Source organism: Phoenix dactylifera, chromosome 17 (assembly GCF_051530095.1).
Source record: "Phoenix dactylifera cultivar Ajwa chromosome 17, Ajwa_hap1_PhDact_Kaust_v1.1, whole genome shotgun sequence".
Lineage (NCBI taxonomy): Eukaryota > Viridiplantae > Streptophyta > Magnoliopsida > Arecales > Arecaceae > Phoenix > Phoenix dactylifera.
Window position 1 is genome coordinate 6,231,271 of NC_143206.1, and position 72,089 is coordinate 6,303,359.

General features: G+C 39.9%; 3 protein-coding genes and 1 pseudogene across 8 annotated transcripts; 3 read left to right on the top strand and 1 right to left on the bottom strand.

The window, feature by feature from the left end:
- Positions 1 to 9,559: 9,559 nt before the first annotated feature.
- On the top strand, positions 9,560 to 27,642 carry LOC103720048 (nuclear envelope-associated protein 2-like). 3 transcript variants are annotated; one of them, XM_039132710.3, is made up of 7 exons: positions 9,560 to 10,012; positions 10,230 to 10,384; positions 10,476 to 10,713; positions 10,807 to 10,914; positions 24,327 to 24,788; positions 24,882 to 24,983; positions 27,195 to 27,642. In XM_039132710.3, the coding sequence occupies exons 3-7, from the start codon at positions 10,495 to 10,497 to the stop codon at positions 27,360 to 27,362; spliced, it is 1,059 nt and encodes a 352-aa protein (XP_038988638.2). In that variant the 5' UTR covers positions 9,560 to 10,012; positions 10,230 to 10,384; positions 10,476 to 10,494; the 3' UTR covers positions 27,363 to 27,642. The 3 variants fall into 3 exon arrangements, with proteins under 3 accessions (XP_038988638.2, XP_089784136.1, XP_038988637.2); XM_089928010.1 differs by having other exon boundaries at positions 10,230 to 10,713; XM_039132709.3 differs by having other exon boundaries at positions 10,233 to 10,713.
- A 2,268-nt stretch (positions 27,643 to 29,910) lies between these two features.
- On the top strand, positions 29,911 to 33,081 carry LOC103720050 (pentatricopeptide repeat-containing protein At1g08070, chloroplastic pseudogene; annotated as a pseudogene). The gene has a single exon (XR_015974533.2). The product of XR_015974533.2 is annotated as a pentatricopeptide repeat-containing protein At1g08070, chloroplastic pseudogene (transcript).
- Positions 33,082 to 33,885: 804 nt separating this feature from the next.
- On the bottom strand, positions 33,886 to 38,705 carry LOC103720051 (CBL-interacting protein kinase 1-like). 3 transcript variants are annotated; one of them, XR_015974534.2, is made up of 12 exons: positions 38,205 to 38,662; positions 38,011 to 38,073; positions 36,726 to 36,797; positions 36,505 to 36,612; positions 36,236 to 36,370; positions 36,013 to 36,138; positions 35,709 to 35,921; positions 35,506 to 35,607; positions 34,781 to 34,897; positions 34,615 to 34,688; positions 34,385 to 34,459; positions 33,886 to 34,204 (listed from the first exon to the last, which is right to left on the bottom strand). XR_015974534.2 is itself a non-coding variant. In XM_039132707.3 (12 exons), exons 1-12 carry the CDS (start codon positions 38,376 to 38,378, stop codon positions 34,085 to 34,087), a joined length of 1,368 nt encoding a protein of 455 aa, XP_038988635.2. In that variant the 5' UTR covers positions 38,379 to 38,705; the 3' UTR covers positions 33,886 to 34,084. The 3 variants fall into 3 exon arrangements, 2 of the variants coding, with proteins under 2 accessions (XP_038988635.2, XP_088570083.2); XM_039132707.3 differs by having other exon boundaries at positions 34,615 to 34,677; positions 38,205 to 38,705; XM_088713957.2 differs by lacking the exons at positions 38,011 to 38,073; positions 38,205 to 38,662 and adding an exon at positions 37,220 to 37,372 and having other exon boundaries at positions 34,615 to 34,677.
- Positions 38,706 to 51,815: 13,110 nt separating this feature from the next.
- On the top strand, positions 51,816 to 52,259 carry LOC120112929 (uncharacterized). The gene has a single exon (XM_039133141.3). The coding sequence runs from the start codon at positions 51,816 to 51,818 to the stop codon at positions 52,257 to 52,259; it is 444 nt and encodes a 147-aa protein (XP_038989069.3).
- Positions 52,260 to 72,089: the final 19,830 nt, after the last annotated feature.

The window sequence follows — 72,089 nt, forward strand, 5'->3', positions numbered from 1 at the left end:
ATAAAAACTTTTTTGATATTTTTGTTTCGAAATAGTAATACCTAGCATTTTAGGCCTCTTAAACTTTATAAATATGATATGCTCAACAAATTGCGATTTCCCTTTCCATAGCTCTCGACAAAATAAACTATCGTTCACAAAATAGAGTATTTAAGTACAAAAAGAAAGCATATTTTGAAGTTATGAGTTAAATATCTGTGTACATGCTGTTCCATGATAGCTAGCAACAACCCTTATATGCCTCCTTGTCATACCATCTGCTTCCTTGTCTTACTATTTTCCAATGCAATTATGATCTGAGTAAATTAAAAAAAAATGGTTAGCAATGAAAGGCTTATTTTTTACTTTGTTTGTAAAGAGTTTTTATGTATAAGTAAAATCGTACCTACTTTTACTTTTAGCTACTCAGATTGGTTATTAGGCTTGTAACTTGTGTTCTCTCCTATTATTTTTCTCCTAGGGTTGCATATTAAAATTGAATAATTGGTTATTAACAAAAGATAATTTTAGGAGCTTAAAGTATTATAAATTTGAAAATTATATTTAATGCGAGAATGTTATATACAGTACCATACCATTCTTCATAACGTTTATTTATTTATTTATTTATTTATTTTTGAATAAGTATTTTATAAATTTAAAATTTATTTGCTTCTTCCATCTGTTTTGCTCACTCAGTCCTTGAAGTGGTCTTGAGTTCACTGAATTATCACTGACAACATAGTGAGTACACACAGAAGAAGATGTCTTCTGTTTAATCATTTCTCGTATCTGTTTGGTCGTAAGATGTCTGCATAACATCAACATGATGATTCATTCTAGTTTTTGCGATGATTATTGTTTCGGAGATTGGTGTGATACACCGTGGGGGATGATGGTGTCAGTGATCAGGTCTCACCTGGTGTTCAACAAATCACCTATTCTGTATCAAACCAGTGAATGAAGTGGTGATCGATCTGGCAGGCAATCTTTAGTATTTTCCTAAAAGAAAATATCGTATGAATCTTCACAAGTATATTCAGGCCGCAAATAGTCATGCAGAAAGTTACTCCTAAACCCTAAATTCTAAATCCTAAACTCTAAATTCTATTTGTATATATTTCTACGACAACTTATTATGATTGTTGTGATACCTCTGTTAGTTGTAGTTTTTTTTTTATTACTTTATTTTATAGAGAGAGTCTGAAGTTGTGCTTGGTGATGTTGTTGTCAAAACCTTCACATCAGGCACTAGGATATACTACTGGTGAGTTGTATCAAACCATGTTTTCTATAAGTTTATAAGGATGCCTATGAATCTTTCTTGCTCTTAATTGATTGATTTCAAATTAGAAACATGAATGTGCTTTTCTTCTTACACATGACGATTGGCTAAAAGTGTTGTTTCATCTATAAATGCTTTGCTGCATCATTTGTTGCTAGAGGATCACCTGAATCTTTATTTTATTTATCTTGCTAGACATTTCTTCTTTCTACGCAAACCTCATTTTTTTTTTGTGTACAATGTCTCAATTCAGCGACTCGGCTTCTACATGGGTTGGGGGGAAAAAGAGAATAAGAGAGAGATGGACTAGCATGTACATACATCTATACACATTCTATACCTCATGCGTGCAAACTCATGTATACATGCCGGTATATGTGAAGCACATATAGGTTCCTCCTACATTTGATTAATTGTGAATAGGTTGGACTTGGTCATTTGATCATGTACACTAGCTTAGTTTTTGTGCATATGGAAGATCTTATTATGATTGTGATTTTATTTTATTATGATTTATATTAAAATAATCAATTAATAAAATGTAAAGTATTAATAAATGTGAGTCGCAAATTATAAACAAAAAAGGCAGACACCAATAAATAGGGTATTAGAGAGAGATGATCTCAATTGACTCATTAATTGAATGAGAAAAAGAAAAAATCGTTTTTTACGTGTCAATATTAAAGTGAAGATTTCAGCACTTAATAGCAGTTTTTTATGAAACAATAATCTTAGACAAATATATCAGAATTTTGTACAACGTCTAATGTTCAATACAACTGTATATGCCTGCTAATGTTTCTATTATTTGATTAAATTCTATTGTTATAGTGTCGGTTACATGCTATTATGTGGAATATTCTTACGTCCCATGCTTTTTCGTTTTCATCATAGGGCATTCTGAACACAATTGCAGTAAGAAGTTCAGATCCAGGCTATGCTATTTATCTTGTATTCAATAATCATAGACATCCTGACAGTTGGAAGAATGCGACCATTTAATTAAAAGCATCAATCGCATGAAAGATCTACAGCGACTCAATTAAATGTCCTTCCTATCCACAGCTCTAGGAAAGCAACAACCCATGCCTTGCTTTAATTGCTTTGAATTTTCTCCATCCTTCTTTAATATCTTCTTAAGATTTTTGGTTTGGCACTAGATGAACCTCACTTTTCCAATCATAATATTGCGTCCTTAATGTTTTGGCTTAGATAAGGGATGGAGCTTTTTACACATGGATTGATAGATAATCCTCTGTCAATCAATTCCACCATGAAGATGGACAACTGTTAAACATCCACAAATGAACTGTTGTGTCCTGTTTGACAGCCATCCATCCAATAATAGAAGGATATGGTGGCAAATTACTAGAGATGAAAGTGAATAGGATAATATCCATCCAAATTTATTTTTGTATTCGAATCTATCTAGATACGGATAAAGATTTAAGCATCCAGCTAATATCTGTATCCATATACATCACAATAAATAAATAAATATGGATATGAATAGATAACTATTTTATAATTTTATTTAATTTTATCTAGAACTCATAAATTTTTAAGAAAAATAAACTATCCCATTAACATGCTATTGAAACTTTGATTTTGTGCTCATAAAATTCAAATATCCAACTTATATTTATAGTTATATTTTTACTATCCGATTTGTATCCATTAGGGCCGGCCTGAGCCCTAGGTGACCAAGACGGTCGTCTAAGGCCTCGGGCCAATGGAAGGCCTCGGGAGGCTGACCAAAAGGAAGCAAAGGTCCCATATAAAACGGGAACAGGAGCTGCTACGAGTCTTCCCCCTTGATGGAAGGGAGGTGGAGAGTTTCCTGGCCTGCAGAGGGTCAATTTGGGAAGTTGGGGACAGTAGTTTTGTTTTGGGTGGAGAGAAAGAGAGAGGAGGGATTTGGTTGGCTTGATACACGTCTGAAGCCACTCTTATCTTTCATCCCTTCTCTTTTTTGGTTTTGGTCTTGGCTTTTCTTCCCTCACATTACTTCTGATCCAGCTGGGCCATCAGCAAGAAAGATAGGGGGATTGGAGATGGACTTCTTGGAGGGTAGAGAAAGAAAAGGGGAGGGGGGGGGGGCTCCTGATCCAGCTGGGCCATCAGCAAGAAAGATAGGGGGATTGGAGATGGACTTCTTGGAGGGTAGAGAAAGAAAAGGGGGGGGGGGGGGGGGGGTGGGGTTGGGGGTTGCAGTGGCTGCTTGGGCACTTACCTGAAGGGGAGATGGTGGGATGGGACTTTTATTAATTAGATAAAGTGAATTTCCCATAATGCCCCTACTTTTTCTTGTAGAGAGGTTTTTTTTTGGGATAAATTCTTTCCTCCTTTACCTTGACTAGGAAGTGCCATGGGATAATCTTTTCCTACTCTGCTCTTGCTTGACATAGTAAATAGTACTGCCAAGCATTATTTCAGTTATTTAATATCCTTAAGTATAATTACTTTTTCGTGCTTTTATTCAAAAATTATATTAAATTAAAAAAACTTTTTATCTATCTTTATTGCATATATATACATTTTTGTTGAAATAATGTACTTGGTGGCTATCTATTTCATATCTTTTTTCTAAGTATTTTATACTTATTAAAATTTTTTATTATTTAAAAAAAGGCCTCATTCACTAAATCCGCTTAGGCCTCCAAATGTATTGGGTCGCCCTTGGTATCCATAATCTGTATTTATCTAATAAAATAAAAATAAATATAGATAAATCGAAATGCGATTCAGTTTTAATCCTACAAAGCATACACTCCAGATCCAAACTTCCAAGAAATGCCTCCAAGGCAATTTATAAAATTTTATAACTTGTGAGCCGATGACGTCTCATTGTACTCAAAATGCCCTCCCATGGATTTTAACATCTGATCTGATCTCATATCTCTGATAACGAGGTCTTAATGGCTCCAATAACTTCAAAAAAACCTTCCCTTTCTTGACGTCGTCATTTTTGTCTTCAAATATTATTATTAATACAATAATAATAAATATAGCCGTCATCAACTATTTTATAGTGAAAGATGGCAACAAGATAACATCATTACTTGCTGATGCTTGCTCATCAAATAAAAATGATTTCTTTCGACTAGCGTGAAGGTTTCAATTAAATGAATTTATTTTAGTTAATATATCATAGAATGGGCAGTGAGAACATCAAAAGATAATGATAATTATTCACATTTTATACAGTTATGATAAAAAAAAATTAATAACTAAACAATGATTGCTCTTTGCAAGTCCACTATTGCAAACCTAAATTACATTGCCAATAAAGTTGGTTAGCCTTTTTAATCAGTTAAGAGCTAAGGGTGTTTAAGTAAAACGAAATGGCCTTTCATCTAACCAATAAAACTTAGGCTTGGTAGTTCGCAGCATGCTAATCACCTTGTCTCTTTTCTATAGGCTCTATTTACTACCATGAGAAGGAAACAAACTCATTGGTATAGTGCATGGTCATGTTTGAGCATAACAAAGAGTCCATTACGGGACGCGTACTAAGCTCGATAAATTGTGGAAATGTGGACAATAGTTCTCAGGTTTTTGGCTAAGATCAAATGTAATAGTTAGCAAAGGTGGCATGAGGCAATTTGCTGACTATGGTGTTGTGAGATGGATATTTAGGCCCATTTAGGAGAGTTGTTGACAGTAGCGCTTTTGGAAGTAGAGCTTTTATAAAAAGCTGTTTGCTGTTTGGTAACTACATTTTTAAAGTGCTATGAAACTTGAACATGTGTTTGGTAAACAAACCGAGAAAGTACTGTTGGTATGACAAATTGACCATAAAGGACATTACATAATATTATACAACAGAGCATAATAAAATATAATATGTATTAACACATAAATATATGATATAGTATAATATTAATGTAATATAACATAATATTATTATAGTATAGTAATATACTAATTTAATATAATATAGTAATATTATTATATACTATAGCATAATAATTTAATATAATATTAAATTATTTAACATAATATATTAATGTATTATGATATAATATAATATAATATAATATAATATTTATAGTATAATACAATAATAAAGGTAAAAAATATTATAATTATTAGCGTAAATTAATTTTCTACCCTTTCGATGACCATTTATCTCTATGTGTAATTATTATATTTTATTATTGGTATTTTGGTCTTAAAAGAAAAAAATATAATACCTCAAAAAAGCTTTCCGACAATTTCTAAAAGTGCTTTTTTGGAGAAGCTCCAAAATGAAGCTTCTCTCAAAAAGCTGTTTTAGCTTTCTAGAAAAGCTAAAATAGCTTTCCAAAAATTGTACCAAACATCTATATTTTATCTAAAATTACTTTTGGAGGGATAGAAAGTGCTTTTTGACACTCCAAAAGTTCTTCCAAACGAGGCCTTAATCAGTATACGTTGCATGATCTGCAAGTTCACTTACCAAGCGCTAGAAATAGTGACCACCGATGCAAGTTTACGGACTCTTGGGGGCTCAAAAAAAACCTCTAAATGAATGGGACAAAATATATATTTTATTTTCGATTGGCATGAGATCAACTTGAGAAAAACTCAGCCTAAGATAAATTTCAAGTCGAACCAAAAATTGAACCAGCTCGATCAAGCTTGGCTTGATAAAACTCAAAATAGATTTAAATCATATAATGGATCATCAGATTGAAATTTTAATGGGAATACTCATTTATTATTTGGATCAATTTAAATTCAATTTAGATCTAAAAAGAAATTTTGGATCAAAACTTGAAATTTTAAATCAATATATTTTTTTTAAGCTTAAACCATATAGATTTACTTATGAGTTGATTTCAACTCAGTTTAGGGTTATCAAGGTGATCAAATAGACTTATGTTCAACTTTATTCGAAATCAATATTGGATCTAGCTTAACATAATGATTGAACAAATCAAACTCAATCATGCAATTCAAGCTCAAAATTAATCAAATTCAAGCTCGATCAACTTCTGCTAAATTACACACTCGAAGAGTAGTAGGCTATTTCTCATTGATCTCATCTCACTCATCCTATCTCATATCTCATCCCAAGAAAACTAAGAAGATATGTGGATAGGGAAAATAAATATCCAAGCTCCCCATTTCCAACTGACTACCATTCACAAGAACAATCCACAATTATTATAATAATAATGTCCATTTTAAACATCCATATTATAGTAATCCTTGCATTTTTTTTTTATGTTGTTTTCTATATAAATTTGACCTCCTAGGAGGGCAAAAGGAAGATGACAGAAGAACTAGTGTTGATTAAAAAAGGCAAGCAATTTGTGAATGAGGAGACCAAGCAAATTGTTAACGAGGTTAATGCTAAGTGTATCAGGTGGTGCAAGTGCAACCTTCGAATAATATACATTTTTATGGATGATCAAATTGGTCTTTGTCCAGTCTAATTGCTAAATATTAATTCTCTACAAGATCTTTCCTTTTCTATTATGGGTTTCATACACCAATGCGGAGCACATTCAAGAAGGCCGTAGTAGATAAGCTATGGTGATAATCATGGAAACAAGTCAAAGTTTGCACCAATCCATTAATATTCATGAAAGGAGTAGTAAGCGTTATGAAGATTCTTATTTTCTTTCCCGTTGTCATAATTATTTTAAATTTTATATATGAGTTGGATTTTCTTCTTATGTATTTTTAATTTACCATGAGCAACCTGTTGTCTTTTGGCTTGGAGTTCTTTACATGGTTGACTTCATTTGTAATATCACCTATATGATTTTTGAAATTCCTAGATAAATAAGCGCTTTCTACTCCATTCAACTTAACTCTAAATAACATCATGCAAGAAATAGTGGCTTCGTAAACAATATCAATGCAAAAAAAAAAAAAAAGGAAAGAAGATCTTATATCTTTGAAGAATCCTAGAAAGAGAGCAATTAAGGCTGAAAGTGGATTAGGAAACTAGTCTATCCATATTCATATTCCTATTTCTCAACAAATATGGATATAGATATCAAAGGGATACTAAAATTAACTAAGAAATAATCCCTGATTGTGAAATTATAGATCCATACTCACTCTGAACGAATGTAGATATGAATCGAGTATTAAGTATATTTATATTTGTTTTAAACGGATACGGATACAAGTTGGATATTAGTTACATTCATATTTTCTCAATCCGAATACAAATATGAATCAAATATTGTTCAGATATAAATTGAATTTTGAGTGAAGTCAATAACAAAAACTAATGTAAATAATATAATCATAAACATAAGAACGAAATATACTGCCATGCAGTCAATAAATTTGATAATGAACTAAGGTGTAATTAATGAACTTATATAGAGACCGATTTGAACAAGGATCTTGATCATTGTTCCAACCATATTTGGTATTAAAATTATGTTAAAAATTATAAGTTATTTAAATAGAATAAATAATATAAAATATCAAAATTTATATGTTGAATATCATTTTTACACTGCAGTATAATAAAAAAAATCATAAATTATCTATAATTTAAAGAACTTGTATGAAAAAATTATAACAAATATAAGAATAGGTTGAATGTATTGACATTTTAATATTTAAACAAAAAAGTTTTGAAAATATGATAAAGAATAAAAAGAAATTATTCTTTTTTTATTTTTATTAAGAAAAAAGACTATATTTTTATGAAAAGAATTATCAATTGTTGTCATCGTGGCATTCAAATTCGATTCAAACCGGATACAGAATAGATACAATTGGATAATATCCAACTCATTCTCAATCCTAGATGGTGAGGTTTAAATTTAAATTTAAATTTCACCATGATGGATCCATATTGGTGCTAAGCTGCAACTTGTACTCATTTTGGGTGGGAAACCTCCAATTATTGACATGATTTGCTATATGACTGGACAGTTATTATTATTTTTCTCCCAATTTTAGTGGATACATGTTAACAATTAAAGCTAGCACATACCAGTTGGTGACAAATTATAATGCATACCGATATTTAGGGCTATTGCCAAGATTCCATGTAACTTATGCATGGAAGGAAAAAAGAATATATATATATATATATATATATATATATATATATATATTAAGTCAAAGATCAAATTTGAAGTGACTACTAGGAACAACAAATTTTTCAAATATTTTAAAACCAAAATGACCAAGTCCTCTATAGATCATATACACATTTTAAACTAATAATCTAGCAGGATGTAAATTAAATAGAGGTGCTGATTTGCTATCGGATGATATCACTATTAATTATAAACTTTGGATTTTTCCAATTTTTAAGAGTCATTTGATAAGCAATGCATGCATTGACGTGCACCGTTCCAAATAAATTATCAATATAATCTTAATCTAATAGGATAATCACAGATTTGACACACAGACAATATAATAATACGGTTAATACCCACAGACAAACTCCTACCTTTATAATCAAAAGTATCCCACCACCAAGATCCAATTTACCAAACCAGGGCATTCCTTTCCTTTTATTCCCTTTTCTCTTAAAAAATAAAAAATCACAGCCGTTTGGCAAATCCACGGCCGACACGACGCCACGTGCACGGCGAAGCCGAAATTTTGTTTTGCCGCGCTGGGGGTTAGAACATTCCGACCCTCAGCCCCGGACTCCTCCGAACCAACGTTGCCATAAATGGAACCCATTGCGTTACCCCTCTCTCCGTCCCGGACGCTCCGTTCCCATTGAGAGCAATTAATACCACCTAGAGTCAGCGCAAAATCTGTCGAAAACACTTGCCCTTTCGATCCAAAGTTCCAATCTTTGGGGGGTTTCCGGTTGGATTTCGGGCTCGTTTGGTTCGCGGGAAGTATTTTCCCTCCTAGAAATATGATTCCTGGAAATCAGATTCCTAGAAAGAGGATACCTAGGAAAGTACTTTTGGCATGTTTGGTTAACCATGGGAAAGTGACAAATTTCCAAAGTGCTTATGTTTGGTTGACCATCCACTTTCCTAGGAAAGTTAAGTATAATTCCTATTATGCCCTTAATAAAAATTAGGTCTTTAATGCCTCTTTAATGCTTCTTTAATGCTGAAGGGTCTTTTTGGGAAAAAATAAAAAAGGAGTGATTCCCACCTCATGGGAAAGTAACTTTCCCATGTTTCTCATGGGAAAGACTTTTCCATGAAATGTGGGAATCATATTCCCATGGGAATACAACTTTCCCATCTCTCTCCTTTGAAAACTCCAACCAAACAAGAGGCATTTCATTACTTTTCCGTTGACCACACTTTCCCCCATCCTTTTCCTGCGAACCAAACGAGCCCTTCGTCTTTTCTCAAGCTTCCGGAGCCGAAGGATACGCGTCACCCGGGGCGGTGACGCGTGGAGTTCTTTCCATGGGGTCCGTTGAAAGGGACTCGAAGGAACATGGGAAGAAGGGAGACGTGAGGTCAAAGATGGATGTTTTTTTTTTTGGAAGGATTTTATTGATTTGCCGCTGTCTTTTGGGAGAAATCCATTTATGGTAGCGATATGGAGGTAAGAGGAGGGCAGATCGAGTTTGCTGCAGTCGCACTGGTGTGAAATCGAGCGAAAAAAAAAAAACTGGATTTTGGTTGATTGTTTCATCTGGAGCGAGTGGGAAGGTTGGATTTTTAACTGAGGAATTTTGAGTTTTGTAAGGCGTAGATGGCTGCTGGTGAGAGCTGGGCCTTGCGGTTTCCAGTTCTTTGTGGATTTGGATCGATCTGAGAGTTGGGCAAGAAACGGTCTTCTCGTGATATGAGAGAGGTGTCAACTTCTCACTCCTCTTCGCTTGGATTTACTTTTTTTTTCCTCCTCCTCTATCTCTCTTTTTTTCAAAAAAAATAAAAATGACTGTTTTCTTGAATTTTTATTAGGTTTTTGTGGTCGCTCGTCTAGCGTTCTTCGGAAAAAAAATGAAGCAATTTTTTTTTTCTTTTCAATTTGTCTGATTTTAAATTAAACTCTCGTTCTTCTTTTTTAGCAGGGAGACAACTACGGTTTTGGGCGTGACCGCCGAATTTAATGCTTGCCGGATTGCGTGTGAGAGAGAAAGTTTCAACGCACGGGAAGGCCGATTGTTAGGGCTAGGATTTGTAACCAAATGAAGATTGGGTAAAAGCAGAGGAGCAACCAGTGGTATATTGCTTAGTTTTCTTGGGCAGCTCTCGTGTATTCTAGAGAAGGCTGAGAAATTATGGTAAAGGTGGTTTCTTGCATGCAAGCTTAGGGTTGTTTGCTGATTGGTGATGTCGGCCGGAGGGAGGACGTCAACATCATCAATATCATCAGCATCATCAACATCGTCTTCGTCGTCACTGGAGCTGGATCCGCTGTTGAAGGATCTTACAGAGAAGAAGCTGAGCTTTCGGAGGAGCGTGGTGTCGCTGGCGGCGGAGCTCAAGGATGTTCGAAGTAGGTTGGCTTTGCAGGAGGAGTCCTTTGCCCGAGAAAGCCGAACAAGGCAGGTTGGTTTCAAGCGTTTTCAGCATCTCTGAAGAGTTTAATTATATGATTCTGGTGTATGGGATTGAGCATGAAGTGTATTGGGCTTTCCACAGGTAGCAGAGTCAAAGGCGAGGAGCATGGAGGAGGAGATAGGTAGGCTGCAGAATTGTTTGGAAGAGAGGAATGAGCAATTGAGAGCATCTACATCTACTTCTAAACAGGTGAGAATCTCTGGGATTCTATTTGGTCTTTTGATTGTGAACTTGGAATGTTCTCTTTCGGAATGGATTTAATAGGGCTATGAAATTTCTTCTTGCTTTATCCATGGATGTTGATTGTCAATATTCCAAGTAGGTTAAGTAAAAGAATTTGGAATTGGTTGGTGTGAGAACAAATGATGGGGCAAAATATTTTTTTCTATTTGCCAGAATCTTTTCTTATATTACAAGTTAAAACAGTTTCAATGGACCCAAGATGGGTCTCTATTGAGTCTGGAAATTAATCTCAATCTTTATGTCATATAATATGTTTTAGGAAAATATATTTTCTGTAGAAGTGCTAATAGCCTCTCCAATTTCTACTTTTTATAAAAACCTCAGGTCATATCTGGTAGATCCCTTTCAGCATGAGTGGACCAATGTTTCAAATTTTGACATATTATTTGGATATAGGACATGAGAAGAAGAGAATATGTCTGTTGACACTCTATATTTTTGTAAACATATTATGGATTTCCTAAGTATTTTTAAGTGTCTATGCGGAAAACAGACATCACTTATCTAATATTAGAGCTTTGTCCATCTCCTCTATTTCATTTAACCACATACCAATATTTTTCATAAATAGTTCATTTTATAATAATATTTTACTTATTTATTTGATACTTGCAACTATCGCCTTGACTTAGGGATCTAAAATTCTTTTATCTTCTATATTTTTTAAGCATTTACACTTCACTACTGGGGGAATGTGAAGAAACCTAGTTCTATGCAGTTTTGAAACATTTCTCCTGTGAGACCATTAGGTAATAATTTCTTAAACACTTCATCCCTACAATTTATCTATTGCTCATGCCTTTTCCCTTCTACAATACTATTTCCTTATTTTTGATTGTTTATTTTTTATTTCCTTGTGTGGAGTGATTGATTAAAACCCCATTTGATTTTGATGAGCTCAAAGCATTTGAGTATATCTTTTGATTACTAATGAATTCAATTGAGTGTTTCAGTGAAAATCCTGTCTAAGTGTCCCAAGACTTGGTTCATAATTTTTGGATAAGTTAAGGAGTCTGTTTGAACCAATGTCTGAGATTCGAGTCGACTCCCGAGTATCACGAGTCGACTCCAAGCGTATCAAGTTCACTGGCACGAGCTCAAGTCGACTCCAGATAAGTACGAGTCGACTCCGACTGAGAACAGACAGAAGGACAGAAAGCTTCAACTCAGAACCTGTCAGCGAGTCGACTCCCGAAGTGCGCGAGTCGACTCCGATGTTCACCGAGTCGACTCCAAGGAAGTAAGAGTCGACTCCAAGCAGTCACAGGCAGAAAAGTCAGAGAACAGTTTTCGGGTCTGAGATTCGAGTCGACTCCAGTGGAACGCGAGTCGACTCCGATAGGTGGCAAGTCGACTCCAAAGAAAGCATGAGTCGACTCTCAGCGGAACACAAAGAAAAAGTCAGAGAGCATTTTTGGGACTCTGAGATTCGAGTCGACTCCCGCAGTACGCGAGTCGACTCCGAGACTCCGCGATCATCAACAGACAGAAGATCAAGTTACTGCCTCTGAGATTCGAGTCGACTCCCAGACATCTCGAGTCGACTCCAAGACAGCTTCACATCAAAAGGCAGAAGACCAAGTTTCGGAAACTGAGAGCCGAGTCGACTCCGAGGAAATTCGAGTCGACTCCAAGACTGGACGAGCCAAAAGACAGAGGATCGGGAGTTCGGGCTCTGAGATTCGAGTCGACTCCCAGGACAGTCGAGTCGACTCGAGTGGACAAAATTCAAAATTGGATCCACGGACTTCAGTGGATGAGCCGACTCCAAAATTGCCAAGTCAGCTCCAGAAGTTGGCGAGTCGACTCCAGGTCAAGACGAGTCGACTCCCAGTCGTGAAGGCAACTTTAATTCAAATTTGGAACAGTTGCCGAGTCGACTCCGGAAAAGCTTGAGTCGACTCCCGCTACAGCCGAGTCGACTCCTGATCGCGCGAGTCGACTCCAACCCACCAACGGTCATATTGTCAGGCTGCGCAGAGTGTTCAGAACGGGCAGAAAAAGCACTCTAACGGCTAGTTTCCGTGGGGGTTGGCTTAAATAGCCACAGAGGACTGTAGCAAGGCAGAGAACAACCATTCCACTCCAACTAATCAAGCATTCAAGCTCTGCAACGTGCTCTTCAACGAAAAAGAGGAAGATCTGCATTTACTGCTTCCAACTACATCTTCCCAGCAATTAAAGCCTCCTTCTCCTGCATTCAAGTCGATTACTCTTTCTAGAGGAGACCAGAAGTTTAAGAAGCCATTCTTCATCTCCAATCTAAAAGCGTTTGAGGCTTCTTAACTTCATTTATTGTTCATATTGTTTTCATCTGCTTTTTGAGAAGCTCATTTTCTGTTTCTTTCTACAACTTGTATTTACTTGGTTCAATCGGGAATTGAATCAAGGGGATTGAGGTTGGTTGGTGAGCCGAGTTAAAACCAACGTGTGTAAGGGTTTGATTGTGATTCCGGAAAAACAATCGGGGCGGTTCTAGTCGGTGAGCCTGGGAAAACCGACCGAGTTCGTTGTGAGCTCGTAAAACAACAAGTTTGGTTGTGAGCTTGGAAAACAACCGGCTGTAATCCAAGGGGGTTATAGTGAATTCCCAAGTGAGAATTGGGGAGTGGACGTAGGAGCAAGGGTTAGCTCCGAACCACTATAAAACCTTGTGTTTGTGTTGGATTGTCTCTCTTCTTCTTCCCCTCACATCACTCACAGCACTGAGCATTAATTAAATAACTTGCAATAGTTTTTAATTAATCAACCACATCGTTTTAATTATTCAAATTATTTTAAAACCCAATTCACCCCCCCCTCTTGGGTTGTCTATCTGGGCAACAAGTGGTATCAGAGCCTAAAACTCTTCCACCCAAGAGTTAAAAGATCAAAATGACAACCCCATTTGGATCCTCCCACATTGAGGGTCAGTCCACCCAAAGACCCCCTTTCTTTAATGGATCCGACTACTCATACTGGAAGGCTAGGATGAGAATATTCATCCAAGCCCAAGACTATGAGATGTGGACCATTGTAGTAAATGGCCCATACATCCCATCCATATATGTAGAGGGTGTCAAGGTACCCAAACTAGAAAAGGATTGGGATGAACATGACATGAGGAAGGCACAACTTAATTCTAAAGCTATGAATGTACTTTATTGTGCCTTAGATAGAAATGAATTTAATAGGGTCTCTACTTGCAACTCTGCAAAAGAGATCTGGGATAGACTTGAAGTGACCCATGAGGGCACAAATCAAGTTAAAGAATCCAAAATTAATATATTGGTTCATAAATATGAACTATTTAAAATGGATTCTAATGAAACAATTACATGCATGTTCACTAGGTTTACTGATATTGTCAATGGCCTAAAAAGCCTTGGCAAGAACTATACTAACAGTGAGCTTGTCAGGAAAATCCTTCGGTGTCTACCAAGGTCTTGGGAAGCTAAAGTGACGGCAATCCAAGAAGCCAAGGACTTGAACAAATTACCACTCGAGGAGCTCCTTGGATCCTTGATGACGCACGAGCTAACCATGAAGCAACACAACGAGGAAGAGTCCTCTCATAAGAAAAAGGTATTAGCACTAAAATCTACTTCATCTAACAAGGACTTATCTTGCAGCAGCAGCAGTGAAAAAGAAGAAGATGAGGAAGATGATGGTGAGGCACTTCTTGTGCGCAAGTTCAAGAAATTTATCAACCACAAGAAGGCGTATCATCAAAGGAGAGGCCCCTCAAATTCCTACCGCAAGAACAAAGGTAAGGGAGGGGATTGGGTGTTACGAGTGCAAGAAGCCGGGTCACATAAGAGCAGAGTGCCCCTTACTGAAGAAGGGGAGTAAGTACAAGAAGAAGAAGGCTCTTGTCACTACACTATCCGACTCCGACTCATCATCCTCCTCATCAGATGATGAACGAGAAGAGAAGGCCAATTTCTGCTTCATGGCCAACGAAAACGAGGTAACTTCCGATACGCATCTTGATTTTTCTTTTGATGAACTTTATGATGCATTTAATGAATTAATGGTAGAATATAAGGCCATAAATCTTAAGAATAAAGAACTAAAAATAGCTAATCAATCATACCTACATAAATACGATAAATTAGTTAAGGATAAGGATTTAATCATCAAAGAAAATATAGAACTTAAGACAAGCAACCAACTTTTAACTCAAAAGAATAGTACCTTAACTAAAGATAATGAAAAACTAACTAAGGAACTTTCAGAACTTAAAAATCATAAACAAATCTTAAATAAGGATCTCACAAAAGAACTTAATGACCTAAAAGCAGAAAATCAAACTCTAACTAAAGAACTTAACAAATACAAACCCTTAGTTGAAAAATTTACATATAGTTCTGAAAAATTAAACATGATACTTAATAGTCAACGAGCCGTATTTAATAAAGCGGGTTTAGGGTATAAACCAAGAAATAAACAAAAACTTCTTAGAAACTTCTTTGTTAAAGCTGGGAAAACTAAAACTAAGAAAATAACTTGCTTTTGCTGTGGTACTATAGGTCATAAAGCAAATGTGTGTAATTTTAGGAAAAATAAAACAAAAAGAAAAATTAAAAGGGTATGGGTTCCAAAAGGAACCAACTTGACTAACCATGAAGGACCCAAGAAAACTTGGGTACCTAAGATGACATGATTTGCTTGTGTAGGAGTGTCTTGCAGCCAAGGTCAACAAAAACTGCTGGTACTTGGATAGTGGCTGCTCAAGGCACATGACGGGTGAGAAAGATCAATTTTTCACCCTTGAAGCTAAGAAGGGAGGTGCTGTGACTTTTGGAGACAACAACCAAGGTCACATCATTGGTATTGGTAAAGTTCAAATCACCCCTTCTACTTTTATTGATAATGTTAGATATGTTGATGGTCTTAAGCATAACTTATTAAGCATTAGTCAATTATGTGATAAAGGGTATGATGTTATGTTTAAGCCATCACTATGCATTATAACAAACCCTAATGATAATAGTTTAGTTTTTAAAGGGATTAGACGTGGAAATGTATATGTTGTAGACCTAGAAGATCTTGCAAAACATAACCAATGTTTAGTTGTAAATGAAACTAAAGATAATGATGCTAGTTGGTTATGGCACCGTAAGTTAGGTCATGCAAGCATGGACACAATAACTAAACTAGTTAAAAGAGACTCCGTGATAGGTTTGCCAAAATTAAAATTTGAAAAGAACAAAATATGTGAAGCATGTCAATTTGGCAAACAATCTAGGAATTCTTTTAAATCCATAAAATGTGTCTCTACCTCTAGGCCTCTAGAATTATTACACATGGACCTATTTGGTCCAACTAGAACAACAAGCCTAGGTGGAAATAAATATGGTCTAGTTATAGTAGATGATTACTCTAGGTACACATGGGTCATGTTCCTAGTGCATAAGGATCAAGCATTTTCTATGTTTAAGAAGTTCCATAAGGAAGTAACAAATGCTAGAGAGTCTTCAGTCATAGCCATTAGAAGTGACCATGGTACCGAATTCGAAAATCAGTCATTTAATGAATTTTGTAGTAAGAAAGGGATAACCCATAATTTCTCAGCACCTAGGACACCACAACAAAATGGAGTGGTGGAAAGGAAGAATAGAACACTAGAGGAAATGACTAGAACTATGTTATGTGAAAGTAACCTCCCTAAGTACTTTTGGGGAGAAGCCATTAATACCTCTTGTCACATACTAAATAGAGTTCTATTGAGACCCATTATAAAGAAAACACCTTATGAACTGTGGAAAAACAGAAAACCAAAGGTTAATTATTTTCATGTTTTTGGATGTAGGTGTTTTGTGCATAATAATGGGAAAGATAATCTAGGGAAATTTGACCCTAAATCTGATGAAGGAATATTCTTAGGTTATTCTACAACTAGTAAAGCCTATAGAGTCTTTAATAAAAGAACCTTAGTTATAGAAGAATCTATACATGTTGTTTTTGATGACTCTAGTGACATCTCGTCTAGTAAGAAGGTTAATTTTGATGATGATGTTGAAATACTTGAAGAAAAGATAGATAAGATGGGATTACAAGATGATAATCAAAAGTTGATTGAAGGAGAATCATCAAGCCAAGAGGCTATTATGGATCATGGGCTAACTAAAGCTTGGAGGTATGCTCATGGGCATCCTAAGGAACTAATTCTAGATGATCTATCTCAACCCGTTAGGACTAGAGCATCCCTTAGGAATTTGAATAACCATCTAGCTTTTGTTTCACACTTTGAGCCCAAACATATAGAAGAAGCCGAAAATGATGTAAATTGGATAAATGCAATGCAAGAAGAACTAAACCAATTTACTAAAAACAAAGTGTGGAATCTAGTAGAGAGACCTTCTGAATATCCAATTATTGGTACTAAATGGATTTATAAAAATAAACTTGATGAAAATGGAATTGTTATAAGGAATAAGGCTAGACTAGTAGCAAAGGGGTATAATCAAGAAGAAGGTATAGATTTTGATGAAACCTTTGCTCCCGTAGCTAGACTTGAGGCGATTAGACTACTATTAGCATATGCATGCTCTAAGGACTTCAAACTATTTCAAATGGATGTAAAAAGTGCATTTTTAAATGGGTATATTAATGAGGAGGTATATGTAGAACAACCTCCTGGTTTTGAAAATCATCAATACCCTAATCATGTATATAAACTGAACAAAGCACTTTATGGCTTAAAACAAGCATCTAGAGCATGGTATAAGAGGCTTAGCAAATTTCTATTAGAACATGAATTCTCTAGGGGAAATGTAGACACAACATTATTTCTGAAAAAGCAAAATAAAGATATGTTATTAGTACAGATTTATGTTGATGATATCATTTTCGGTGCTACTAACAATCGCCTCTGCGAGGAATTTGCTGATTTGATGCAGAGTGAGTTTGAGATGAGCATGATGGGAGAGCTGAACTACTTTCTCGGGCTTCAAATCAAACAGTCTGAAGGAGGCATCTTCATCAATCAAGCCAAATATATCAAGGAGATGCTCAAGAAGTTTGACATGGAGGGAAACAAGTCAATCAGCACCCCCATGAGCTCATCATGCAAGTTAGACCAAGATGAATTAGGTAAATCTGTAGATCAAAAACTTTATAGAGGTATGATAGGATCTTTACTGTATCTTACTGCAAGTAGACCTGATATTATGTTTAGTGTGTGCATGTGTGCTAGATATCAGGCTAATCCTAAAGAATCACATCTAGTTGCAGTTAAGAGAATTTTTAAATACTTAATAGGAACTAAGAACATAGGGCTATGGTACTCTAAAGAATCTAGCCTAAACTTAATAGGGTACACAGATTCAGACTTCGCTGGATGTAAGCTTGATAGAAAAAGTACCAGCGGGTCGTGTCAATTTCTAGGAGAAAACCTTATCTCATGGTTTAGCAAGAAACAAAACTCGGTTGCATTATCCACTGCAGAAGCTGAATATGTTGCAGCCGGGAGTTGTTGTGCTCAAATCTTATGGATTAAACAACAATTAGAAGATTATGGCATTAAACAAGATAAAATTTCCATTAATTGTGATAATACAAGTGCCATAAACCTAACTAAAAATCCAATTCAACATTCAAGAACTAAACACATTGAGATAAGACATCACTTCATAAGAGATCATGTATTGAATGGTAATGTGACACTCCAATTTGTTTGTACTGATAATCAATTAGCAGATATTTTTACAAAACCCCTAAGTGAAGAGAGGTTTAGTGTGCTTAGGAGGGAATTAGGAGTGATTGATCCATCCTAGTGGTTCCACTAGATACATTGATTTTGATGATTACAATGTGGTTAAAAATAGAGTTTCTTTCCAATGATCATCAAATCAGATCTTAATTAAGTGATTTTCCGTCATTCGGCACGATTATAGCATGAGTTTTAGGTGCGTGCCAAAGTTAGAGACGACTCGAGTAAGTTTCAGAGCCGGCTCCTAAGGGGGAGTCGACTCGCGCATTGGCGGGAGTCGACTCGCAAAGATGGCAGCAGAGGGAGAGTCGACTCGCATACTGTCGGGAGTCGACTCGAGGTCCACAGGCGCATAAGGAGAGTCGACTCGCGCATATTCTGGAGTCGACTCGAGGTCGAGTCGACTCGCGACTCAGTGGAGTCGACTCGCAGTCGGGATCCGACTTTTTAACCCTAGATTTGTCGTTTCGAAAACACTTTTCTTTCAAGCCGCCACTGTTCAAAAAGCCCTAGAGCCGACTCCTAGGTCGTCCCCGATCGTCTCCAAGCCATTTTCCCGTCGATTCTTCGCCGGACATTGAGTTCTCCTCCCTTCCTAGGTCATTCCCGGTCGGTTCCGAGTCTTTTCCGTCCGTCCTTCACCGTCCTCTAGGTTTTTCCTCTTAGTTTAGGTCAAAATGCCGCGTAAGACCGTAGTTAGGAAGAGGTCCCGACCCAAGGCCGGTCCCGAGCGGCGCTCCAAGGCGCGGCACGATCCCGCGAGGCAACCACCTCCGGCTCGTTCCCCGCCTAGGGCGGTTCCCGCGAGGCCATTGGCCGGGAAGGTCGTCTCCACCGGGAGGTATGTCGATTTCGACTTCCTCTCCCGGGAAGGGTTCACCATAGGTATAGACTTAGGGCCCAGGGCCTAGAGTACTTCCTTACACTGGACCTCCCCACATACCCGGGCCTTATTAGAGAGTTCTATGGTACCGTCCATCGGGGAGATGGAGGTATCGAGGGCACAGTAGCCGGTGTCCCTTTGCGTGTCACGGAGGATCTTATTGCCCACATCCTCCACCTTCCATTAGCAGGGGTGGCTCCCGCACACCCTGAGGATAGGGTTGAGGCCCTTACGGCCGTTCTAGGACATCCACCCCAGTCACCTCTAGACGAGGTATCCGCGAGCTCACTACCGATTGAGGTGCGGATCCTCTTGAGTATTTTGTCTAGGTCCATCTTCCCTAAGACAGGGAGATTTGATTTTGTAAATGAGAGAGACCTAGCTCTTATGTTCTATATCCTTCAGGACACCCCAATCAACTTCCCTAAGCTCATCTATAGGTATATGTGTGAGCCCCTAGATAGACCTAGGCTCACCCTCCCATACGGCATGATTTTCACCCTTCTTTTTAGGGAGTACGAGGTTCCCATTCCTGAGGGGGAGCCCTTTCGCGCTTTGCGATGGACTGATCGCACGCGTGCGGGGACCCTACACAGGATGGGGTTTCGGAAAAGAGAGGGGGTATGGGTTAGGAAGTCTACCCTCACCGCTCAGACCACCAGACCTTCACCCAGTCCTGAGCCCGATTCAGACTACCCAGACCTTCCAGACCATCCAGACCTTCCATCCACTCCTCCTCGGCTCCACCATCCATGGAGGTCCGGATTGATCCTGAGCAGCTCCGGGAGCTGCGACAGGAGATAGTCAGAGATGTGAGGGATGAGCTGCTTCGGGAGCTTCGAGGTGCGGTGCCTGCTCCCACTCCTGCACCCGTATCTTCTCAGTTGGTCCCTTCCTTGACAGCCGTGACTGACATGACGGCTCATGTACGGGAAGAGATCTACAATGTTCGGAGTTTGGTCCAGGCCCAGTTCCACAGTATGAGTGAGGTCACGAGCACCACTCGACAGATGCGAGAGGACATAGGTCGTGACATGCACACCACCACCGAGGGGGCCGAGCGCTTGTCGAATGTACTCATCGACAAGCTGGACGCACTTCAGACGTCGGTGACTGGGCTTCAGACGTCGGTGACTGAGCTCTCCACTACACATAGCAGAGCCACTACGTCTATTATCACGCAGCTTGGTCATGTTACAGATGCAGTCACCCTCCTCATGGAGCAGAGCCGATTGAGAGGAGGAGCCACATCCACGAGAGGAGGACCCACATCCTCGAGAGAAGGTGCCTCATCCTCGAGGAGGCCATAGATGTTTTTGTGTTTTGTCTTGTTTTACTTTACTTATTGTATTCTCACATGTATTCACATTCATATCAATACAATGAGTAGACATTTTATCTTCAATTATGTGCCATTTGATGATTGGTTGTGCCATTGATTGTGTGTGATTACCTCCTTTTTGATATGATGACAAAAAGGGGGAGAAATAAAATATGTAAAAAAAAAGGGGGAGAAATATGTATAAAGTATGTAAAAGGGGCGAAATATGTAAAAGAAATCAATGGAAATCAATAAAAACATAAAACTCTTAAAAACACACAAATTTGTTCTAAGTGGATTCGGTACCTCGAGGCTCATTATCTCTCTTTTGGGGCTCCTAATGGAGTAATCTCCAGAATCTATTCAAGGGATATTCGGAGATTAGCTGAATCCTACACAAGAACAAATTGACAGATTTTTCCTCTAAATACAAAGAATTCAGTTCAAAAACTTCAAAGCATTAAAAGGAAATTCAGAGAATCAAAACATAGTTGAATGCATATGTTGAGGGGGAGAATCTGAATTTTAATCAAACTAAATCATTAATGACATATAAGCCAAACAATTGATTGCATAATATGAAGGCTTATATAATTCCAAATGAAAGGGGGAGCTTTAACTCCGAAATTTATTGTTTCACTCCTTTCAAGCTTGGATAAATTGAATTACCAGACATTTGAATTCATTTATGGATTTTATTTCATTATTTATTGAGCAATTCATTTTACATATACTCAAAGTTTTGTCATCATCAAAAAGGGGGAGATTGTGGAGTGATTGATTAAAACCCCATTTGATTTTGATGAGCTCAAAGCATTTGAGTATATCTTTTGATTACTAATGAATTCAATTGAGTGTTTCAGTGAAAATCCTGTCTAAGTGTCCCAAGACTTGGTTCATAATTTTTGGATAAGTTAAGGAGTCTGTTTGAACCAATGTCTGAGACTCGAGTCGACTCCCGAGTATCACGAGTCGACTCCAAGCGTATCAAGTTCACTGGCACGAGCTCGAGTCGACTCCAGATAAGTACGAGTCGACTCCGACTGAGAACAGACAGAAGGACAGAAAGCTTCAACTTAGAACCTGTCAGCGAGTCGACTCCCGAAGTGCGCGAGTCGACTCCGATGTTCACCGAGTCGACTCCAAGGAAGTAAGAGTCGACTCCAAGCAGTCATAGGCAGAAAAGTCAGAGAACAGTTTTCGGGTCTGAGATTCGAGTCGACTCCAGTGGAACGCGAGTCGACTCCGATAGGTGGCAAGTCGACTCCAAAGAAAGCATGAGTCGACTCTCAGCGGAACACAAAGAAAAAGTCAGAGAGCATTTTTGGGACTCTGAGATTCGAGTCGACTCCCGCAGTACGCGAGTCGACTTCGAGACTCCGCGATCATCAACAGACAGAAGATCAAGTTACTGCCTCAGAGATTCGAGTCGACTCCCAGACATCTCGAGTCGACTCCAAGACAGCTTCACATCAAAAGGCAGAAGACCAAGTTTCGGAAACTGAGAGCCGAGTCGACTCCGAGGAAATTCGAGTCGACTCCAAGACTAGACGAGCCAAAAGACAGAGGATCGGGAGTTCGGGCTCTGAGATTCGAGTCGACTCCCAGGACAGTCGAGTCGACTCGAGTGGACAAAATTCAAAATTGGATCCACGGACTTCAGTGGATGAGCCGACTCCAAAATTGCCAAGTCAGCTCCAGAAGTTGGCGAGTCGACTCCAGGTCAAGACGAGTCGACTCCCAGTCGTGAAGGCAACTTTAATTCAAATTTGGAACAGTTGCCGAGTCGACTCCGGAAAAGCTTGAGTTGACTCCCGCTACAGCCGAGTCGACTCCTGATCGCGCGAGTCGACTCCAACCCACCAACGGTCATATTGTCAGGCTGCGCAGAGTGTTCAGAACGGGCAGAAAAAGCACTCTAACGGCTAGTTTCCGTGGGGGTTGGCTTAAATAGCCACAGAGGACTGTAGCAAGGCAGAGAACAACCATTCCACTCCAACTAATCAAGCATTCAAGCTCTGCAACGTGCTCTTCAACGAAAAAGAGGAAGATCTGCATTTACTGCTTCCAACTACATCTTCCCAGCAATTAAAGCCTCCTTCTCCTGCATTCAAGTCGACTACTCTTTCTAGAGAAGACCAGAAGTTTAAGAAGCCATTCCTCATCTCCAATCTAAAAGCGTTTGAGGCTTCTTAACTTCATTTATTGTTCATATTGTTTTCATCTGCTTTTTGAGAAGCTCATTTTCTGTTTCTTTCTACAACTTGTATTTACTTGGTTCAATCGGGGATTGAATCAAGGGGATTGAGGTTGGTTGGTGAGCCGAGTTAAAACCAACGTGTGTAAGGGTTTGATTGTGATCCCGGGAAAACACTCGGGGCGGTTCTAGTCGGTGAGCCTGGGAAAACCGACCGAGTTCGTTGTGAGCTCGTAAAACAACAAGTTTGGTTGTGAGCTTGGAAAACAACCGGCTGTAATCCAAGGGGGTTATAGTGAATTCCCAAGTGAGACTTGGGGAGTGGACGTAGGAGCAAGGGTTAGCTCCGAACCACTATAAAACCTTGTGTTTGTGTTGGATTGTCTCTCTTCTTCTTCCCCTCACATCACTCACAGCACTTAGCATTAATTAAATAACTTGCAATAGTTTTTAATTAATCAAGCACATCGTTTTAATTATTCAAATTATTTTAAAACCCAATTCACCCCCCCCTCTTGGGTTGTCTATCTGGGCAACACCTTGTATACATCTTTGTCTATGCAATCCTTAATTTTAATTCAAAGAAATGTATGCCTGGAGGGTTTTCACAAGAGGCAAAATATTTGTCAATTCAAAATTTGAGCAACCCTTAGTATAAACAGTTCACCTGTTGATTTGTTGTCTTTTTGTTTACCAACTGCCATATCTTATCATTTCTTTTTAAGCATAGTTTGGATTTAAAAGTTCCATCAGCATTTCATAGCATCTTTTTTGCTGTGAAAATTCTTATAGTTCATGCCAAGCGAGTTGCTGTTTATGGGAACTGATCTTTGGTCTTTTATGTTTTGTAGATGTAATTCTGAGATGAATGAGTTGAGAATCAACCAACATTATAAGTTATCCTGCAGTGTTGCTGCAAATCTAGATAGCTTGTGCCTGTTTATGCCTTTTTTTTGGGCATCAGTTTGGTTCTTAATGATTTGTTTCTTGAAATCACTCTGAGTTGACTCCTATGGTGCAGTTCTGCACATTTTTTATCCATCTTGATCATTTGAAAACTTTCAATTAAATTTCTTCTTTTGGTTCTTAATGATTTGTTTCTTGGGATCACTCATGGCTTCTGCATTGCGGCTTTGCGTAGCTTTTTCTTGTTGCTTATATGAACACTTTCAATTAAATTAATCCTCCATTAGCTTGTGTTGTTTAATTTGCTATTTTCTTTTCTCAGAAGACCTTCCTAATCAGTACTTTATGTGTGCAGTGTGCTAAGGAGTTCGATGATTTAAGATCCCAGCTTTCAGTTACTCAAGCCACTGCAGAGGCTAGTGCTCTCTCAGCTCAATCAGCACAAGCTCAGTGCTTGACCTTATTGAGAGAACTAGATCAGAAAAATAGTTCACTAAAAGATCATGAGATCCATGTCAATAAGCTAGGGGAGCAGTTAGATAATCTGCAAAAGGATCTCCAAGCAAGGGAGCTTTCACAAATGCAACTGAAAGATGAAGTTTTAAGAATAGAGAAAGAGATCATGAATGCAGTTGTGATAGCTGGAGCTAAAAATGATTGCGAGCTTCAGAAGGTTTTGGCTGAAGTCTCCCCCAAGAATTTTGAGAATCTCAGTAAACACTTGGATGCTAAAGATGCAGAGATTGCTAGATTAAGAGATGAGATCAGGATCTTGTCAGCACACTGGAAACATAAGACCAAAGAATTAGAATCACAGGTAATTCCTATTTCTTGGACGGGTACAATATGCTGCTCTATTTTCAGCAAGGCAGGATGTCTTATGTCTTTTGCTGGTTTCTCCATAAAACAGTTAGAGAAACATCGAAGGACTGATCAGGAATTGAAGAAGAGAGTACTAAAGCTTGAGTTCTGTCTTCAAGAAGCGCGGAATCAAACAAGGAAACTTCAAAGGGTAATTCCTAATCGATCTCTTAAATAATTAAATTTCAAAGGGTAGTTCCTCTTAATGTGTTCTATATCCTATGGTGAAATCTAAGTAAAAAAGGAAAAAAAAGAGAGGAGCGTAAGCTTTCTCGCTTTATCAAATTGGATTGATGCCCAACTAGCAAACTTGACTTCTGTATATCGTTTGCTAAATTTGTATTTTTCGTATGATATGCAATATTCAAGCATGGAGATTATGTGCCTATAGCTCTAGTACTTTATGAATTCTGGATGTTGATACAAATGTTAAATCTACAAATTTGTATGAAGCATTAGATTCTCCAGGATTTAAAAAATAAAAAATGACAGTTGTATAATTGCTTACTTGCATCTGTTTTTTGTATATTAATGTTTCATGTAATATTAGTTATTGATTTTTTTTTTTACTTTAAAAATAGCATTTAGGCCTTTTTCTTAAAAATTGAAATGCTATGTAGCTAAAGAGGAGTCTCATGTACTATATGGAACAGGTGTATGTTTAGGAGGAAAAAGATACTTAGTTATGCCATTAACTTCTGTTGGAAATATGCTGTCAAATATCCATGTGGGCCATAAGTAATATCACTATCTGTCTCAGAACTATTTCCTTGTGTTTCTTTAGTATAGTTTTAATTGGTAGAAAATGAATAAAAAACATGCAAAAGTTATGAAATTTGATTTCTTGGTTCAAGGGATTCCTTCTTATAATGTTGCTATGATAATATTATTAGTATCAGTCCTGGTACTGCTATGGTAGCCAGCTATAGTAATCCAAGCTCGGGCATGCTTTCAAAATTTTGTGTGTAACTCACCTTAGGTCAGCAACACCAGTTCCCAAGGACAAATAGAAAGTTTAATTCAGATGTGCATGGACAGATTGAGTAGATATATAATTTCAGTTTTTTCTTCGCAGAAAGCCCTTAGGCAATTTCATTCAAGAAATTTTTTCTTACGAGCCAATCAGTTCCTCCCCATCTCATGAATGACGTTAAGAAAGGTGGAGGATGAGAAGGCCAGGTTGCAACTTGTATTGGCAGCATGTTTTACCAGTGACTTTAGTAAATACGGTTTGGAAGATGAGATTCGCTTGAAAGTTTGTTACTCTTAGACCCTATTTGGGAGAGCTTTTGGAGGGCCAAAAAGTACTTTCTGGCCCTCCAAAAAGTTGTTTTAGCTTTTTCAGAAAGCTAAAAATAGTTTTTTGGAAGAAGCTCCATTTTAGAGCTTTCCAGAAAAGTACTTTTAGGCACGGTCGGAAAGTTAATTTTTTACTAAAATACCCATGATAAAATATAACAATTACACAAAAATGTCCCTTTATAGTTCTAAAAATCTGTTAAAAAATTTGTTATAGAAATAAATGGCCATCAGGAGGGTGAAAAATTAATTTACACTAATAATTATAATATTTTATACTTTTATTATTGTATTATATTATAAATATAATATTATATTACATTATATCATAATACATTAATATATTATGTTAAATAATTTAATATTATGTTATATTATGAAAAATTAATTTATACTAATAATTATAATATTTTATACCTTTAATATTGTATTATACTGTAAATATAATATTATATTATATTATATCATAATACATTGATATGTTATGTTAAATAATCTAATATTATATTAAATTATTATGCTATAGTATACAGTATTATATTACTATATTATAATAATATTATATTATATTATAGTAATATTATACTCTATCATATATTTATGTATTAATATATATATTATATTTTATGTATAATACTATGCAATATCCTTTATAATCATTTTGTCATACCAAAAATACTTTCTCAGTTTGTTTACCAAATACATGTTAAAGTGCCACAACATTTTGCAAATGTAGTTACAAACAGCTTTTTATAAAAGCTTTACTTCAGAAAACTCTAGTTCCAAAAGCTCTACTTACAAAAGCTCTATTAGCAACAGCTCCCCCAAACGGGGCCTTAGTAAATGATCGCAGCTTATGAGAATTCACTTGAAAGTTCTTTTCTAAGGTTATAGCAATTTATTGAGAGATTTTGGGCACCATTTTCTTAAACTATCAACTCTTTGAGTTTGTATATAAACTACTAAAAATTGACCCATATGTAAAACTCTCCTTTTGCTAAAGTCATATATATCAAACATTTGAACTATCTCATTCCTCTTGGTGTTTTCTATTATGTGACAGATGGGAGAAAAAAGTGATGACGACATAAAAGAGCTAAGAGATCAGTTGGCAATGAAGCAGCAGGATGGGTCTGGCTGCAACGACAAGCAGAAATTTTGGGAGAGCTCCAGTTTCAAGATTGTTGTTTCTATGTCTATGTTGGTCTTAGCTGTTTTTGCGAAGCAGTGAAGGCATCCTTTTTCATTTTATCTATGCGCAAAGGATGCTGTGTTTCAGTATTCTGAAACAGCTTTATTTATTTAGAAATAGAGATTAGTTATATAGAACATTCACATGAACTTGTTAGTAACCCCTATTATCTAGGTCAGAGTTTTCATTTCACGGTACGAAGCAGCCAAATTGAAATATCTGTCATCGTTTTGATCATTTTGTATACCATTAGTTGCTGAAAAATGTACTGGTTGCTATTTAGAGTGCAAATGTTCTTTTTGCGTTTGACGTTGGGAAAGATGGCCATGTTATGTCTTCATGCTCTTTGTTTCCACTGGTAGTGACTAGCTTGCGACTGGAGGAATCAATCACAAAGACCAGGACTAAATGCTTGGTGACCAGTCTCCAGCAGGTGACTGAACTGATTTTAAGGTCTTGATGGCCATGGTTGTGAGCTGGCTCCCTTGAATTTGTTGATATATTTCTTTTTCTTTTTTTGATCTCCAGCTCATTTTTTTCAGGTAATGCTGACATGAAGCACACATTTTGGAGGGGGCAAGAGCAGTCCAACCCATGGTCCTCTGCGTGTTGATGGTGGGAAGGGAGTGCTTAAGAAAGGGTTGGACAATAGGTGTGGCAATTTTAGCCGGCTCATCAGGTGCCTGACCCGATCCTGACCCGATTTGACTTAAATGGAGCGGGTTTTATTTGATCCGTTTAAACTCGGGAGCATGTATGGGTTTTAGATATAATCATATAATACTCGAAGCTGGTTCGGGTTAGGTATAGGCAATGATATGCCTCGTCCTGAACCTGATCTGATATCATATAATCTTAATCCACACACTGTCGTTTCACTCGATTGGTGATTGCGGTTATAGTCCTGTGTCGTCCTGCTTCTTTTTACTTGTCAAAATTTAGAATATATATTTTATGAAAATCAAAACAATTGATTAATTTTTTTTTATTTTGTTTTTAAGTCCTCAATTAATTTGACTCATTAGAATTCTCTTTAGCTGGATAAAAAATTAAGTCATACGAGAATATTATAGGCTTCTTTTATATATAGATATATATATATATAGTTGCTATAATTTTATTAATTATAGTTATAAGCTATAATTATCCGATCCGATCTAATTCGTTTTGTCTACTAGACTTGACCTGTCACATCCCACCCCATATACTTTACCTCGACCCAACTCGGGATGGGTACAAGGTGTGTATAGTTTCAAGTTGTTAAATTGCAGGTCTGGTATGGATATTGGCTGACCCGACCCGTTGCCATCCTTATTGGAGAAGGGTTCTGTGGAGTATAGGGCAAAAGTTAAATAGGGTTAATGTAGAGCTCGAGGAATTGAACTGACTATGTACAATTGAATATGATTGAGTGGTGATGATTGAGGAGATGGGCAACAAGATCTACAAACTTTAGTCATGGTCCAAAATATGAGAGGGAAACAGGATCGAACGTCATTTATGATTTTCTCCTTTTAGTTGACGGTGCTAAGAGACTAAATTCTTATTGAACAAAGCTCAAGCATAGGCTCCTCATTTTCAAAGTGACATGCAGTCCAACCAAGTCAACTTATAAATTGGCTCAGCATCAAGCTACCAAATACTAATACACATGGTTTCTTGTCTAAACTGGAATTAGAAAAAAGTTCAGGCTTATTAAAATTAAAAGCTTAAATCATTAAACTCTGAAACCATATTCTCAAAAATAAGTTCCGCCCTCAACCTACCTGACATAATGTAACAACTCAGGATCTCACCCAAAATGGCTAGCTGGAAGGTATTATTTGGGTTCCTTGATCCTGTATAAGTACCCAAGATCTACCTAGCGAATAACCGATGTGGGATTAAACACACACCCGCACGGGTCCTCACATACTCTCTCCGTTCAAGCCCTGACATCCTCGTCAAGCTAAGGTTCAAATCTATTCAAATCTAATCACAAACACCACGATTGGTCCGTGGTCAGCCCCAATGGACCCATGCTGCAGTGTCTCCTAATCCACATAGATTATGGGCCGGGTCTACTTTGATATCATTTGTAACAACCCAAGACCTCATCCAAAATGGCTAGCCGGAATGTATTATTTGGATTCCTTGATCCTGTATAAGTACCCAAGATCTACTCAGCGAATAACTGATGTGAGACTAAACACACGCCTGCATGGGTCCTCACATATTCCTCCCGTTCAAGCCCTGACGTACTCATCAGGCTAAGGGTTTAAATCCATTCGAATCTAATCACAAACATTACGATCGGGCCGTGGCCAACCCCAATGAATCCGTGCTGCAGTGTCCCCTAGTCCATATAAGTTATGAGCCGGGTCCGCTCTGGTACCATTTGTAATAACTCAGGACCTCATCCAAAATGGCTAGTCGGAAGGTATTATTTGAGTTTCTTGATCCATAACCAAGATCTATCTAGTGAATAACCGATGTGGAACTAAACACACGCCTGCATGGATCCTCACACATAAATTTGCAGCACCATGCTCATCAAGGCCAAGTGAGCAACTGGGAACTGGTTAAGCTCACAGGTATCGGCCAGCCCCAAAGGCAGGACGAGCCGCGCTAGACTAGCCGTGGCCGTTTGTAGCCGTTAGCTAACTGCCATTTGAATTCAAAAGGGACGTTAGAACGCCTCGGACACCTACGCTTACTCCATGGCATGCTCGTCTCAGTTCCCGTTTCACCCCGCCAAAACTCTAGAGCGCAGGGTCATGTCCCTAATCCAAGAGGCCACCACCCTCCCCCAACTCCTCCAAATCCACACCCTCCTCCTCAAGATCTCTCTCGATCGCAACATCTTCGTCCTCACCAAATTCCTCCGCCGATGCTTCGCCTTTCCCTCTCGTCAGGCCTTGCCGCATGGCCGATCCATCTTTGACGGAATCGACGCCCCTGACGCATTCTTATGGAACACCTTGATCCGCGCCTACTTGCAGGCGCAAGAGCCTGTTGAATCCCTTCACCTTTTCCACAAAATGAGGCTCCGAGAGGGTGTGGCGGTCGATAGCTTCAGCATCTCATTAGCTCTTCAGGCGTGTGGGAGGTCCGGCGAGTCCAGGATTGGTAGAGCAATACATACGCATTTGTTGAAGCTCGGATTTGTATCAGATTTGTTCGTGCAGACGGCTCTCGTGGAGATGTATGCGAAGGTTGGAGACGTCGGTCTTGCAAGAAGGGTCTTCAATGAAATGCCTGAGAGGGATTTAGTCTCGTACAATGTCATGCTGGCAGAGTACGTCAGGTGTGGTAATGTCCAAGAAGCTCGTTTGTTGTTCGACGAGATGCCTGATAGAGATTTGGTTTCTTGGAATACCATGATCCATGGGTATGCAATGAGCGGCGATCTCCGTGCTGCACAAGAAATATTTGATAGGACCCACGAGAGGGACTTGTTCTCTTGGAGCTCGATGATTTCAGCTTATGCACAGAGCAGGCAGTCAAGCGGGGCATTGAGGCTATTTCATGAGATGCAGTTGGCAAATGTGGCGCCCGATAAGGTTACAATGGTTAGCGTGCTTTCCGCTTGTAGTGATCTGGGGGCCTTGAGCATGGGGAAGGTGATCCACAGGTTTATAGAGAGGAAGGGAATAGAAGTGGATGTCAGACTTGGAACTTCTCTGGTTGACATGTATGCCAAGTGTGGAGATATCGATAGTTCCCTTGGACTCTTCCATAAGCTGTCTGAGAGGGATGTTCTTACTTGGAGTAGCATGATCATAGGGCTTGCAAACCATGGGCTTGGGATGGTTGCCCTTGATTTCTTCTCTAAGATGATATCTGAAGGAGTGAAACCAAATGAGATCACTTTTGTCGGAGTGCTCACGGCTTGTAGCCATGCTGGTCTGGTCAGTGAAGGTAGGGCTCACTTTAACTCGATGAGTGATGTGTATGGCATTTCGTCTACTATTGAGCACTATGGATGCATGGTTGACCTCTTGGGAAGGGCTGGGCTTTTTGAAGAGGCGAGACAATTTATCAAAGATATGCCATTTGAGCCAGATGCAGTTGTCTGGAGGGCACTTCTTGGTGCATGTCGGATCCAAAAAAATGTTGAGATAGCAGAAGAAGCCATAGCCAAACTTGTTGATTTAGAGCCTCATGTTGATGGGCACTATGTCCTGTTATCAAACATTTTTGCACATGCTAACAGGTGGGATGGTGTTGCAAACATAAGGAAAATGATGAGAAGCAAAAGCATTCAAAGGATCCCCGGGAGCAGTTCAATTGAAGTTGATGATACAGTTTATGAGTTTGTTGCTGGTGATAAATCACACCCCAGGAGTGATGAGATATACCGAATGTTGAATGAGATTATTGATAGACTAAAACAAGCTGGATACAGACCAATAACGTCCTTGGTCTTTCAAGACACTGATGAAAGATCGAAAGAGTGCCTATTGATTCAACACAGTGAGAAGCTAGCAATTGCTTTTGGACTTCTGGCTTCCCCTCCAAAGTCTACCATTCGAATTATGAAGAATCTTCGAGTCTGTGAGGATTGCCATTGGGCCATTAAGCTTGTGTCTTTAGTTTATGATCGCCAACTGATCGTCAGAGACCGAAACCGGTTCCATCATTTTGCGAAAGGGGAGTGCTCTTGCAGGGAATACTGGTGAGTTGGGACTTACTAAGTTAGATCATCAAGAGCAATGCTTCTATAATAAAACTCACCATTGAGCCTCGTAGAACTTCCCTCTTCTTGGAAAGGAGCTACCAGTACAAGTTAAGATGGTTTGCTTTGCAATCAACATGCTGAAGCGCCCACCCCTGACTTCAATTCAAACATCTTCCAAACCAAGCTTACCCTCTCTGCCCTCCAACTATATGGCAGGATGAAATGTCTTGCCATGGAGCACCATTATCATATGCAATTCTGAAGGATAATGGTATATGTTTTGATAGACCCTTTTCTACAAGATCTTCATGGTTTTTAACCTCACTCGATAACTTTATGATCTCATGTGTGATCAAAGGTGCACTTAGCTACATGTAATCAAAGAAAGGAAGAAGATCCACAAATCAGGAGATGGAAAGTCCATTTGCACCAGGAACTGAATGCAGGGAGTCTAGTTAGTCTCTTCTCCGTATTCAGCGGGATGGATTCATGATCTAAGTGCTTAATGGACATGGATTTATCCATTGAAAGGATAATTTGTGATAGAGGTGGAATTATTTATTTATTGCATATTTAAGCATAGATGAATAGAGTTTACCAGCCTGTTACTTTAAAGAGATGTTGATGACATTCATTGAATTGTGAATATTGAGCATCAAGGAGTTAAAGCACTGCTTTTACAGGATAAAGCTTCCATAATACGTATTATGGAGTTTTGATCTTTGAAGAAAGAGAATACACAAGGCGCCTCTCAAGGTATTGCACAAACATGTTCCTTTTTTTGTTTTTTTTTTGCTTTTTTTTTAATGATAAGCTAGGAAGAGTAGAAGTCAATGAGGGAAAAACAAGAAACTAAGAGAGCACTTGAACTACACCAATGGGCAAAGTTGTTGATTCCCTGCCCTTATTGTGGTGTTCTGGGAGATGACTCAGAGGAAACTCCAAGATGGGAAGGCATTACAAGACTATTTGTAAATTGTTTGGAATGCTTTTGTGTTTCATCGTCATCAGAAAAAATGGTGAGAGCAAGTTAAATTGAGCATTGTAAGAGACAAATACTCCAGGAAGAGTTGAGCGCTAGTGGATGACATTTATACACATTTATTATGGTTTGCCTCATTGTCACTATATCATCATTTTTGCTGGTTCTCATACCTAATGTTTCTTTCTATTTCCGTCCATAGTGAGAAGAAGGGATTTTGCTTGCTATATGGAGATATATGTTGTACCTTGTAGGGGACGTTTTTTCTTTCTAAATTATGTGATCTCTATATACCTTCTGGCCAATGATGTAGCCCATTTGACAATGGTCATGCCCAGATATCGTGTCCTGTTAATTATAGAAAACTTCAACTGATGATTGAAAGCCTTGATAGTTTATTTTTCAGAGAAGCTTGGAAAAGAAAACAGTTTATGTTCCTCTCCAAATTTGTAGAATGCTTACCAGTACTCCAGGTGGAGAGTTAGAAGAGCATTATTCAACAATGTAGCAATAAGTGTCCGTCCTTACTGAAATATTTTTAGAGTGAATTATATTCATGAAATGATGAAAACCTAATTAATTTGTAATAAAGTTTTAATATGCAAGAAATTTACACATGATCCTCACGATTCCACCAATTTTCAACGTAAACCACAAGTATCTATGAGTATTTTGCCTCATGTCATCTCTTCCCAAAATTTAAATCATGAACCATGATGAGACTTCTTTACTTAAAGAGGGAATATTTCTTCGTGCATTCAATTTGTTATTTGCAGCTGATTGTTTAATGTCTGATAGGATGAGAAACCTCCGAATTCCAGAGCAAGAAGGCAAATTTCTTGACTATCGGAAGCTAATGGTTCAATATCATGCATTTTAGATCCAGCAACTCTCCATGGAGTTTGGTAAAAAGAGAGGTCTTTTCAAATCCAGAACATATGATTTTGTATGGATAATTATTTATTTATATACAAATGCCAACAGCCTTTATCTCAAGGTACCAACTATGTACATTGTAACAATTCTAACATTGATGTTTTTTTCAGGCGAGTCCCTAGTATATGTGGACGGGAAAATTATTTTTCATCCTGCATCCTATGTGATATAAATTCTTATCGATCACAAAGCAGCAACAGACATCTCCCCTTCAAAACCAGTGATCTCTGGCAAACAAGATTGTGTCTTCAAAAGCTGCTGGCTTGTACAGACACCTAAATCATTTGATAGCTTTGTACACAACTGCAGGCACCAGCAAAAGAGTTTATCCAAGTCAGTGAAAGATCCAAGTAATATCTTTCCAAACAGAAGTTGGTATCACTGTATCAAAATTTATCTTAAAAATACTAATCTTAGGCAATCAATGAAGCAGACACAAGCGTGCACCTACACATGGACAGACACAAACACAGAGAGTAATACCTGTCTGTACAATGAAGAATCTCCATATGATTTTCGTAGCTCTACAACATACAGAGATGGACTGAGCTCAAACACCTGATTTTAGAATATGCAATTAGCTTTCAAGTATACAAGATATCAGATAAATGAAATATGTAATACCAATTGATGCATTAATAAGCATCATCAGCTGATGCCAGTGAGGCACAGATATATAGTAAGAATGAGAGAACGAGGTAAATAATATCTACCTCAGCAGCAACAGAAAGGGATCCTGGGCTCTTTGCACCCTTGGATTGTTGCAAGACTTTCAGCTGCAAATAGGCTAAGTAAAATTTCAAAGTTCTGAAAATTTTATATTATACAAGCAACTCAGATGCATCATTAAAATTGCAGAAGAAATCCCAATATACTAACCTTTCCATGTCCCCTCTGGACTTCATATCCCATTTCTGTGACAATATCTTCGATATTTTTAAACAAATCTTTTGGTGGATAGTTGGATGTGAATCTTATCTTCCTTTCAGAAACATCCTGAAATATCCAAAATTATGATAAATCGACTTTTGTAATGCTCAAATTTTTTTGTGATCATTATATCAAAGCAAATAGACGTTTCAGTGTTCAGTTGTCTGTAGGCAGCACTTCAACAGGAGTGGCCCAATATATTTGGGGGCCTAAGGCTATTTTGTGTTTGAGGCCTTTCCTGCAATGGGCCGGCCTAAAGCGAACTCACAAAAAAAACCTTTTTTTTTTTTTTTTTTGTCTGTCTTTGAGGCCTTTCTTGCAGTGGGCCTTTTTGGGGCCGGGGCCTAACCTTAGGCGACCGCCTAAGTCGCTTAAGAGTTGGGCCGGCCCTGCACATCAGCAGTTCACGGGCGGTGATCCTAATGATAGATGGCAGGAAACATATATGAACTTGGAAAAAGGAGAACTACTGAAGATCTGACTATTATTTTGTCAGTTTTGCAGCCTTGCGGGAAGAATATATTAAATAAGCCTTTTTTTTTCACCAAAGCACGTAAAAACATATCATGGTCAAGACGATATATTCTGACTACTAATCGTGGAGATTATTCTGTTCATATTGATTGAGAGACTGAGCAAAGAAATATTAAACAGATAAGGAAGTTGGATCTCACCTCTTTTTCGAAAAAGCCAGAAAGATCAAGGTATGAAGACATTCCGATAAGCTCAAAAGCATTGATATGGGTGGGTGACAATGGAAAATCTCCCTCATTATGCTTCAAGAAACAAAAGGATTGTTTTCAGTTTCACATCCACCTGTCAACAATATATGAGAAGAAAGTAGCACCTAATATCATGTCATCCACACATATGCTACCTCTTTAATTTTGAGAGCTGCATCATCAATACTCTTATCTTCATCATCATCATCATCAAGAACAACAGGAGTATAATCTTGCTTAAACCACTCATCTTCTTTAATTCCAGCTACATTTATCCGGGTGATAGGATTCGGATCAAGAATTCTCCGTAGAAGGTTTTGAGCACCAGGGGACAGCCATTTAGGGATCTGGGTGTCTCCCTTGAATATCTAAATGAATCGAGAAAATTATGATCAGGAAATGATTGGAGTAGCATTAATTGGTCAAACTTATCATTTGTTCCTGCTCCAATTTATATACCTTCTGATAAAGAACAGCAATATTTCTGTCCTCGAATGGAAGATATCCCACAAGAATAACATATAAGATGACACCACAAGACCAGATATCTGACCGCGCACCGTCATATCCTCTGTTGGCAAGGACCTGCAAACATTGTCACAAGAACTTATCAATTGATTACGACATTACTATAAGCATGAAAACATCATCTCAGACGAGCATAAAGATTTTCAGTTATTACTTCAGGGGCAATATAATTTGGACTGCCACAGGTTGTATGCAGCAACCCATCATTCCCAAAATGCTGAGGTAAAGCACTGAGGCCAAAATCAGATATCTTTATGTTCCCTTTTGCATCGATAAGAACGTTCTCCGGCTTTAGCAAAACAAATGAAAAAGTGTAAGCTAGTCTAAATTACTATAGTTTCAATCTGCCAATCCCTTGCAAGAGATTGGAAGCCAAGAAATATTTTAGTGTTTTAGATACTTCAGACCAGTATGAACATTTACCTTTAAATCCCTGTGGTAAACACCCTTCTCATGGCAATAACTTATAGCATCAATTAGCTGCTGAAAAAGCCTTCTTCCTTCTTCTTCTGAGAGCTTCCCTTTCAGTGCCTTGGACATCCAACAATGAAAATAATTCACTTCAAAAAACTACTCAATAATACTGCAGGCGTGTACCACAGCAGGCAAAGATAATTATGCATATAAGAATCAGAGCTCCTTACAATTTTGTCGAACAATTCACCACCATTCACATATTCAAGGACCATGTAAATCTTGGTTTTGCTTGCCGAGACCTGCCAGAGAGTAACAATCATCAAAAACCATAGTAGAAGGCAGTGTATAGTGACTCGGTCTACAGACCTGCTCCTAGTTTCATCAGAATATTGTTGCATCATTCTAAGATTGATAAATTACTTAATTTTCTCCTTTCTTTAGTTGTCATCCAAAATTTTAACTAATCTTCAGTTATTTATTGCATCCTCTACGTTATAGACACTGTATGACTAGTTTGTAATTCAGATGAATCATAACAAACGTATATCTAGATGAGAAGGTTCTGTAGGAACTGCAAAGTCCTACAATTACACCAGCTACGACCATGAAGTAACTTTCAGTCAGTTGATACTGAAATATAACACCATTGGCCAAGACCAAGCAAGAGTCAATAAACCAAAGTTCTAAAACTAATATTCCTGCATAAGATGTGAAAAATTACTGTTGGATTAGCTGAAAAACCAAATTGGATTTTGATAGCTAAACAACCATTCAACACCATGCCACGCTTGGAGGTAGCGTGGGTGGTGGTCGCATGGACCCAAACATGAAGACACTGGCAACACTGTTCATGGGCATGACGACGTAGCCTCTATGTTTGGGATTTGGAGGCTTTGGCATCCTGCACCACATAAAAATACTAATATCACATGTGGGTCCCGCCATCCAGCCCGTTAAACGGTTCAGATCGTTGTACTGTACAACTGTTGGTGCCCCTCCCGACCGTCCGATCCGGCGGGCTTTTGGCTTACGTGATCGCCGCACTGCGACCGGATTGGTGTTCCCCCACGTGCATCCAGCGGGTCCCACCTCGTGCAGCCAATTCAAAGCGCGTAGATGAGAACGAAACATAGCGATAATTCTGAAAACCTACGTCAACTCTCGTGGGACCCAACGCATGACATGGCATGGGACCCACGATTAAAGAGCATTTTTATATCAATTAACGAACTCAAGACGTCGAAAAGAGACCGGCCGGAAAACATCACTCCTCAAAAAAAATAAATAAATAAAAAATAAAAACTTTTCAAAATATCAGAAAAAATAAATATGGACACAAGTTTTCGTGAGATGTTCCGTAGAACACCGGAACGGAATACCATCACAAGGACACAAGTCTCTTAGGATATTCCGTAGAACACCGGAATAGGATATCATCAAGAGTATCGAGACAGGATATCTTCTATCCGAAATATCGGAACAGAATGGAAGGAGTTGGAGAATTAAGCGAACCTCCAGTAATCGAACGACGTTCGGATGCTTCAAAAGCTTCAGCGTTCCAATCTCTCTCTTTACCTGCAAGAAATATTTAATGATCGGACCGTTCATGTCCATTTCTGAAACGCTCTTTTATCTCCTTTCGTCTTCCCAAAAAACCCCTTCTCGGAGCCTGGGGAAAAAAGAATGGAAAAAAGGGTAACAAATACCTGGTCATCGATCTTGACGGATTGGATGCGCTTCCGGTCGAGGATCTTCACGGCGACGGCCTTCCCTGTCTCCACGTGGCGTGCGTACTTCACCTTCCCGAAGTTTCCCTCTCCAAGCGTCCTCCCGATCTCATACTTCCCCTGTAGCATTCCTTCCCTTCCTTCCCGAACCATTCACGTCCGCGCCGGCGACGACGATGATGACCTCCTCCCTTTTCCCCCTCTCTCTCTCCCTCCCCCTCCCTCCGACGGGATCCGGTGACCTGATCCGGAAAACTACTCGTGAGAAGAAAGAGCTTTTAGGCTTCCGACGGGATCCGGTGACCTGATCCGGATAACTACCCGTGAGAAGAGAGAGCTTTTAGGTTTCCGACGGGCGAAGGCCCGAGGCTCGAGGGGCAGGGGGTTATATACGCGGGGGGCGGTGACGGGATTCCTTTAACGGCGGACCTGATCCCAAGAGGACAGCGATGAGATAATAATAAAATAAATCCCGAAAATAGGAAAATTCTGGTCACTGCGACGACAGGGTGACCGCCGCGCTGCCAGCTGCGCGTCGCCACGTGGGAGGACGCGATTCGGCAGGCCCGCCGGGGGCGTTGAGGGGATCCCGGGATTAGGAGTTAAAAAAATGAGTTCCGGATTCGGTCGGGAATTCGTTGCGTATTTCTTTTGAATTTACTGAAATGCCCCTTCGTTACCTGCGAATAATTTGGCGGTTCCGTCCCTGGAATATTATATTCCATGGAGGTTGTTGTCCTTCTGAAATGAGGTTTGGGTTTATGTTAGTGATCTCTTCGCACTAATGAAAGGAGAAGGGGGTGGGTAGGATGGATAAGAGCAACGGGATAACAGGACTTAAGAGCATTTTGGTCCCATTGCTGGAATATTATAATCCAAGGAGGTTATTAATTATGTCCGTTTTGGCTCAACTGATATTGGTTAGGTTAGTCACGGTTTGCACATATAAAAGGGCAGGGGGGTGGTAGGGGTGGACAAGAGAAACAGGTTCCTTGTGACGTTTGATAGGAACAGTTATCATATATTTAGCGAAAAGATAGGAACTGAAACATACTAAATTGGTATCCGCTAAGGTGCATGTTCAGTGGTCCTTATAATATAGTGGATTGTCCCTAGTCCTTATGATAGAGGCGTATTCATATTTTTATATGTACAAGTTGAGGATGTTATTATAAAATATTATAGGACAGTTGTTTAATCCTACGATTAAGAAAACAAGGAGTTAACAAAAAGAGATTATTGTCAACATTGCACGTGGCAGAATAGCCATTCACATAGCCAAACATAGCTACTGGTTCCTATAACAGTGCATCGAGATGCATCATGAACAAGGCCAATTAAAATTAGTGGCTGTCATTGGCTGTATGCATTGTTAGGCGGTGCATGCGGTGTAGGCGTTAATTTCTAGTTAACGAGCACTAATAAATTTAGTAAACTAATATAGCCATCATTCCAAGCATGCTTCCGTGTACGATTTACATTCACATGCAAACGAAGTAAACCACACATAACCCCACTTTTTTGTTTGTTCTGCAATTTCTCAAGCAATCCCGTTGGTTGCTATGCAGTTCATGTGGTTAGAGATAGAAGTCCTTTATGCACATGAAGATTGGCTAATCCTACGGAATTCATGAGATTCTTTTGAGTTGAAACTCAAGTTGATTCTTTAAGCATGACAATGGATCAAGTAATTGCCATTGTTAATGGATATTGATCTTATACTAATAGATGGCAACCTTACGAAACCTCGTAGACTTCGGGAGCCTCAAATGTTACGTATCTTTATAGCTATAAATTCATTGAGGTCCTCAAATGCATTTATGTTGGGACGTATCTTTTACCTAAAAAAATTTATTATCTCTTTCCTTATTTATGCATTGAGGCCCCCAAATGCATTTATATTGGGCCCTTTGAGTTCGCCTTAGGCCTCCAAATGCATTGAGCCACTCTTGTTTACCAAGGTACTTGGCAACGTTCAATTTCATATGATAATAAATAAGCTGGATATTTCTACTCTACACACACTAGCTTGAAAGGAAGTACTAGGCAACTAAGTCAAGTATGCACACCCTCACCTCTCCACAATCATTGAGATTTATTTTCATACTTGTACTCTCTACAATTATAGAATTATTTTTTTTTTCATTCTTTTATTAGACAACCTAGTGAGCTCTCATCTCTCCATAATCATGTAGATATATTCCCAAATTTGTGCACTATATAATCATGGATAATATTTGGGAACCATTTCCATATTTATACTCTCTAATCAAAGTCATTGGGATTCATTTCCACATTCCCACACTTTTCGGCCATAGAATCCTTTATCATTGGCTTCTATTATTGTATATACTTTATTAGTTGCTTTTAAGATAATGAGGTCTCTATGTTTAACTATCGCAGAAATTGTAGAAGTTATATTGTTTGAGATTATATATATTCAAGGAATACAATAATAGTTCTTCCCAACCAATTTTCACAAGCAAGGCCAATATACTCAAATTCGGATATCCTTGGAAGAGATCTATTAATACTTGAAAGAAAGTGGCATAACTTAATTAAAGGAAAAAAATCACAATTTATTCTAGAGCATTCTAAGCATAGACCAAGCCAGACCACCTCCTTAGATACATAAGGAATCAATCCAAATAATAATTAGACATACTTATTGTTCATAATTTTCGCCTATTGGAATCCTTTAATATACAAGGATGACTGACATAACTTAATGTATTAGAAAAAGTAGTCATCATATGAGAAATTTCTCATTGCCATGTAACATCATGGTGACATATTTAGACTACCCATGAATCTAGAACCTTCGTACTTCTAGACCAGTCCAAACCTCACTCTTAGATACATGAAGAAGCAAAACCAAATACTAGAATACTAGATAGGGCGAGCTACCTTCGTTTATCTCATAGTAGCGACGAAGAAAGGTTCAAACCTTTTTTGTGTGCACAACTCCAACACCAACCATGGTCAATCAGTGTCTTTAGAAGCTTGCATGGATATGTACGCATTAACTTACATTGAGCCAGAATTCCAATATTTATCGGCCACAATTTTTGGACTGGTTATTGGCTGGACCAAATCTATCGCCCACAGCAACCACGTATAATAGTAAATAAAAATTAAAAATATATATTGTGCCTATTGCTTTATAGCCTGATTGCATCTGGTACACTAGAAACTTCACCAACTTTTGCTGCGCTGAAAGTTATTTGGTACACTAGATAGGGCGTCTTCTATGTAAGGCATGCTCTAGGTGCAGATTGTATTCACCTCGAGAGAGACTTGACTACTGTGGTTGAAGGAATTCGAGGGCGACACGCCACGACAGACGGATAGAAACATTCGGAGGATGGTGGAGGATTGTGGCTCCTTCAAGGTTATTCATGTTTATTATGAGACGAACACGACAACTGACCGGGTGGCCTTCACGATGCATCACTCTAGAGAATTCTTCTGGATGAATCAAGCGGATGTTTCCAATTCTGTCAGTTTTTTTTTTTTTTTGATTTTATTGGTTGTACTCATATGCGCATGAAATCGGTATACTGCATTAAAAAAAAAAAAATCTGGGACCCACAAGTAAAGCAACGTCTATGGTGAGGTGGCGTGTTGGAAATATCCACTATTTCTAAGCACCCATGCACACACCTATACAGGGTCCACCCTAATACCAATCTCCGCATTGTAATTGACGTGGGGGACCAAGTTGGTGGTCCACGTGGGGCAACGTGAACCACGAGAACGATGCGACGTCGCGCTGAACGCCTCAAAATTCGTATATCCACGGAAGGTGGTCCCCTATGGGCCGGCCAGTAGGAAAGCCGGAGTGGGTCCCGCCCGTTGCCACGTGGTTCGTGACAATTAACCAGCCTATCAGTTTATCGGACGGTCCCAGTTTCGCCATCTGTGGCCCCACGGGAAGAGCGTGATCTCTCCGAGGGGTCCACTCAAAATTTTCCCGGCAAGAAAAATACAACCAAAAAAATAAAATAAATATTTATGTTCCTTTTTTTATTTATTCTAAAAATACTTATAAATTTTACAGAATTTTTGAAACTGTCTATACTAATAAACAAAACCTCGCATGGTAGCCAAAATGAAAGAATCATTCAGTGGAGGATTTGTCGCAAGCAACTTAGTCCATGCGTCAACGTAATGATTTCTTTTGGCAACGGAGCCACTCAATCCAGATCAAAGATGACACGCGAGAACCACGGCAAAAGAGGGAACTCAAGGACCATTTGCTTGCTGACCACATATATGTAGCCATTTAATTCGTGACCTCATTTGTTTCTTTGAAAATATATTTGATCTCGAAGGTCACACCATCGCTCATTATAGTTCGAATATTTCGAAGCAAGGAGGAACCCCTCCACCGTTGGTACGATTCTAAATTCATCCAATCAAATGGCCAAAGTATAGCAATAGGGATAGGCCGAGAGAGCTTCAGCTCCACGTGTCATGTAGCTAATAAAGGGCCTGTGGAGATTACAATAATATGCAATTATGAGGCAAGTTGCAGGTAAGTTGCTAAATAATGTTGCTATAAATACAGATAGCAATGTTTAACCAAACAACTCATTTAATTTATTATAAATTAAATTAAATTAAATTATTTATTTAATAAAATAATTAATTTAAATTTAGATTTTTGATCCGTTCAATAATTATGTGGAATTAGAGTTGACAAAAATTTTAATTTATTCTATATTCGACCCGATTGCTATCCATAAGGAATAAATAAACTCATCCTCATTGCAATGATCATCATTACTTGAATAATAATATCATTTAAAAAAGTACTTTTAAATAATATTTATTGTATAATAATTATTTTATTATTAAATAGAGAAAAAGTTGATGAATTCTATGGATTAATTGGCTGGAACATGTAGTGGCTACTGAGAAATACTGCATCATGTATTTAAATAAATAATTTAGAAATTAAACTTGATGAGACTTTGGCATCTATACTTTTCTTCAAATGTTTAATTTTATGGTTGTCATGTCTTAGACTTTTGTAGTAGCTACATTTTTAGCTGCTAGATCTTTGATATCTCGGTGCTTGAAACAGAGCTACAGGTGGCTTGGACTAGCCTGAGTCATATGCAGTGAGTACTACAGGCTAGCTCGATTATATTGAACGATGACTTGGCCACCATAATCAGCTGAATGCAAGAAGGCCCATATGATGGTGGAGGGGTCACCCTTGCTTCGAAATATTGGGCGATGGTGAGAGATGGAGTGATCTTTCAGGCCGAACATGTGTCAGAGAGGCCAACAGGGCTGCGCATCGGATAGCTGCTTATGTGGCTTATCACTCCGAAAGTATCTTGTGGGCCGAGGAGGAGGTTGCCTAGAACACACGTCACTTATTGTTTTTTAATTTTATTGAATATATTCGTACTCGTAATATATAAATTATCTATTTTTTAAAAAAAAAATCTCGAATAAATCCAAAACTCGTAATAGCCTACATGTGCGCTTATTCATCAAAAAAAAAAGAAAAATAAAAGCCTGAATGCATGCTTAGCGTTGGGAGAAGAGTCAGCGAAGTCGCAGACACGGTTTTAACGGCTTTTGTTCCCACGCACTGAAGCGAACCATGACGTACCTTTTTTTTTCCTCTTTGCCCCTCATTCACACTGACTCACATTCTAAGAGACGTCCCATGACTGAAGTCACTATTTGGTATTAGACTGAAGACAGACCAAGTTCAATAATTGTAGGTGGAGTAAAACACTATGGTTTCATTTCTTCAAACCATGACTACCACTGCCATGTCGTCTTCCTTTTGCTCCCTCTCTCATATTCCACTTGCTCTGGAGGCTACGATGAATGCTAAATGCCCCTACATCTGTCTGCATCCACACCATTGGCTCCATGTCTTTCTCTTGATGTCAGTGGTTTAATTGAACCTTCAAACAATTGAAGCTTTATGCCAAAAGGTCAGACTGAATGATGTGTGCATGTAGAGAATTTAGAAAGCTATGTAGATTATTTAATATGAACAAAGATAATGATATTCATGGCTTGCCTTGTAATAAGAATGAAATCAGATGAGAACTTATATTTAGTTTATTTCAAGAGTTCAGAAATATGCTATCCTTGCTTCTCTTTGTTTATAGTCATAACAAAAATTTATTGATATTAGAACTAGCTAGATATGTGCAATTCGCATGAGTCTGAGGTCAAAAATAATGATACAAGTGTGGTTAAACCAATGTTTCAAAATATGGGAGGGTCAACTTACTCGACGCTTCACCCTCCACCTGTTCAAAGCGAAATCAAGTAAAAACGCAATTTTTTGACATAAATTCATTGGAATCATTAAGTTTGGTGGTTCAACCACTTGAACCAAGTCGAATCAGGGTAAACCATCGAAGTCCTAGTTAATAGGAGAGTGATTTTGTATTGTAGTAAAAAGAGGATGAGGAGCAAGAAGCCTAATCTCAATCTCCTCTCTTGAAAGAGATACATCATGATCTTCTTTCTCTTGTGGGGTGACTGGGGAGGGGGATTGGTGGTTGGGGGAGTGAGGGAGCCCACTCACACATGTAGACCATGTTGTTTTTATGATATCTTATATACAAAGTTGGCCTGATTCTTGGATGGATATAGAGTTTCAAGTTAAAAATATATTGAATGAGACGTTGCACTATTCAATATGATCCTTATGCGAACTAGGAGCAGTAAATTTTATCCCAACTTGCCACTCGAACTCATCGGGGAATAAAATAATTTAGATGAGAGTTTTCTATGATTGGGTATGTGTGGGTTAACCTATATCAACTTAATTATAATTTGGTTAGTTATATATCATTTTAGGCCTTTTGACTTGATGGATTACATTGAACAAACCTTTGAATCCATTCCCAAACCCCTACGATCGTAATATGATTTATAGGCCATGGCTTAAATTGGTCCGAATGATTAGGAAAGTTTCATAATTAATGACTAAAAGGCTATATGAAAGTTTTTTAAAAAATGGAGAGAATGACATATTTAAGATTTTAAATATTATCTTTTCTTTTTCCTTGTTTCAAATTTTTCATCCTTGAATTTAAGGTTTTTTTTTGACTTGACCTAAATATGACCCAACCTGAATTTGATCGAACCCGACACGTTGCAACCCCCATGGCCAACCATGCATGCATAGAATGCAACTGCCAAAACATGTTTTTTAAAATTTGAAATATACTTAGAGGGTAAGCGTCACTAATCACAACGAGTGCAATTCTTGAAAGTTAGGAGCATAACAGACATTTCTCTCTCTCTCCCCCCCAAAAAAAAAACGAAAAAAGAAAGAAAGAAAGAGAAACCAAAGATGGTCGTATTTGTGTGACATCCAAAAATTTAATTAAATGATGGTAAAAAACCTAATTTGATACTTCCATTGGGCGGTGGTCGTGGCCTATGTGCATTAACATCGTCTCTTTGTGTTTAAAAGCAAATAAGTGATTTGAGGTTTGCATCCCACTCACCAGAATAAGCACAAAGAAATCTACGAGGGTAGAGTCTGAAATTGACAATGAAATACTTGGCTTAGCTACAATGGTGTACCTAGAGAGTAGGAAAGCCTCATTTGACAATTATGTCTTTTGGAGCATGCATTGAAATTTTAATGTGCACTCTAAACCTTTAGTATTGCCTCTGCAATGCCATCATTTTGGTTTTTGGTGGAGCAAATTAAGCCATCCCTATCACCCATGTATAATGCTTAAGAGATAGCATGACAACTAACTTTAAAATTTATTTAAAAATTTCTATATGCAAATCCCATAATGATCTAATTAGAAAAAAGAAAGAATTTTTTAACATGGCTATTTCTAGTATCTCAGACTAAAATATTAGAAAATATTAAGAATTTTTGAAAGCAGGGTTGTAAGCCTTTTACTTCCCTTAAAGATGAATAAAACTGCTACAGATTGTCTATTTAAACTAGTAAAGTTTGCCTTCTCAAAATTCGAAAAGGATTTCTCTTCTAATTTAAAATAAAAAAAAGCTACAATTTTTTCTAAATAGCAAGTGAATAGTAGAAATAACCATAAAAAAGTTACATCTTTTTGAAAATAGATCTCAACCTCTATGTTAATATGGCCTTCTGTTGTGCTACTTAATTTTTTTAGATTGAAAGATATGCTCAGTCAAAATACTTAAAAAATAAATTTTTACTTTAATCAGCACATTTTGAAGCCCAAACCTTGATGAAAACTTATATCACCAAGATGTGATGAAACACTTATAGGGGATTCCTCACCCTCATACATCTCAAAAAATTATCCTTTTAAAAAGAAAATGAGCATCTCAATTAGATGGTGTATGGTAAAATTATGGCCTCTGAAAATTTTGATGGGCACATCAATTTTGGTGATGGTAGATCTTTATTCCGAACACTATTAAGCTCACATGAAGTGATCATAATCATCAATAATGAGTCTAGTCATTCTCTTGGATTAAAAACAAAATACTATCCTTTTCTCTTAGGTGTAACAATTTAAATGCTTTTTTATGAGGATGAAGGGCTAATTTTCTAGGTAGAAAGGCATATACACACAGCAAGGGCTTATAGGTGCCCCTTAGTGGGAACTATCTTGATGGAAATGGCTTACCATTGTAAGCTAAAGGAATTTTATCACCTAACACCATGAAAAGGAGCATGTGATACAATGTAAGGGTCACATATATCTAAGAGGTTTGAGGTTGTTACAACATAATTATGGAGCAACGCTTGGCTATTGTAGAACTTGCATCCTATGTGAAACATGAGAATAAATTCTTTTCCTTTTCACCCTCATGGACAATAGTTTTTTGAGCAAATTCATGGACAATAATTCAACAAATTTTACTAACATATAATTTGAACAAATTCATTGAAGAAATATAGTAAGATCACTTGTCTAGCACATGTTTATTCTAAAGCAGAATTATAATTTATTGGGGGTTGTGATTGACAAATGTGTGTTGGATCCCGTTTTAATTAAACCTGATCCCGTTTAATTAAAACTCACAGACTAGTGTCTCTTCCGTTTAATTAAAACTCACAGACAAGTGTCTCTTGAATTTCTGATAATCAAGAGGGTGGGTATTGAGGTATTTTCACAGTTGGAGATGGCTATCCTGTTAGACTCCTTCTTCTTTTTTTTTTTTTGGTAAAATCCGGCTACTCATTCATATAGATCTAACCTGAGTACAACCCGCCACGTCCGTGGAAAGAAAAGACAACAAAAGGGAGGGAGTGTCTTGAGCAGACATCCACAAAACATCCCCAGAATGCCGGGCCACAAAAGAGGCGACCCAGTCAGCGGCCCTGTTCGCCTCTCTAAATACATGACCAACCTGGAATCCGATCATCAGCTGAGCCATCCTCCGAGTCTCCCGAATAAGGGAGTGACCATCACCGTACCTGTCCACCCCCGAATTCAGTCGATCACCACCGCAGAATCTCCCTCAAGGTACACTCGCTCGGCGTCAAGGACCTGCCTGGCATAGGATAAACCCTCCCAAGCGGCCCGCAGCTCCGCTCCAACAACTGTAAGCCCAGGTGTACGACGCCCTCCTGCGGCCAACAACCTACCATAGTGATCCCTGATCACAAAACCGACCCCTCCAGTCAAACCATCTAGTGACCTGCTGCCGTCGAAGTTTACTTTGAGATAGCCAAGGGGTGGGGGGTACCCAAGAGACAAGAACGAAACGGGGCACTGAAGTAGCGTGAGAAGTACCCTAAGTGTCCCTAGCCATCCCAGAAGAAAACTCAGTGGCAGCCGCCATAATCTCCCTCGCATGTCGCACCGCTCTATCCACCACCATCCTTGGAAGCGCCCGCCTTCCCTCAAATATGCCTGCGTTCCTATCCAACTAAATGTGATAGGACAGGTACGCCCTCAATATCCCCTCCGCTGCCAACCTGGGCCTACACATGAAATCTCTCAATACCCGCAACAGATCCTGCGCCGAGACCACCGCATCAAGCAAGTGAACCGAAGATCTCTGCCATATCTCTCGAGCCCTAGGGCGCTGTAGAAGAACATGCTCAGTGGTCTCCACGATATCACCGCACGTCTCACAAAACTGAGATACCCGCATGCCACGCCGAACGAGCATACTCCTGGTCGGAAGGCATCCCCAGCCACCTTCCAGATGAAAAGTGCCACTCGGGGATGAATCCGTAATCTCCATATCCAGCCTCCTGTGATCTGTCGAGCTGGCGCCCTGCTAAACAGTGCGAGAAGGTCCCTGGCCCGCACCCGCGACCGCCCCGTCGGATTCCAAAGTAACCTATCCGACTCCCCTCCAGAGGGGGCTGGCAAGGCCAGAATCAACTCCGCCAGCTGCTCACCAAAAGCCTCCCTGATCATCCCCACCCTCCAATGGCCCCCCTCTGAATCCAGCAGGTCGCTGACCTTGCACCCAGCTAATCTCACAGAGTCCACCATGGTCGGCAGACGGCAGTCGACCACTCGGTCACCCAGCTGTCCTCCAGCACATCTATCGAGCAGCCATCACCAATCGCCTATCTGATCTTCGGAAGCACCGCCATAGCCCTAGCACACATCACTCTCCAGACCGGAGAGTGGTGACGCTCCACCTGCCCCCCCGGCACCAAGGCGCCATACTTGGCCCTCATCAGTGAGGACCACATGCTCTCTGGCTCAAGCACAAATCTGACTGCATGCCTCGCCGCTAATACCTCCCGTCTCGTCCCCAAGGACTGCACCCCCAGACCCCCAGGACTGGTTGGCTGGCATACAATCTCCCAAGCCACCAAATGGATCCCACCTCTACCGTTGCTCCTCCCCCAGATAAACTCCCTGAAAAGCTGCTCAAAGGACCTCAAGACTGCCACCGGAATATCGACGTGGGATAGCAGGTAAATAGGGACAGATGAGAGTACAGAACGAACCAGGGTGATCCTCCCCATCATAGACAAAGAGTGAGACTGCCAACCCTCTAACCTGCGTCTGACACTAGTCTCAAGGGACACGCAGTCCCTAATCCTTAGTCGTCGACCACATAATGGGACCCCCAGGTAAGACATCAGGCCCCCCTGTTCTCCCACTCCCAGAACCTCCAGTATAGAGAGCTTCAGCGCCCCGCGCATCTTTGGGCTAAAGATAACAGCTGATTTGGCCAAATTGACCTGCTGACCTGACAGAGCACAGTAATCCCGAAGAATCTGACCTATAACTCGAGCCGACTGCCTAGAAGTCCTGGCTAAAAGCAGGCAATCATCCGCGAATAACAGATGGGAGATCGCCACTGCTCCCTCCACCGGTCTATAAACCTCCAGCTCCTGACTAGCCACTGCCTGCCGCAAGAATCTAGACAATGCATCCGCACAGATAATAAACAACAGTGGAGAGAGGGGGCAGCCCTGTCGCAAACCCCTAGACGACGCGAAGAAACAGGAGGGCGTGCCGTTCACCAAAATAGCAAAGGAGGGCACCCTGATACAGCCCATGGCCCACCTGATCCATGTCTCATGGACCCCAAACATTCGCAAGGATTGCTGCACAAAATCCCACCTCATCCTGTCATATGCCCTCTCCATATCAAGCTTGATCCCTATCAAGCTTCTCCTCATCAGAGCTCTGCTAAGATCAAACATAAACTCCTGAGCAATGAGTATATTGTCAGATATACTCCGCCCCTCCAAAAAAGCTCCCTGCTCCGGGCAAATAAGCCTAGGAAGCACACCCCTCAATCTAGTAGCGAGAATTTTCGCCGTCACCTTGTACAAAGTCGTACATAGCCCCCTGTTAGACTCCTTTTCAAAAAGCTCGCTCTCCGTAGAATCAGCGAGTCAAAATATAATTTATAATATATTAAGATAAATCATTCCATATCAAAGAAGATGGATTCTAAAATACAGGGCCACCGTCCAACTGGTGGCCAACAGGGCCACCGTCCCAGGCCCGACTCCCCGGCAGCCCCTGCGGCCCGCCGCCCCGGCGCGCCCGCAGCGGTTGCGACTCCCCGTGGCCGCCATGGCCACCGCGGGCGGAGGAAAGGAAATAAAAAAAAAGAGGAAAGGAAGGACTCGGCCTCCTTGTCCTGCGGCCCGCCGCTAAGCGGCCATGGCCGCTGCCAGCGGCGCCAGCCGCGCCTCCCACGGCGCCCGCAGCAAGGCCTGCGGCCGACGCCCCTGCAGCCCGCAACCGCGGGCTGCGGCCGCACCCTGCGGCCGAACCCCGCGGCCGACCGGCCTCCGGCCCCACCCTGCGGCTGTCCCCGCGGCCTGCGGCCGTGTTCCCGGCCTCTGTGCGGCCGGCGGCGGCGGTTGCACCACCGAAAGGATGGGAGGAGATCACCGGTTTTGGCCGCCTCCTCTTCTTTCGATCAGCCTCGTTTGGGGAAGATGAAGTAAGTGGATCGGGTTTCGGGTTTTGGGTTCCAACCCGAAATCCAAATCCATTTATATATATATATATATATATATATATATATATATATATATATATATATATATATATATAAAAGGTGAAGGGATTAACAGGTTTCGGGTTATTGGGTTTTGACTCGCAACCCGAAACCCGAATCCTTTTGGCTTAAATTAGGCCTTTTACAATTAAACCCCTGACAATATGTTATTCTGAAAAAGGAACTTCAGAAATTCATAAACGGTCCCCAGACAAAAGTTAAAATACAGAAAAGGTGCTCTAAATATATTTATTTGATCCCTATACTTAGGGTTTATTACAGAACAGTACACCGATTATTACATATTGGTCCTTGTAATGAATTTATTACATAAATGATCAATTTAGATGCTTTCTTATGATGATACATGATAGTTTATGTTATTCATATTTTCATGATAAAAGGGTGATATATGCATGAGACGAGCCAAAGCATCTTATGTAGGAAAAGATATAAAAAATGATTAAATTTTTTGCATATTTGTGGTGACGAGCCAAAGCATCTCATAAATTTTAGAATGCTTTAATTTAATTTAATTAATAAAGAGTCTTTCATCACCATCTCATGAAATTGAATAATTGCATCATATATAATGAACCGGCCCCAAAAGGAAGTCATTATACAAAGTTAATGATGGGATGAAATAATGTTATTAGTATGATATTTATGATGAAATCTTGTTGCCCAAAGGTCTTGAATTCTTCATTAATATTGAACAGTATCTAGTAAAATTTTATACATTGAATAACGGTGTATAAGAAAAGCTTGTCAAAAAGGCATACATGCCTAAGAAAGGCTGGTACTTAAGTGAACCTAATGCTCCACCACCGATCTGGAGCTGATTTGGCTGTTATTCTTTGGATTTTTCTAACTAGATATATAAAGTTCATTAAATATCACACTTAATGCATTAGTTTTATCATAAAGGGATAAATCATATAAAGTTAATTTTGATTTACTCACTAAATTGCTAATATGGGTTAGTGATTTAGATAAGGTTTTAGCGTAATTATAGCATGCATATTGATAGTAAGCATATGTTTTGCAGCTTTGTTTCTGACAGTTTTTTCACAATCCACATCATGCATCCCAATACTTAATGGTTCAAATTTCTCGGAATGGAAAGAAAGACTGACATTTACTTTAGGGTGCATGGATATTGATTTGGCACTTCGTGAGGATATGCCACCCGTCCCCATGGAGAAAACTATGCCAGAGGAGAAAAAGTTGTATGAGAGATGGGAGCGGTCAAACCGCTTAAGTCTTTTACTCATACAAAATCATATCTCCAGAAAGATAAGGGGCTCAATTCCTGATTGCAAAACTGCAAAAGAATTCTTAACAGCAGTAGAAGAGCAATTTGTGAGTTCAAAGAAAGCCCTAGCCAGCACCTTAATATCGAGGTTTGCTTCCTTAAAGTATAATGATAATGGTGGCATACGCGAGCACATTATGGAATTACGTGACATCGCTGCCCAATTAAAATCATTGGAAGTAGACATGTCAGAGACTTTTCTTGTACACTTTGTTCTTAATTCTCTGCCTATGGAGTATGCACCATTTAAGATCTCATACAACATACATACAGAAAAATAGACTATGAATCAACTTCTAGCCATGTGTATTGATGAGGAGCAGAGAATAAAACAAGAGAGGCAAGAGAGTGTTTATCTCACCTCTCATAAGGGAAAAGGACATAAAGAGGTCGACGATACCAGTCATCATATTCCTGTTAAGAAGAAGAAAATGAAAGTGTCAGCCAAAGTGACTGACAAAAAGCAAATAAAGTGCTTCTTCTATAGGAATCAGGGACATTTGAAAAAGGACTGCACCAAGTACAAGAAATGGCTCAAAAAAAAGGTACTTCTCTTTTCTTAGTGTGTTATGAATCAAATTTTATTGATGTACCTCATAACACATGGTGGATTGACTCTGGTGCTACTATCCATGTATGTAATACTTTGCAGGGATTGTTGAACAAAAGAATTCCAACGGAAAGTGAATGAAGCATCATAATGGGAAATAAGATGCATTCACATGTGGAAGCTGTTGGAACGTTCAAATTGACCTTAAAGATTGGTCATATTTTGTATCTAGAAAATACCTTCTATGTACCTGGATTTTCAAGAAACTTGATATCTGTTTCTAAACTTACTTCCTTTGGATATACCGTTTCATTTGGACGGTCATTTGTAAACATTTTCTTGAATAATATTATTGTTGGTAATTGCTTGTTAGAGGATGGTTTATTCAAATTAGACCTTGATACATCCTTTGAGCTATCCCTTTTATCCCTGCAAAATAAAGAACATTATGGATTAAAACGTAGCATGATAAACGAAAATTTCTCTATGTTATGGCACCGAAGATTAGGTCATATCTCCATAAAAAGAATCAAGAGATTAGTAAATGATGAAATTTTACCAACTCTTGACTATGGTGATTTTGAAACTTGTTTAGACTGCATCAAGAGAAAGCAGACTAACAAGTTTAAGAAAGGTGCCATAAGAAGCACAAATTTATTGGATCTCATACATACAGATATATGTGGGCCCCTTTTCGATCCCATGTTTTACTAGTCATAAATATTTTATCACCTTTATTGATGATTACTCACGCTATGGGTATCTCTACTTGTTGTATGACAAGGCTGAGGCATTAAATGCCTTTAAGCTTTTCAAAACAGAGGTAGAGTTACAACTTGATAAAAAGATTAAAGTTGTGAGATCAGATAGAGGTGGTGAATACTACGGTAGGTATACTGAAACTGGACAACATTTAGGTCCATTTGCTCGATTTCTTCAAGAGCAAGGTATAGTTGCACAATACACTATGCCTGGTACTCCTGATCAAAATGGAGTTGCGGAAAGAAGAAACCGAACATTAATAGAGATGGTAAGAAGTATGATTAGTCACTCAACTCTCCCAATTTCTCTGTGGGGTGATGCCTTAAAAACCGCTGCGTATATTCTAAACAGGATTCCTACTAAAGCTGTCCCAAAAACACCCTATGAAGTTTGGACAGGTAGGAAACCTAGTTTAAGACATCTACACATTTGGGGGTGTCAAGCTGAGGCAAGGGTGTACAACCCACAAGAGAAAAAGTTGGACTTTAGAACCATTAGTTGTTATTTTATTGGTTATCTAGAAAAGTCCAAGGGATACAGATTTTATTGTCCTAATCATACTTTAAGGATTGTGGAGACAAGAAATGCTAGATTCCTTGAAAATGACCAAATCAGTGGGAGTATAAAACCTCAAGAAATTAATTTTGAGGAAAAGCAAACTCCGTATGATATGCAAGATTCAAATAAGCAGCCAATGATTCCTCCACCTATCATTAATAATGATTTAGAGGAGGATGAGTCTACTATTAATGTTCTACTTGAATCTGTGCCAGTTATCACTGAGAATGTTGCTCCTCCACCTATAGAACCAGTGGATCAAGAAGCAACTTTAAGAAGGTCATCAAGGGTAAGGAGATCTCCAATTCCACCAGATTATATAGTTTACCTTCAAGAAAGCGATTATGACATCGAAAATATAGATGATCCAATAAATTTCTCACAAGCCATAATTCAGTAAATTCCTCCAAATGGCTAGATGCTATGAAAGATGAGATAGATTCTATGGCTAAAAATAATGTTTGTAATCTAGTTGAACTACCTCCTGGAGCTACTGTAGTACGCTGCAAATGGATTTTTAAAACCAAAAGAGACTCCAAAGGCAAGGTAGAGCGACATAAGGCCAGACTTGTTGCCAAAGAATTTACTCAAAAGGAGGATATTGATTATCATGAGACATTCTCTCCAGTTTCAAAGAAGGATTCTTTAAAGATAATTATGGCTTTGGTGGCTCATTTTGACTTAGAACTGCACCAAATGGATGTGAGAACTGCATTTCTTAATGGATATTTAGAGGAAGAAGTTTACATGAAACAACCTGAAGGTTTTGTTTCAGAAGGTCAGAGTCAAAAAGTTTGCAAGCTCAATAAGTCTATATATGGACTGAAGCAATCATCCCGACAGTGGTATCTTAAGTTCAATAATGTTATTTCTACATTTGGCTTTGTAGAAAACGTTGTTGATAGATGTATTTATCTTAAGATCAGTGGGAGTAGATTTATTTTTCTAGTCTTATATGTAGATGACATTTTGCTTGCTAGTAGTGGGGTAATAGATTTCTATATTTCATAAAGTTCTCAGCTAGTTAGAAATGATGAAAGCATGAATACTTATATTTCCTTTTTCATATTTGTGTAAGTTAATCGGATTTAAGGGGTTAGGTCGGAGAAGGACATGGTGGCCATAGATTTCATAAGGCCTTTGACTACTAACGTTAGTCTCATGGTGAAAATGGTTGAATAGAATAAATCCATAGGCATAGGCTTGGAAGCAGTTAAGGTTCAATTATGGCCTACGAAGAGGCATGTATACTTAAATTTGGGTTGAGTTGGACAAGAATTCAACATAAGTTGTCGCTGATGCACTACGTATCACTTCCAAATCTAAAATATGAGTTCTAAAATTAAGCCTAGTCTTCTGCAAAGAAAAGCAATATATCAACATATCTAGAGTTGAAAATGGATGGGACATATATTGCGATTATATTTATCCATATTTTCTAATGAATATAAAGACTAATATGAATGTTAAATCGACAACAAAATTAATATCCACATTATTCTAAACAAGTTCACTACATGAATAGGATATTAAGTACATTCATACTTATTTTAAATGAACACAAATACAACCTAGATGTTAGTGTTATCTATATTGTTAATTCAATCTGACTATGGATATAAGTAAGATATTAATTAGATATAAATTAGATTTTAAGTGAAATTCAATAATGAAAACTAACATAAATAGCATAATTACAAAGGATGTGAACACAATCCTATCTAGATTGTACATGATGTACGAATAACTAGCTAAAGATCCAAGTTATAGTTATTAAATTATCTTAGAGATTTACTTGGTCTAGGATCTTAGCCTAGTCCCACAAATTTTATATTAAAATATAAATATTAAAAATATATTTCAAATTAATTATTTCAAAATATTAATATAATTTTTACATTAAATACCACTATCACTATTTAATTGTAGAATAAATAAGAAAATAATTATGAATGATCTATTTTTAGAGAGCTTCTAAGAAAAATATACATGTAGGTGGGGATGGTAATTTATGACCCAACCTATCAACCCAACGTGTGAACGATTCGTTTAAAGTGGGTTCGAATTTGATATAAATAAGTTTAAATCATAAACGGGTCAACTCATTTAGGTATGTTTACTAAATGGTTTGTGTGGAGTGATCGATTAAAACCCCGTTTGATTTAAAGTCTTCAAGCATTCAAGTCTTCAAGCTCTCTAAGTGCTCTTCAACGAGAAAAAGGGAAGATCTGCATTTACTGCTCCACCAACATCTTCCCAGCATTCAAAGCTTCCTCCTCCTGCTTTCAAGTCGATCACTCTTTCAAGAGGAGACCGGAGTTCCAGAAGCCACACCTCTTCACCATCTTAAAAGCGTTTGAGGGCTTCTAACTCCTTTACGATTATATTGTTTTAAATCTGCTTTTTGAGAAGCTATTTTCTGTTTTCTTCTATCTCGTATATTTACTTGATTCAATCGGGGGATTGAATCAAGGGGATTAAGGTTGGTTGGTGAGCCGGTTTAAAACCAACGAGTGTAAGGGTTTGATTGTGAGCCCGGAAAAACAATCGGGGTTGGTTCTAGTCGGTGAGCCTGGGAAAACCGACCGAGTTTGTTGTGAGCTCGTAAAACAACAAGTTCGGTTGTGAGCTTGCAAAACAACCGGCTGTAATCCAAGGGGGTTATAGTGAAATTCCCAAGTGAGACTTGGGGAGTGGACGTAGGAGCAAGGGTTAGCTCCGAACCACTATAAAACTTTGTGTTTGTAGTGCATTGTCTCTCATCTTCTTCCCCACACATTACTCACAGCACTTAGCTTTAATTAAATAACTGGCTATAGTATTTAGTTAATCATCCACAAAGTTTTAATTAGCTAAGTTAATTTAAAAACCCAATTCACCCCCCCCTCTTGTGTTGTCTATCTGGGCAACAGTTTGGGTTCAGGTTTAGATCTTTGACCATCTAACCCTTTTTGACCTGTTTAATTATTGAGTCGGATCATAACATGACCCATTTAACCTATTTAAGGACTATTTAATCTGTTTAAAATCTACTTAACATGTTTCTATCCTATTTAACCTGATCTACTTAACTTATTTAACCTGTTTAAATCTATTTAATTTATTAAGAACCCACTTAACTTATTTAACCCATTTAACTTGACTTGACCTATTTAATAAACAGGTTATGGGGTCAAATCAGGTCTCTTGTTTAATAAACAAGTCAATTCAAATATAAAATATATTTATTTTATTAAAAGAATTAACTAGTAAAATATAAATATCATAATGTGTTAAATGACTATATGTGAATATGTCTAAAATAAATATAATAAACGATCATACAAATGCATATTTTTATTTAACAACTCTAAGCAAAATGTTATGGGTTTGATTTTAGATGTAATTGTTAGATATATATCATTTTTGAATCAATATATTTTTTTACCGTATATCTAGATCCAATATATGGATTTCTATCCAAATCAGATACAACCTAATATCATCAACCCATTTTCAGTTTTTGGCATGACATATGCCACTTCTCATGCTAGAAGACCTCATGAGTCCAAGAAGAATCAACAGCTCTAAACTGTGCATATCCTTAATTAGGCTTTTTTGAACTAATATAGAAGTTTATAGTTTTCACTGAATGATAATCAACAAATTTTTTTTAAAAAAAATAGATGAGGAATCCTTATCGACGTAAGCGTAGATGATACCAACTTGCCATTCCTAAAATCCTGGGATTGAATTCTACTTTCATTGTAATGGGAGGTTTTGGGGTGTGGAGGAAGGGCTAGCTTCCATGAAATATCTAGCTCAAAGTTGCCAACGGACCTCATCAAGCAAAACCAAGAACAAATGAAGCTAGTAGGATAACTAAATGTCACTGTGAAAAATTGGAAAGAAAATAATAGAGATAATTCATTTTGTCAAAAAAAAAAGAGAGATGGAGGATGAGAATGCATGTCTAATGTTGAAAGTTCCCAAAAAAAGATGGCATGCAACCAAATTGAGAAAATTGAACATCACATTTGAATGGAACTCAATCAATCTTTAATGGATAAATACACTTAAGCATTAAGACATGTACGTAGTATTTCTGGTTTAAGAAGTTGTCAACGAAGAGGAAGAAAACCAATGAAGAGAAAGACCTAAAATGCCCAAAATATAAATTCCCTTTAATATCAATGTCATTTTGATATGAAAATATCCAAAACGCCCAAAGTCGAGAAACCAAGGGCAAAGACAATGACACATGCAAAATTAATAAACAAATTACCCAAATATCAATTTCTTAATGTGTTTGAATTCATTTATGCTGGGTTCTTTAGGTCTTGCATATCAGCCCAAGCAAGCTTGTAGATACATGTTTGACATTGTCATGTTTGACATGGAACATATCTATGTTTGTAATGTTGCTTCAACCAAGTACGAAGATGATGACTTTTGGCCTAATTTATGCAAGTGGGTTAGCAGGCTCTACCTAACAAGTTGCAAGCATTGCTTTCAACTTAAATGAGCAGCACATGTCCATATGCAAGCTGGTTATTAGCTCTAATCTTTTGTGAGAAAGGGATGGAGGAAAGTGGGGCCAATAGAACAATGGAGAAATGCCTCATATTTGGTTGAAATTTTCGAAGAAGAGAGATGAGAAAGTAGCTTTTCAATAAAAATGAGATTCCCATATTTTATAGAAAAGAAAAATTCATATGGAACATGAAAAATTTCATTTGCTGAAAATTGGGATAATTTTTTATTTTTTCTAAAAGTGTTCTTAAGCTCTTAGATAGAATGGGATAAGGTCTATCCTTTTATTAAAGGCATAATATATATTTTACACAACTTTTCTAAGAAAGTAGATGCTTAACTAAATATAAGCTTTTTCATGATTAATCAAACATGCAAAAACTATTTTTTTAGTTATGAACTTCTCAAGAAAAACATTCTAGTAATGAAAAATTATTCTCATGAACCAAATAAGTCCGTAGTGCACCCAAGTTGCATTTGAAGTAATCTACTCCCAAGATTCAAGTGTTTCTACTATTATGGATTGATCCAAATGATTCAGTTTCACAGGGTTGTTATCAAACACTATCTTGCTCTCTAAAGGAAGATAGGAGTCACACATCAATTACAATTTTGCACATTATGAGGCCAGTATTAAGGGGACGAAAAGGAATGCACTCCTTACCCAATAAAAAAGGAATCATGCGGCAGTAAGTTGGCAGGAAGATGCCTTTACCATAGGGGCCTATAGCTCATGACCTCAGCTGAAAATTGAAATAGCTTTCAACAGTTTACAATCATGAATTATTGATCTTATCTGTTGCCTTATTGCCAAGGTCATGTGATGACAAGGAGAGCTACTCTTGAGGAGATACTGTAAAGAGTAACAACTACATTTAAGAGCTTGAGAGTTAAATTATTCAATTATGATCGAGGTGATAAAACATGTAGAGCCTTGGAATATTGTCATCATTGGAGGATATCTAGATCTCTTGTAGGAGAAGTATCCAAAGGCCTGTTCCTTCTTCCATGGAACAGGTCTATATGTTATGCAACAATATCCCCCAGTTAAACTTCTTCTGACCTAAAGATATATATCTTTGCTTGCATAGGACAATTAAACAGGCATGTAACTATAAAATCTGACTTGAATTAAGACCTTGTGAATCTTTGAAAATCCACCATGCAATCAGTTCCCTCATATAACATGTTCCAAAATGAATCGGAATCCGGCCGATGCTTCAAATCTATATGAATTTTTGATGGTAAAAGGTGCTTGGCAAAAGTTGCACACACATGGGCAGACGCTGCAATGTAAGCAAAGGAGAGAACGGCTCCAGTCTCCAGAACGTTGCTTGTATTTTCTCAAGGGGCCTTGGGTTCATGTCTTGTGGGCACAGGAATTTTTCTACAGATTTGTCCTTTATATGCATAACTCACCATATTTTATGTATCTATAATTTAATCCATAAAATCTTATAGTTTATTGGTTTGTACATTCCTCAAGTTAGTTTCAATGGAATCAAATAGAGCATTTTTTTTTGTTTTTATGTTAATTTGCTATATTCTATCCTTGAGTTTCTAACCCTTAACATGGGTTCCCTAGTGCTCAACCCTTAGACCACCGATCTCTTGATCGAGCTTTCCAAGATCGATGAGTGGAGAGCTCCTTAATTATTCTTTATCAATGCCACCAACGTAACATCGTCGGATCGTAGCCACTGTATCAACCGCACAACTGCTACAACCTTTCCCCACTAGAAGTTAATTTGACCTGGTGAAGGCCATTTGGAGGGCCATCAACCTGAAGCTCCCTAACCGGTCACCTCAACCTCTCTCCGGCTCTCCCTCATCCACTTCCCTATGGCCCACACCATTCCTTGAGCCTCTTCACTCACCTTCAACCTCACAGTCTGATCCAACAGCCATAGCTCCTACTGCTAGAGGGTGTAATGAAGTGCAATCAGGACCACTACTTTGTGGAGGACATCTCATATATAGAGTCTCTTGCACCCCCTTCCTCTTAGTCCTCCAAGCCGCCAAATCCAAGGTGACTCCCCTCCTCTCCATGGGCTGCTTCGTTTAAGGAAGCCTTGAGACCTTTCTTATTTCCTTATTTGTAATGGTTATAAGGACGTAGAATACCTCAATGTTTGGGTCTCAATGTCGTTGTCGGTTTAGGGTACAAGGTAGAAGCTCCTCACAGTAGGTGGAGGCTGCTCTAAGGCTTGCCATTGAGCTAGTGATTAGCCTCTGAGACCAAAATCTTCATGGCTCGGTGGCTCTAGTATTTGGAGATATTTAGCTACCTCCAGCTCTCTCCACTTGCACATCAGCTCCCATGTTCCCTTCTCTACCCACCTTGACTTTGGTGATAGCAAGGCCACCTTTATTTATTGCGAGTTCAATAGCACACCTTGACACGACCATACTCCCATAGGTACCGGTGATTTTAGATACTTTGTATTGCATCTTTTGTACTACATAGAGAGTTGTGCATGTCAGGATAGCTGCCACATTACCCAGTTTAGAAATGGGAGGCTTCTGGTATAATCTCTTTGCCCCACATGTTTGGCATTCCAATGAAACACTCTCTATTTTCAAGATGAGCAAGAGCCATCCATTTTCAAGTTGGATGAAAGGTGGCAATCTAAACTTGCATTGCTCTTTGTGGTGCAAAATGAAGATGATCAGGACTCGGTTGTCTAGCTTCAACATGTGGGGTTAATCTTAACTAGAGTTCTATCAAAGGGAGTTTAGATACTCTGCGGTGTATGCTTTACATCATAGAGGGCCATGTGTGGTTGGATGGATGATACATTATCTATCTTGAAAATGGATGGTCATCTTCCATCACATTGCCGTGCTAAATGTAGCTGGCATGCCAACCATGGCGGATTGAGAAATGGACAAAAACCATCCATTCTTGAGATGGAAGATGTACCACCCACCCAACCATACTATGCTTTGTGATACAAAACTATGCATCACAAAGGATCTCCGTTCTTTCAAAGAAAGGAGAGCTAGCAATGCAATATGGGAAAGATGAGGACTTATATGCTGTGCATGTTAGGATAGCTCCCATATCACCTATTTTAGAAGTGAAAGACTTCTGTTACAATCTCTTTGCCCCACATGTTTGCATTGGAATATCACCCATTTTAGAAGTGAAAGACTTTTGGTACAATCTCTTTGGCCCATATGTTTGCATTCCAATGCAACACTTTCTATTTTCGAGATGAGCGAGAGACATCCATTTTCAAGATGGATGACATGGCAACTATCTAAGCATACGCTACTCTTTGTGGTGCAAAATGAAGATGATTAGGACCCAATTGTATGTCCTCTGTGATTAATCTTAACTAGAGTTCTATTAAAGGAAGTTTAGATCCTCTGCAGTGTATATTTTGCACCATAAAGGGCCATGTATGGTTTGATGGATGATACATTATCTATGTTGAAATTAGATGACCATCTTTCATCATATATGCTGCTATGCTAAATATAGCTGGCATGCCAAACACGGTAGGTTGAAAAATGGACAACAATCATCCATTCTTAAGATGGACGATGTACCATTGACCCAAGCATGCCATATTTTGTGATAAAAAACTATGCATCATAAAGGATCCTGGCTCTCTCAAAGAAAAGAAAGCTACTAATGCAACATGGGAAAGATGAGGACTTATCTATTGTGCATGCTAGGATAGCTGCCATATCGCTCATTTTAGAAATAAGAAGCTTTTGGTACAATCTTTTTGCCCTATATATTTGGCATTCCAATGCGACACTCTCCATTTTTGAGATGAGCGAGAGCCATCCATTTCCAAAATGGATGCCATGACGGCTATTTAAGTATGCACTACTCTTTATGGTGCAAAACGAAGATGATTAGGATCTAGTTGTATGTCCTCTATGATTAATCTTAACTAAAGTTTTGTCAAAGGGAGTTTAGATCCTCAGCGGTGTTTGTTTTGCATCATAGAGGACCATGTATAGTTGGATAGATGATACTTATTTATCTTGAAAATAGATGGCCATCTTCCACTATATTGCCATGCTAAATGTAGCTAGCATGCCAAGCATGGTGGGTTGGAAAATGGACGACAACCATCCATTCTTAAGATGGACGTTGTACCATTGACCTAACCATGCCATATTTTGTGATGCAAAACTATGCATCATAAAGGATCCCAGCTCTCTCAAAGAAAAGAGAGCTACTGATGCAATATGGGAAAGATGAGAACTTATCCATTGTGCATGCTAGGATAGCTACTATATCACTCATTTTAGAAATGGGGGGTTTCTGGTATAATCTTTTTGCCCCATATATTTGGCATTCCAATGCGACATTCTACATTTTTGAGATAAATGAGAGCCATCCATTTTCAAGATGGATAATATGGCAACTATCTAAGCTTGTGTTGCTCTTTATGGTGCAAAATGAACATGATTAGAATTTGGTTGTATGTCCTCTGCGGTTAATCTTAACTAGAGTTCTGTCAAATGGAGTTTAGGTCCTCAACGGTATATATTTTACATCATAGAGGACCATGCATGGTTGGATGGATGCTACATTATTTATCTTAAAAATAGACGACCATCTTCTATCACATTGCCGTGTTAAATGTAGCTAGCATGTAGGGCCGGCTCAACTCTTAGGCGACTGAGGCGGTCTAAGGCCCCGGCCCAAAGAAGGCCCACCGCAAATAGAGCTATCCGAATTCCGAGGAATGGCAGGAGATTAGCCAGAAAAAGAGAAAACGTCGGTGGGCGTCTCTCACTCTCTCTATACTGCTTCTTTTCTTGTATTTCAATCTCATCGAAGCAAAGGATTGTGATTTTTCTTCTCGAGCTATGGATTTGGAGTTTTTGATTCTGTTCCAGTGATCCACTAGCTCAGGGGGTAAGAAGCTTAATTAGTTGATTGTTCGGATTATTGATCTTTTTTATTGAGATTTTTGTGAGGATTGGTCAAGTGAATTAAAGGGTCAAGACCCATCTTCTCCCCTATCAATACCACCACCTTGCCATCACCACCTCCACCATTAATAGCCTTTCCTAGCTCTACTAATAAAAGTTTTTTTAACATCTTTTAACTTTCATTTTAAGTACCATGACTGAGTTGTCTACCATATGTTTGTTATAATGTACAGTAGATTTATGTTTGTTGTAATGTCTAGTAGATTTAGTTTTCATAATGTTAGGGACCTCTTTCTTTTTTCTATGAATTAAAAGGTCAAGACCCATCTTCTCCCCTATCAACACCAGCACCTTGCCATCACTACCTCCACCATTAATAGCCTTCCCTGGCTCCACCAATAAAAGCTCTTTTAACATGTTTTAACTTTCATTTTAAGTACCATGACTGAGTTATCTGCCATCTGTTTGTTATAATGCCCAGTAGATTTATGTTTGTTGTAATGCCTAGTAGATTTAGTTTTCACAATATTATTGACCTCTTCCTTTTTTCTGTGAATTAAAGGGTTAAGACTCATCTTCTTCTCTATCAACACCACCACCACCTTACCATCCCCATCTCCACCATTAATAGCTTTCCCATAGCTCTACCAAAAAAAGTTCTTTTAACATCTATTTACTTTCATTTTAAGTACCATGACTGAGTTATTTACTATCTATTTGTTATAATGCCCAGTAGATTTATGTTGGTTGCAATGCCCATTAGATTTAGTTTTCACAATGTTAGGGACCTCTTCCTTTTTCTCTTTTTTATAGGCTGGAGAGATGGGTAAATGATGCATCGAGAGTAGAGAAAATAAATCCAACCTCATTGGTTGAGAAGAAGCTAATCAAGGAGTAAGGTGATTAGGTGAATATATCTGAAAAACATTTTTTTTCTTTATAGTATTTTGAGATAACGAGGATAAATTATTGGTTTTAGGCACATACTTTTTATATAGTATGTAGAATTGATTACTTTTTATATATAGTAGATCAAGTTATTTTTTCAATTCAAAATAGGTTTGAACAATTAACCATAAATGAAGATGTTTTTAATTTTTGTTTAATTTTAGAAAGTTAAAATCTTTGAATAATGAAGATTTGAAAAAGTGTTGCCTTAATGTTGAAAACTTTTTAAAGCATGGTGAATTTTTAAATAATTTTTTTAAAGTATTTTGCACTTATTAAAAATTTTTCATCATTTTTTTTTAAAAAAGGCCTCCTTTAGGGGGTTCGCTTTAGGCCCCCAAATGCATTGGGCCGCCTTGCTGGGCATGCCAAATACAACGGGCTGAGAAATGGATGACAACCATCCATTCATGAGACCGATAATGTAGCACCTGCCCCACCATGCCATTATTTGTGATGCAAACTCATGCATCACAAAGAATCCGTACTCCCTCAAAGAAAGGAGAGATACCAATGCAAGATAGGAAAGATGAGAGCTTATCTGCAATAACATAAAATATAGGGATGTATACATAAAAACCCTAAATTTTATTATCATTTTTTCTGAAAGAATCTTTTGTTCTATTAATATCCAAAACATATAATATTACTATTTTTCCAAATATAACTCATTTTTGTTATTAATTCATATGTAGTTGGTTGTTGTAATTGGATGCTGTTTATATCATCGGCTAAGAAAAATAATGACCATTGAAATTCAACAAGAAAATAACTCAAAGAAGTAACATATAACTAAAATAAATATCTACAGGCAATATAATATTACAATGATTTGTAATGATTTCAGGCCATGCATTACTGATATCTTTTTTTTTTGCTTTTTTCCAGGGAAGAATGTTTTTTTCAGTTGCATCGACTGTCGAATGATGGTTTTACATCTTGATAAACTGAGAATAATGGTGCCTTAGATTGTGATACACATGCGATCAAATCTTATACTACTTTGTTTAAATATGGAAAGTTAGAGACAACCATTAATCCTAGGAGAAGATGAGGTCACCTGCATTTTTGCATGGTAGATAGCGGTGCATTCATGCTTAGATCGCTGCTATAGCACCTATCTTCAAAACAGAGCTCTTGCTCATCTTGGAAACAGAGACGTTCTACTTATTTTGGAAATGGAGAGTGATGAGTGGGAATGTCAAACATATGGGCTAGAGAGATTGTACAAGAGCTCTTCATTTCCAAGATGGGCAACATGGTAACAATCCAAGCATGCACCATAGATTGTCGAAAATCTAAAACACAAGTCATAGCTTTAGAATGTCCCAGCAAACTCTACACTTAAATATTATCAAATCTCAGTATTAAAAAGCTAAGCCATCCATATGGCCAGAAGAAATATCATCTAAACTGCTAGGCTGTTAGCTATATAAAATTTTGCTATATAAAATTTTGAACCATATATAGGTGCCATGCTTTTCTTTAATTTGGCCTTCCTTTGCCATGGCTTTTGAGAGCATTAAATGACTAGGGATACAATGAGTGATCCATGCTCCACTGACCTAAGACTAATCAGTGAAAGTGATTGCTTGTGCCCTACAAGGAACATGAACTTGTCTTCAAAAAATCACTCAAAGTTAAAGTGTCGCCTTTCTAGGATCCTCTCTCTGGCAGCTTGTATGGTGCCAAGGTGCAATGATGGGAATGAGTAGTTCTTTTTAGTGAGATTTACTTGAGTGCAGCTTGTGAAGGGAATGATTAACTTGACATTTGGATACAGCCTATGTGCAGAAGTTTCTATAGTTTCAACTACCGCAAAAGTTCTCGTATTAGCGTCGATGCACTTTAGTCGTAGCCTCCAGGCGCCTAACACTGACAGACACAAGGTATAAATGGGTTGGATTGGGTCCAATCGAGCTTATAATCAGATTTGACTAGGATTTAAATGTCCATTTCTTTCTGATATTGGCAAGTCCACACCGATTGTGAATCTATCAATCTTTTCAGGTTGGGCTGGACTTAAATATTTGTTTACTTCGAATTCAAGCCCCAAGCTGAGCCCAAAATTATTGTGCTTGTAGTTTAGGTCCTAGCAGGCTTTAGGGCCTAAAACAATCCTGGGCTTGGATTTGTATGGGCGGATCACGACAGCTTTTCACTCCACCATTGGTTTGGTATGGACTTTTAACATAAAATAATATATGAACCTGTATCACCTAATATGAAAAGCTTTCCCGAGTAAATTCTATTATGGCCATTATCTATTGTTAGAGCCAGAATTGGAGTGGTGCAATGCATGTTTAAGAAAAAGAATAAATTAACAAAGAAGAGTTCTAAGAGATGGGAGGTTAGGAGACATAAAGCACAAGGATTAGAGAGAGCATCCATGTATTTATATAGAGTCCAATGGGCTGGAGATGTGGATGAGAATGGATGGAGTTAGTTTTCAAATAGAGTCCAGTTGGTTTAAGATATTTAGGGAAAGTAGACGAGAGATAGGGTGTAAAAATAAACAGACAGGTACATTAGGGGTAGGCATTCGTAGCGCATCGGGTCATACGCAGGTCAGGTCAGACGCGAGTTGGACTAGTGAAGCACAAATCTGAACTTGGCTTGCTTATTAAAAAGGTCAGAATCCGAAACTTGAACCTGTTATGTTTAATAAATAGGTCACCCGATCCCGGCTATTTAACCTATTTAGTAAACAGATTAGGTTTATAATCTGTTTAATACACTATTAAAATAGTTAAAAATCTAACATATGCTTAGCAACTATAGCTTCTTGTTATATCTAATAGAAAATAGAATTCAAATCACCATTCTCAATGATGGCGCAGAGAGAGAGAGAGAGAGAGAGGGAGCTTGGGGGTAATCATCAAAGGAACAAATGTAACATCATAAATAATCATGAGATCTAGAGAAGAATTGCCAGGAGAAGCAGGAGCAAGCCATGTCAAATGAATCATGCACTCGATTCCCAGTCGAGACTCATGAATACAAAAATATAAAAATAACACTGATATAATCACAATGGATTTATTCTCTAGCAAAAGAACATAGCCGGTGATCCCAAGAAAACAGCTTCCTCTAGTTTGATCAAAATTCAAACTGAAAACCCTAAATAGAAATCCCAAGGACTGAAACCAGAAACAAACAAGATGATGATTGAACTAGAGATCAGACCCATTGAGGAAGGACTGTTATCATAGGGTACCTAGTATGGGCATTTGAGTGCCTCACTGGCTGCTTCAGCATGGAACTGCAATTCTCCTCTTAGCATCTGTTACGGGGGAAATAAGCCGCCATGCCCCACGTGACCGGCACGCGCGCCCAGGAAGACTACGGCTGCCCTTTGATCCAGCAATCCGACCCCGAGTCGGACATCCTCGGCTCCGCAGCCCGACCCCGAGTCGGCTGCCCTTTGATCCAGCGCTCCGACCCCAAGTCGGACGTCCTCGGCTCCGCAGCCCGACCCCGAGTCGGCTGCCCTTTGATCCAGCGCTCCGACCCCAAGTCGGACGTCCTCGGCTCCGCAGCCCGACCCCGAGTCGGCTGCCCTTTGATCCAGCGCTCCGACCCCAAGTCGGACGTCCTCGGCTCCACAGCCCGACCCCGAGTCGGCTGCCCTTTGATCCAGCAATCCGACCCCGAGTCGGATATCCTCGGCTCCGCAGCCCGACCCCGAGTCGGCTGCCCCTTGATCCAGCGCTCCGACCCCGAGTCGGAGATCTCTTGATAACGACAGGCTATTCCCCAGAGGCACGCCGCGGCCTCCTGCTCCACTACTCCCTGCAACGGCTGTATCCGATGCTGCTCCACGATCTCCTACATCAGCCGTACAAAGCGGAGCCCCACTATGCCCTGACGTGGCCGTACCCGGTGCTGCTCCACGACGCCCTATAACGGCCATGTCAGTGGCCACACCATCGTGCCCCACGATAACGAACCCCCCTGAGAGACCCCCCAGCCAGGTATATATGCGGCTGGGGGGAGAAAGGGGGGGAGGTGAGCAATATCTCCCAGAGCACTCTCTTACTTGCGATGATCACCTCTCCTCCTCCTCCAATCTCCTCTGACTTGACCGTCGGAGGGCCATCACCACCCTGGTGGTGGTGCAAGGCTTGTTTGCAGGTTTCTTGGCGGAAGGTGGAGCGCAACCAACACCAACCAAGACAACTCAGACGGAACCCCGTTCACACCGCAGTGCCAATCGTTCTCGGTTTGGACCACCAGCAACAGTTGGCGCTAGAGGAAGGGCCGAATCTTAGAACGATCGTAATGGCACGGCGAGGTGGTCGTGGAGCTTCCAATGCTTCCGGTCGCGGAGCCTCTCGCGCCTCCGGCCGAGAGGCTGCTGCGTCCCCAACGCACTCTCAGCAGCACTCCACCGCCCCTTCTCCCATTCAGACGGTCGAAGCTGCCCAGTTCGACCAGCTAGCCCAGCAGGTTCGCACCCTCGCGGAGGCAGTGCAGAATCTGCAAGGCGTGATCTCTCGGGTGCCGCAACGGGCTCAGGAGCCGCTGCCCCCCGAGCACTCGCCTCTTCCTCACAACCCGCGCTCCTTCCTCTCCCATGGAGAGGAGCGCCGGCGCGAGGAGGATTCTCGAGTGCGGTCCATTCTGCCAGGACCTTCTCATCGGAGCTGTGCGGGGTACGAGAGGCGAACCCGGGCGCGTTCTCAGACACCCCAGTCCTCGAGGGGCCCGCACTCCAGTCGGTCCCCCTCGCGCCGCTTCTTGTCCCCCACCCACCGGTCGCGCTCCCTGGACTGGCGGGTGGACGATCTCCACAGACAACTCCAGGTCCTGAAGGGCCACTCCAAAGATCCCTTCGCTGACTTGGAGATCTCCTCCCAGCCGGCGCTTGCCTCGAGGATCCTGCGGACCCCGAACCCGCCGGAGTTCAAAATGCCGGCGATCGAACCCTACGACGGGGCGGCGGACCCGCGGGACCACGTGGAGAGTTTCAGGACTCTTATGCTCCTCCATGGAGCATCGGATCCGCTCCTCTGCAAGGCCTTCCCGGCGACCCTCCGTGGCCCGGCAAGGGCATGGTTCGCCGGCCTGGAGGCTAACTCCATCCAGTCCTTCGACCAGTTCACTCGCTTCTTCATCAGCCATTTCGCCGTCAGTAGCAGGCGGCGACTGGTCTCCGACTCCCTCTTTGATGTCCGGCAAAACGAGGGAGAAAGCCTGCGGGATTATCTCACCCGCTTCAACAAGGCTACACTGGAGGTCCGGAACCTGAGCCAGGAAGTGGCTCTCTCAGCCCTGAAGCGTGGCTTCCGGAAGGGCAGACTCACCTTCTCCCTGGACAAACGCCTGCCGCGGAGCTTCCCGGAGCTGTTATCTCGGGCAAACCAGTATGCAGACGCCGAGGAGGCAGCCTCCCACCGGAATAAGGAGGCCGCCGAGGCCCCTCTAAAGCCCGGGAAGAAAAGGCGAAAAGAGGCACCCCAGAGGAGGAGCCCGACGCCTCAACGCCGGCGCAGAAGCCCGTCACCAGCAAGGAACCACGGCGCCACACGCCCTCGTTCTCCGCACCGACGCTTCAACCGGTACACCCCACTCCTGGCCCCCCGGGCCCAGATCCTCATGGAGGTCAAGGGGCGGGAGGACCTCCCGGTCCCGAGGCAGATGAAGAAGATCCCTGGGAGGAGGCCTTCTCGGGCGTACTGTGAGTACCACCGAGACCACGGCCACGATACCGAAGACTGTTTCCAGCTTCGGGACGAGATCGAGGCTCTCATTCGCCGAGGGCGTCTCGGTCGATATGTAAACGACCGACGTCCCCCGGCAGACCCGCGTCCGGTCGACCCGGCCCCTCAGGAGCCTCGGGAGCAGAATCGACCCGTTGCGGGAGTGATCCACACCATCACTGGGGGCTGCTCTCGGCCCGTGAGGAACGCAGGGGGCTCGGCGGAAGCATCAGGAGTGGCCGTCGCGAAGAGGCAGCGGGTCGGAAATGTAATCACTTTTTGTGATGAAGATGTAAAGGGGGTTCAGACTCCCCACGATGACGCCATGGTGATCTCTCTCACTATGGCGAACTATGATGTAAGGCATCTCAACCTACGGAAGGTGGGAAGCTAGCGCCGAATTGGGAAGGCCCGTATAAAGTTCGTTGGGTAAACCGACCTGGCTCCTACCAGTTGGAAGCCCTAGATGGCCGAAAAATTCCAAGGGGCTGGAATTCCGCTAACCTGCGGATGTATTACCAGTAGAACAACAAGGCCAGAAAGACAATTTGAAAAGGTGCAACACTTTTCATTTCAATAATTTCTGGTTACAATGGCGTGCTCGTGTGATTACAAGGAATTCCCAGAGGGGAATTAGGGAGTAAAGAAAGCAAAGAAGAGGTGGAGAATCCGTGGAGCTGAGGACCGAGGATCCCAAACCCTCAACCCAAAGCAGCTGCAATCCCACCGGAAGTGGGTGCTTCTAACCGGAGGCGCCATCCAGCACCTCACCAAAAAGACGAGGAGCCGCCGCAGAAGAAGCTCCCGCTGCCCCCAGGGGAACGCCGCCTCCAAAGGATATTCCCATCCTCCCCAGTGGTAGGAAAGAGAAGGAATTCGAGGGGGAAGAGCATACGGAGGCGCGGTCCCGGACTGAGCGTCTGGTGCAGAGCTCGATCGGGAGGCTGAACTTCAAGGAGGGGAGATGTGATCCCGGATGAAACGCCTAGAGCGGAGTTCCGCCGGGAAGACCCTCCTTGTTGATCCCAGATGAAACGGCTAGTTGGCTGAAGTCGCAAGGGGAGCGTCTCCCCTTTCCTTCAACAGGAGTCTCTCAGTCATATGCCAAGGAGGAGGTCCGCGATCCATGGCAACCTGAACAGCTCCGGCTTGGCAAACTCCATCGTACCTGCGCCTGTATTTATAGCCAAACTGCGGCCCCCTGGTCGTTCCGATGCGGGTGGCTCCAATAAATGCAGGCGCATTGAAACCGGAGCCGTTCCGGCTCCCGAGGCGTATCTCCCCGCGATTTTCTAAGCGTCATTCTCCTTAAACCGCATTCTTCGTGCAGGACAATCCGGGTGTCATGTACCCCTAGGTCCACATATCCCCGCTCGCGCCCAGGCCGTATCCTCCTCGAAGAACCCGCGTATCGCGGCCGCTCAACTAACACTCCTCGCAAGCAGCAGCTGGCGATCCGATTTCCCAGATAACGCATTAATTAGCGTTTAATGCCCTTCTCGTGTTCCCCCAGGCAACGCTTAGAGAAAAGGAGAAACATGATCGCGGCTGGCCACGGAGAAACCCCGTCGGGCAGCGAGCGACAAGCGCACGACCAGCGAGCGGAATTTCCCGAGGCTCGGCCCTCGGATGCCTGGCTAGCCCGATGATCATCCCGGGAGCAGACTAGCCGGAAGCCCCGACCGGTCGCCTCTGCTTGCGCCAGCCTTGGCCGACCAACGAGTGGAATGTCCCGAGGCTCGGCCCTCGGATGCCTGGCTAGCCCGATGATCATCCCGGGAGCAGACTAGCCGGAAGCCCCGACCGGTCGCCTCGGCTTGCGCCAGCCTTGGCCGACCAACGAGTGAAATGTCCCGAGGCTCGGCCCTCGGATGCCTGGCTAGCCCGATGATCATCCCGGGAGCAGACTAGCCGGAAGCCCCGACCGGTCGCCTCGGCTTGCGCCAGCCTTGGCCGACCAACGAGTGGAATGTCCCGAGGCTCGGCCCTCGGATGCCTGGCTAGCCCGATGATCATCCCGGGAGCAGACTAGCCGGAAGCCCCGACCGGTCGCCTCGGCTTGCGCCAGCCTTGGCCGACCAACGAGCGGAATGTCCCGAGGCACGGCCCTCGGATGCCAGGCTAACCCGACGATCATCCCGGGAGCAGACTAGCCTGAAGCCCCGACCGGTCGCCTC

Bases quoted from the DNA above. Each gene is read 5' to 3' on its own strand.
- LOC103720048 (XM_089928010.1), top strand. From the start codon at position 10,495: ATGTCGGCCGGAGGGAGGACGTCAACATCATCAATATCATCAGCATCA. The intron at 10,915-24,326 runs GTGAGAATCTCT...TTATGTGTGCAG, and splicing joins CTACATCTACTTCTAAACAG to TGTGCTAAGGAGTTCGATGA. The intron at 24,984-27,194 runs GTAATTCCTAAT...ATTATGTGACAG, and splicing joins AAACAAGGAAACTTCAAAGG to ATGGGAGAAAAAAGTGATGA.
- LOC103720051 (XM_039132707.3), bottom strand. From the start codon at position 38,378: ATGGTTCGGGAAGGAAGGGAAGGAATGCTACAGGGGAAGTATGAGATC. The intron at 36,798-38,010 runs GTTCGCTTAATT...ACTCTCTGGCAG, and splicing joins ACGTCGTTCGATTACTGGAG to GTCTCGGCAAGCAAAACCAA. The intron at 34,678-34,780 runs GTTAGTATATTG...GCCTATTTGCAG, and splicing joins TCCAGAGGGGACATGGAAAG to CTGAAAGTCTTGCAACAATC.
- LOC120112929 (XM_039133141.3), top strand. From the start codon at position 51,816: ATGGATATTGATTTGGCACTTCGTGAGGATATGCCACCCGTCCCCATG.